Genomic DNA, 72089 nt, shown 5'->3' on the forward strand with positions numbered 1-72089 from the left:
CTGACAGTGGCTAAATGGAACTAGGGTACATGAAATGATCCATACAATCAAAGGGAACAACATCAGTTGTGAGTGAGATGAGGAAACTGTCAAGACTTTTCATAATAAAAATATGGGGATATTGAATTTTCTAAATAAAATGTCTTTTCCATAAGGCCTCTCTCCCTAGATACCTGAGTTTCAGGAAGCCAAGGCTTGTGAGCAGTCAGTTGCCTCCTCCCCCCACCAGCTTTCTTTCTGAAAGTGCTATGAACTATAGTCCAAATTTGGAAGTTACCCAAATCTCCCTTGTGTTTGTTGTACTGTTGCCACATCAACACAGCTTCCCCCTTTCCCCGTCCCCTCCTTTATAGAAAAGCTATATCAGCAGTTAAGTTAGGTATTAAATTAGGTAACTGAGACCGGATAGGTCAGAATTTCCCGAGATTTGTCTAGTTTTTTGTGCTTAGATTGTAAGTCCTCCTCCCAGCTAATGGAGAGGTGGGATAGTGGGGAGGTGGGCTCCTCTGCATTAGGGAATAAGATTGTGCTCTGATTTCTGTAAATTGCCTACTTCCATCAGATTAACCCATCCTGGTGGAGGGACACCCCTCTCACGCGAGAATTGTAATAAATCATTTTCTGTTCTTATGGAGAAGCCTCTACATTTATTTAAAATTTTGAGTAAGGTTCTTTTATCCCATACAGTTGGGACTCTAGCCATTGACGGGGAACGCAGGCAACCACAACACCTTTGAAGGTGCTAGAGGACACTGCAGGAGTAGTTAAATAACATGTCCCAAGCCCACAGGCAGTTACGACCAGGGTAGTCAATGTTATGTCATTATCTACAATTTATCTTGAATGTATCTTACTGGTACATAGTTGTTCTCATGTTAGAGAACATTAGAAGGAGTTTCTTAAGGAGAGACTTTTTTTATCCATGATGCTTAGCATAGTGACTGGCACATAGGAGGCCCTCAATAAATGCTTGCTGATTGACTGACTGAAAATGAATTTGAGATATATAAGAATAATGAGGTAATTTGCAAAATAGATTCAATTGAATAAAAGAAAATTAGATCTGGGAACAATCTGAAACATGGTTTACAAGCAAAGAAACACATGGCTGTCATGTTTAAAAGAAAGGGAAATACTGAATCAATATGTAAAGAGAAATGAAATTCTGGGATTTGCACACAGTGGTTGGGAGCAAATCATGATTAGCGTCTGAAAAGGTAATTTTAAAAATTAGTAGTTTACAATGACAAACTGTAGACATGAAGCTCAGTCAATAGATTACAAGAAATGTACAAAAGTGCTCTTAAAAGTAAAAAGTATATACTAAAAAGTTAACTGCAGAAAGTAAAATTAATTCATTTGGAACTCAGAGAAGCGGCTTCCATTTCCAGTTCCCTAACAGGAATCTCTCAAGACAAAACCATGTGAGAGTCTCACTTTTACCACAGATCAAAGTCTCCAGCCAAGACCAACTTTACTAAAGGGAAGAGAAAAACAAAATCCGAGGATTTCAGAAGGAAAAATGCAAGACGAAGCTGAGTGTAGACCTTATTGTAATGACAGGAGAACAGTGAGACTGACATGCCTAGAAATCTGGGAAAGACACAGGGAAAATCTTCTATTTCCTCTTCAGAGTTTTTATCAGTAGTTTCCAAGATGAATTTCAGAGTCTCCCAACTTCTCCTCATTTGCATCTTTGTGGATGCAAAAAAAAAAAAAAAAAAAAAGTGACATAACTTAAGAGACTTAGACTGTCCTGACTCCCATATCTTCTTAGATCCCACTGCACACATTATTGGCTGTTTCTTGCAACAGATGCCCCATCTCCTGCCTCTTTTCCTGGCCACTGGTTGCCTGTGGCTGGGCCCAGAACTCTCCCCTTGTCTCCATCTCCCAGTTTCCCTGGCTTCCTTGAAGACAATTCAAATTTTACCTTCTGCAGCAGGCCTTTCCTGATTCCTCCTTCTCCCTCCCTTCACCTGCTAATGCCTTCCCTTTTGATATTAACTTCTACCTTCCCTTTAGGTTAGGCTGTTGTCCTTCATTCTCAAAGAGGAACAAAATGATATCCCCATGATAAAGTCAAGTTTATCATGTGTCTGACCATGGCTGATCAGACCAATACAAGCTTGGGATGCCATACCACAGATTGGGCACAAATAGTCCGTGTGAACATTTGGGGTAGATACTCCAAATCTATACATCCTATATTTCCTTTGTGCTGTTTCAATTCTACTTTGCTCATAGAGCACAGCACCCTTTCTGATGTGGGTATCAATGCTGTGAAGTCATGTGATGGTGTCTCCCATGTCCCACAATCAAATCCAAAGTTCTTGAGAGAGACCTCGAGAGTGTCCTTGTATCACTTCTTCTGACAACCATGTGAGTTCTCCATAAAATAGTCTTTCTGGCAAGCATACATTTTACATTCAAACAGCATGGCCAGCCTATCAGAGTTGTGCTCTCTGAAGCACAGTTTGAATGCTTGGCAGTTTAATTCAAGCAAGGATGTCAATGTCTTGTATCTTATCCTGCCAGGTGATCTTCAGAATCTTCCCAAGACAATTTAAATGGAAGCAATTCAGTTTCCTGGCATGGCTCTTGTACACTGTCTATGTTTCACAGGCACACAACAATGATGTCTGCACAATGCCTCTGTAAACCTTCAATTTGGTAGTCAGTCTAATACCTCTTCTCTACCATACTTTCCTTCAGAGCCTCCCAAACACTGAGCTAGTTCTGACAATGTGTGTGTCAGCTTCATTGTCAATGTGTACATCCCTGGAAAGTACACCACCAAGGTAAATGAACTTATCTGCAGCATTCAAAACTTCTCCAATTGTTGACTGATGGTTCCACATATGGATGGTGTGGTGGTGGTTGATGGAGCACCTGTGTTTCCTTGGTGTTAATTTTTAGGTCAAAATTAGCACAGGAAGCAGAGAATTGATCCATAGTTTGCTGCATCTCAGCTTCAGAGGCTGCATTGAGTGTACAATCATCTGCAAACAGAAAATCATGCACCAATACTCCTTCCACTTTGGTCTTGGGTTCTAGACTTTTCAAATTGAAGAATTTATCATCAGTGCTTACCTTGATGCTGTATTCATCCTCATTGAAAACTTTTGACAACATGGCTGAAAATATCATGCTAAAAAGCAAGCACACTTTAACTCCATTGGTAACTGGGAATGCATAAGAGCATTGTGTACTATCTAGAGGCCAGGCAAAAAAAGCATCATGAAATAGATGCAAAATACTGATGAACTTCACTGGGCAACCAAATTTTGACATAATTTTCCATAAGCCCTCATTACTAACAGTATCATAACTAAAATATACTTGGTCAGATCTACAGATATTGTGTATAGGCTTCTGTTCTGCTCTAGCATTTCTCCTGGAGTTGTTGGGCAGCAAATACCATATCAACTTTTCCTTGGTCCTTTGTGAAGCCACACTGGCTCTCAGGCATATGACCATCTTCCAGTTGAAGGATCAGCTTATTTAGGAGGACTCTAGGAATAATCTTGCCAGCAATGAGTAACCCCCTGTGGTTGCTGCAGGACAATCTATTCCCTTTACCTTTATAGAGATGGACAGCGGTGGCATCCTTGAACTCCTTGGGGACAACTTCCTCTTGCCATATAACCTGCAAAATTTCGGTCAGCTTTTGTATGAACAATGGTCCACCTACCTGTAAACCTCAGCTGTTACAGAATCACCACCAGGTGCTTTGCCACATGAAAGAAGCCTAATGGCATCCAAAACCTCTTCTTCAGTTGGAAGTTCATCTAAGGAGGGATTGACTTCACCCTGAGATAAAGGTCAATGGACTCAGCATTATTTCCATCAAAAGTAAAGTACAAAGTAAAGCTTAGAGAGATGCCAGATTCCTGGCTCAGTAAAAAGGGAGATGGAATTCAGTTTTATGCTGATAGTGACAACACAAAGCACTTTTATGATTCCCTGAAAGTCATTTATGAACCAAAAATATATTCTGCATCAACTACTTAGTGTTGATGGAGCCACATTGATTAGTGATAAGGACCATCCCTAGACATCATTTGGACATGCCCAGATCTTTGATATTCTGTCTCTCCCATTACAATGGGAATTCTTTGAGGGCAGGAAACATTGGCCTTTTGTGTGTGTATATCCTCAGGTCTTAGCAGACTGCCTAGCACTGAATCAACAATATTTAAGTAGTTCTTGTTCATGGAATGGCTGGCTACAGTTTAATTTTTTAAGTGTATATGAGATTGAACATGATAGTAAAACACAAGATCTGCTCTCCTTCGGATTTCATTTCCTATGATGCTATGTCTCCTTGCACTCTGACAGCAGTCTGTACTAGTTGACTGAACAGTAACTGCTGCTAGAGGAGCAATTCTAGAAAAGAGAAAACTAAGAAAAGAAACTGAAAGTTGGCTTTCTGTATGAATAATAGAGGGCGGCAGGGAAACTCAGTGAGTATCTGTGTTTACCTAATTTGGTTTGTTTTTCCCTCTGTGATTGTGCTTGCATATTCATACCTCTGTGACCCATAAGCCAAACCCAATCTCCATGTCCTTCACTTACGGATGCTCCCACAAGCCTCCAGATCAACTTACATACCCAAAGGAGAGGGGACAGGAAAGGCAGAAGAGAGGACACTGTTAAAGGCCTCAAACCCAGTCATTCTAATCCTTTTTCTTTAATTTCCCCACAGGAGTCAGAGGAGCAAAGCCTAAAAAGAAATGGCTTTCTGTTCAACATATTACTTCTACTACTCTACTTCAGCTTGGTCTGAGTGGAGTGAGACCCTGGGGAAGATATTTCATTCCACGGGAAGCACATCTGGGGTCAGCAATCCTGGATCCTGAGTAGAGGCAGAAAACAAAGAGGACAGGGCAGAGAATAAGTTGGAGAGAGGGAGGAAGAGAAGAAAGAAAGAGAAAAGCAGAAAAGCAGAAAAAAAGGATGGAAGAGAAGAGATAGAAACAGAGAGAGAATAAAGGAGAAGAGAGAGGAAGGGCTTTGCCATTAGTGCAAAGGAACTGATGAAGGTTGGAAGTGGGAGGGTGGAATTCAGGGAACGCCGCAAAGCCTGGAGTACAGGTAAAGGTTGTGTGGAATGAATTCATGGACTACAGAATTCTTGAAGTCAAAGTTGTAAAGATTTATTGTTATGTGTTTCAACAGGCAACAGTTATTAGGGAACCTGAAATTTTAAAGGGGAATAGGTAAAGTTTGTATAGGATATTCTGTAGTAAAACATGTGCCAAATATATTAAAGAGATTACTCAGGGCAGGATTGAGGAGTGATTAGTTCTTAAAGGAACATGAACTTTTAGAATCTAATGCACAAGCATTTTACCCAGAATTCATTGGGAAATAGCCCAAGGCAGGGGCTACATGGAGGTGTGGTGTTAGGCCTGAAACTTCACTAAGTCAAATAAACAGGGCTGACTGAGAAATACCCAGGCTGCTTTCTACAATGTCTTGTTAGGCAAGATAAACATAAGGGAGTATATCTGTATCCATGTCTGGGATACATATGATAGGTCATTGAGTAGTAAATATCTTTATAACCCAATACACAACCAGTTTAGCCAGTACACAGCTGGTTCAAACTAATAAATTCTATAGATGCAGCTGGCCACTCTATCAAAAAGAGAGATAAATATTTTGCTAGGGCAGACTGTCTTTGGGCTGGAGAGAAGCTATCTGGGAAAGTGTTTTGAGGCTAAGGAGAAATGTGATTTTAGAATTGGGGTCCAAACACAGGCACCCAAGCACCTCATCAGGACTAGAACAACATTATGGCTCACAAGTCCCCACTCGTATGCTCCCTGTTAACAATCAGTCAGATACAAAAATATTTATAGCAGTTTTCTTTGTGGTGGCCACCACAAAAAACTGGAAATTGAGGGGATGCCAATCAATTAGGGAATGGCTGAACAAGTTATGGTACATGAAAGTAATGGAAAATAATTGTGCTATAAGCAATGATGAACAGGTGGACTTCAGAAAAACACGGAAAGATTTATATGAACTGATGCTGAATGAAGGGGACAGAACCAGGAGTACATTGTAAACAGTAACAGCCATAGTCTGCAATGACCTATTTTTGATACACTTAACCCATCTCAGCAATGCAAGAACCTAAAACAACTCCAGATGAGTCATGATGGAAAATGTCATCCACATCCAGAGAAACAACTGTGGAATCTGAATATACAGCAAACTAACTATTTGCTTTTTTGTTTGTATTGCTTTTTCTTTCTCATGGTTTCTCCCATTCATTGTAATTCTTCTATACAACATGATTGATGTGAAAATGTGTTTAATAAGAATGTATATGTAGAGCTTATATTTGATTGCAGGACATCTTGGGGAGGGAGGGAGAGAAAATTGAAAACTTATAGAAGTGAATGCTGTAAACTAAAAACAAATTAATTAATTTTTAAAAATGATACCTAAAAAAATAAAATTAAAAAGTCAGACATAATTAGCTTTTTAAAAGTTATTTGGTAAGCAAATATAATAGGAAAAGTTGGTGTAAAGATATAAAACAGCAAAAGAAGCTACATGCTACAAGTGGATGGAGTAATATACCTGAAGTCAGGAGGATCTCTCTTCTAATACAGTCTAAGATATTTACTAGATGTGTGACCCTAGGCAAGTCACTTAAATTCTGCTTGCCTCAGATTTTTTTATCTGTAAAATGGGGATAAAAATTGTACCTACCTCCTGGAGTTAACCTAAACAGAGAATAATACTGGAACAAGAGTTAGGACAGCTACAAGGAGAATCTGGAGGAAAAGGTCCTGGACCAGCAAGGGGCTAAATTAGGTCGCTAAGAATGATGGGCCTCTGATGAAAATGTGCCCTGACTTCTGAGATAGCAAGACACTATTTCTCCCAGTCCATCTCAATGGTTTCTGATAAAGAGAAAGTCTGAGAAAGTCAGAGACTATCAGAGACAAAGATAATGTTCCTGTCTTCCTCAGTCTCTTTCTGTTCCTTCAACCTCATCCTGAATCCCCTCTATTCCTCTAATCCATGAACACTTCTATTGTTTTTCAATTCCCTAATAAGGACTTTACAAAAGTGTACAACAAAATGACTTGAGAGGTCACACTTCATGCATAAGGCTGTAATTCAGATGATACCCCACTGGGATACCCCAGGGATCTGACTTTAGACCTGTGCTCCTCAAAATTTTTGTCAGTGATTTGTTAGATACAACTTTGTCAGAAATGAAAGTGACCCAAAACTGAGAAGGATATAACACAGTGGATGACAGGGAAATCAAAAACAGAGGTCAACAGACTAAGGTGACAACCAGATAGCACTGCTTGACACTATCATGATGTTATTAAATAACAAAGCGCAACATGTGGGAGACACTTTTTTACCCTACAGATTCTGATGCATCCTGCCAAACAAATGTTGGACAGGTGCCATGTTTTCTAAGATTCTCAGAGAATGGATCACCTTCTTTCCTCCAGATCCAACTCCCTGTGTGTGGCCACACAGACATGATACCTAAGGGGGAGGAGGGGAGAGATGTTTAGCATGAGTTGACCCAGTGAGAATCAGCTCCAAGTCCCATGGCATCTGAAAATCCATTGGTTCCTTTCACTGAGACCTATTCAAATGACCCTGGTGTAACATAATGGAACCCATGAAGAAATAAATAGTTTTACTCTGATATACTTTACTGAGTATTGAATCAATGAAGACAACTTTGAGAAAACCTATAAGGAAACTTGTACTATGGATATCACCTCTCTAATACCCAGAGGACCACAGACAATACACAGGCTGTTTGAAATCGAGGATTTTCATGAAAAGAATGATTTCGTTTGCTTAGTCTCCTACAATTACTTCTCCAAACAAGCAAAGGAATACAGACAATACAGTACCATCTATAAATTATGTTAACTCGTGATTCCTATGGAATGGGTTTTTAGATGAAGATCCAGGAACTCTGGTCCAGGTCTCAATTTCTTCTCATGGCATGGGACAAGGTTACAGGATCTGGTGTTTTAGCTGTTGAGTATCTTCCTCATGATATAGCTCTTCAAGTGCTTCTTTTGACCCAGCTTATCCCTTTTGGAAGGGTAGGTGAATTCAAGAGCAGAACGCAGAAAGGTGAGCTGTGTCACAGAACACAATCCTACACCAGTATTGCCCTGTGCATGAGACATTCACAGTTTAGAAGGTATCCAGAAGAGGTTGAAAAAGGCCAGAAGACTGGAAATGCTAAAATAGGAGCAATGATTAAAAGAACTTGAGAAGAAAGGAGGGACTGAAGCCTAGAGAAGAAAAGGCTAATGGGATATGGATATGAGAGTGGTCTTTAAGAGTTTACAGGGCTAAGATGTGCAAGAAGGATTAGACAGAATTATGATCCAAGGATAGGAGTAGAAGAGAAATAGATTCAAGACAAGGAAAAGAAACAGAGGTAGTGTGAAGAACAGTTCTCTAATACCAAAGTCTTCTCAAAGTGGACCAGAATTATGTGCCTGGACATCAGCAGGTTATAGCTGGCCATTTAGGGCCTTCTGAGTGAGGGCAAATAGGAAACTCTACCTAAGTGCAAGGAAGTGGAATGGTGAACTTAAAGAATCATTTCACAGAAGGAGGAGTAGACATGAGTGAGGTAATTCTTTCCCTTTCTCCTTGCAACTTAGGCAGTAGGTCAATGGAAGTAAGTGATTCCCTGGAAAATCATCTAGCCTTCACTCCTAAATTTCTAGGCAGGGATGCTCACTACCCTTTGAGGAAGCGTACTCACCTTTCCATCAGTCTGAATGGTCAGCAAGTCTCTATTTACAACTAATCTAGGCTCTTAGCAACTTCCATGAACTGCTTAGCCCCTAGTTCTTGCCCCTTGGACAAAACAGAATATATCTTATCCTTCTCCCATGGTACAGAAATTCTAACATGTGAGAAAATATCCTACCTCTACCCCAAGACTATAAATATCCTAATTTCCTTCAACCAGTCTTTTTAGGTCATGATCTCAAGATATATCTACATCTTGATCTCCTTTTACTGTGTGCACTCCAATCTGTCAATGTCCATTTCCCAACTGGCTGCACTCCTTTGGACCTCATCATGTTCCCCACAAACCAAATCATATCAGTCCTGGAACTCATACCTCCTTACTCCTCCCTTATCCCAGGGCCCCTCCCTCCCTCTGACTGGAGAGGCTGAGAATGCAGAACGGAAAGCTCCTCTCAGAACTTCCATTTATGGAGGGTGCCCAGGACAGTCATCAATTCATTTCTCACATTTCCTGCCTGCCTGCTCTCTTCTGGACTTCATCATTCCTCCAGCACGAGGCACCCCACCCCCACATTTTCAGTTTCTTGTTATTTCTGTCTTCCTCTATTTGTTCCTTAATTCCTTGGCAAAAATGGTGTTAACTTCTCCCAATTTAAACCACTACTGGTAAGGTTTTCTACTTTACCAGTAAGGTAGTAAAGTAAGGAGTCACTTTTATAGGAGGGTAGCCATCTATATAGGAGGGAAACATGCAGGGGTACTGTCCACATGATTATTATAGATCATTACTACATATGTTTATTAGAGAGAAACTCAGGAACAGATGAAGAAATTACATGACAACCTCTGTAACCTCCTGTGAGAAGTAAGATTATGGATACATTTCTAATCATCTGTAAAGTAAATAAACTGGTACCAGTTGATTCCAAAATGCAGTCTCTCTAGGGCTGCTCCAGTTTATCAAGCTTCTCTTTGGTGCTTCCAAGACATAGTAAGATAAAGCTACAACTGCAAATCTCCATGTTAAAGGTGAGGCAAACCCAGACCTGGGTTGTGGGATGGTGCCATTCTCTGTGACAGGGACAATTTCCCACGGATCAGGGTCCCCTTGGTGTTTGTGATGACATACTCAATGTCCATGAAGTCCAATAGCTTTAAGGTGCCACAAAGCCTGCCCTACCTGACCATATAGGTTACTAACAGCATTAAGCCTTTTCCAATCCCCCTGGGAGGAGTGGACTGGGGAGGAAATACAAGCAGGATAATGGAAAGCAAGCAAAGCAAAAACATCAAGAAGAGCTATGAATGACAGGTTTCACGTGGGAGCAATGGATCCCATAATCCTTTTTAAATAATCTTGATTGTAGTTTCCATGGTTAGTCATACGTGCAATGCGCCTTCCCAAATGGGCTAAGTTCTCTTGGTCCACTGGAAGGTCTTCATATAGGCTTTGTCTCCAGGATGAAAGTCGTGTACTGAAAAGTCCAAAGGCCCAGTCTGTACTGCAGCTAATACATTATGAAGGTCTCTCAGGAAATTTTCTAGTTCCTGAATAGAAGCAGCAAAAGAAATATCTCCTCCCAGGAAATATATACATATATATGCATAAATACACACACACATATACATATGTAAATATATATATAAACATACATATACATATATATGTATATATATATATACATATGTATGTATATATATATATGTATATATATATATATATACATATGTATGTATATCAGGAAGTAAGGAGTCCCTTTTATAGGAGGGTAGGCAGAAAGCATTTCCAAAGGAGAGAGGTGTAATCCCCTCATGGTCTGTAACAAAGACAGAACAAAGCAAGGAAACTCCATCAGGTCACTTAAGGTGTATTTCACACACAATTTATCACTCAGGGCCCTAAGGTCCTTTTGTTCATAAGTTCAACCACACCTGAACTCTGAGAGTGATAACCAGTATGAAACCTAGGAGTCACACTGAAACAAGAATAAATTTGGAATATCACTGTGGTCAAGGAAATGAGACCCTGTGTCTGAGTCAATGCAAGCAGGAAGGTCAAACGAGCACCAGTTTCTTTAAGAATATTTTTAGCAACAAAACCCATAATGCCTTGGAGCCAGAAAAGACCTCAACCCAAGGAGGGAGGTGATCAGAGATAGTGAAGCAGAACCTAGGGTGGCCCTGCTCCCTCAATAAGCCAATAAGTAGGTCAAACACCTTCAATAGCTTCCCTTGACAAAGGACACTGAGCAATGGATGGCAGGGTGGTGCCAGGAAGAGCAGAATGTGACAGTCGAACATCTGAAGATGAAGCAGCAGCTGGACACGTTGGGATCGAACGCTGCCCCCCCTTAAACCTGGGCTTACTCTCACATAAAAGCATGAAGACTCCGTGGAAAGAAGGGCCACTCAGAGGAAGAACACCCGCGGGACTCAAAGGTGGGGAACACACGTGGTTAGGACACACCGAGTGCATGCGTGGGGGGCCCACTCGTGCCTCTGATGCTGCAGAACCAGCAAGTTCTCCTGCGATTCCTGCTGCTCCTACAGGACTTTTCTGGGGTGCAGTCCGTCAGGTGTTCCCCGCCCCCATCTTCTGGGTCCATCTCTTCCTTTCCCAGGACAGCTCCTTTCCTGGAGAAATTACTACTTTACATTCACACACGCTCCTCCGGGCGGAGCACGGGGTGGCGGCGACAAGGGGGAGGGAATCTTCTCTGACATGCGCACTAGCGTTCTCCGATCTGCTCACCAAGCGTCCTCAGGGCACACTCCACTGTCTGCCATTTCTCAGACGAGAGCCCCGATCCGCTTGAAACTGCGCCTGCGCCCTGACATAGCCTGAACTACATTTCCCAGAAAGCACCAGGATCCCAGGGCTCCAGATCAGAATTCGAATAAAGGCCACCAGGGGGCAGCTAGGGACGGCTGTGAGTACAGCGCCGGCCATGGAGTCAGGAAGACTCATCTCCCAGAGTTCAAATATGGCGTCAAAAGCTTCCTGGCTACACCATCATAATAAGCGAGTCACTTTACCCTGTTTGCCTCAGTTTCCTCATCTGTAAAATATGCTCTGCTGGAGAAAGAAATGGCGAACCATTTGTCTTAAATGAAGAGTTGGAGACAACTGAAGAAACCAAACCGCACCAACAACGATGTTATGTCATAGATAAAAGATTGTATTTGTGGGAGAACTGGGGGCAAGGCTGGCTGGTCACCGGAACCTGGTCTGGCCCGATGAATTCTGGGAAGTGACTGGAGCATCTCTCAGAAGTGGTTGAGTTTGGCGGGGAGAGGGCGCCACCCAGCGGAGCAGGAAGCAAATAAAGGGATAGTTTTCATGGGCTTTGAATGGGAACTGGAAGAGCCTTGAGTTCAGTTTCCCCCTGAGGAAATGAAGGCCTGGAGAGTCAAGGTGCCTTGGCCAAGGAGCCAAGGAAGACAACCTGCTCTCTCTCCCTCTCTCCTGTCTCCTTCTCTTCCCCTCCCCCCCCTCTCTCTGGATGTATGTGTGTATATATACATACACATACATACACACATGTCTGTATACATGTGCACATATGTGTATATATGCCCGTATACATGTACATAGAAGTGTTTTTATATAGGCATGTGTATATCTGCATGTACTATATGTAGATATGTGTATAAAGACATGTAGATATTTGTATGTGTAAAGACAGATATATGTATACGTGTGTGAACGTGTGTGCACACACACCAAAAAGCTACAGAATAGTTTGAGGGATATGTATTTAGCATTCACGAGAACAAACAATAGTATTACATATATAGGAAACCAAAAGGGGGAATTCCTCATGAACTTCAAGATGTCTTAACAAGGTGGAATCCCCATCACAGCACTTGCTGACTTTCTTTGGAGAAAACTAACTGCTGTCCTCCTTACAGCCATCTGGAAGAAGATAGCTCTTAACCTGGCCTGGGAATTTTGGACTAACTACCTAGCCTTCTTTGGGAATGGAGCCAACTTGAAGAAGCATAGTCTGGTATGGTTAAAGAGGATTACAGGCAGTATATTCAATCTCAAAAAAAATTTTTTTAAGAATTACATTGAGATATCATATTGGGTAATATAACTTAAAAAAAGTGAAATGATAAATGCTGGAGAGGATGTGGAAATATTGGGACACTAATGTATTGTTGGTGGAGTTATGGAAATGATTCAATCATTCTGGAGAGTAGTTTGGAACTATGCCCAAAAGGCAATCAAACTGTGCATATCATTTGATCTAGCAATACCACTAGGAGGCCTGTATCCCGAAGACATCATTAAAAAGGGGGTAGGGAGGAGTACCTACATGAACCAAAGTATTTACAGCAACTCTTTTTGTGGTGGCAAAACACCAGAAATTGAGGGGATACTTATCAGTTGGAGAATTGCTGAACAAGTTGTGGTTATATGAATGAAATGGAATGCTATTATGTGATAATAAATGATAGGCAGATTTCAGAAAATGTTGGAAAGCATGAACTAATACAAAGGGAAATGAACAGAAGGAGGAAAGCATCATACCCAGTAACAGCAATACTGTGTGATGATCAGCTATGAATGACTTAACTCCTCTCAGCCATACGATGATACAGAACAATTACAAAGTAATTGTATCCACATCCAGAGAAAGAACCTATGGACTCTGGTTGCAGATCAAAGCATACTACTTTCACTTTCTTCATTTTTTGTGGGTGTTTTTTTCCCTTTAGCCTCTTCCCTCTTTCACAACTATGACTAATATGGAAATATGATTTGCATGATCAAATTGCTTGTAATTTTAGAAAGAGGAGAGGGAAGAGAAAGGGAGAAAAATTTGGACATCAAAATTTTGTGAAAATGAATGTTAAAATTGTCATTGCATATAATTGGAAAAAATATTATTACATTTTTAAAAATTATACCAAAAACATGTCAAAGAATACTGTTGAAATTAGAGTAAATGAGAAAATGGAGAAATTTTTCCATAAAAGTTTAAATTTTTTCAAGTAAGTCATTCTCCCTCCTATTCAAGAGAAGACCACAGTGCCTAAGGATCAAAACAAATCTGTGTCTGTATGGTTGAAAAAGTTATGTAATCATCTAGGGTATTCATTTAACCGTACTAAAAAACAATTCTGTATTTATATGGCTAGACATACTGTGTAGTTACTTGGGAAGTCATTTGACCCTTCCAAAAGGAAAGTTGAGAACCACTAGACTCCAGGAAATAATGGACATCGAATTTCTCTAAGAAGCCAGGAGTGGAAACCTGGATACCACAATCTAGAAGGAAGATTTTAGAACATTCCCTTTGACCAAAAAACATCAGGTAGCTTTTACAAAGTGATATACACTTGGCAGATATTGTAAGAACAGAAGTACAAACATTTCTCCCCAACAACTGGAGACATGCTCTATAGTATACCACATTGTTACATTTGGAAAGTGGGATCAGTCATTATCTCTTTTTCTGAAAATAAGTAGAATGCTTTATCATGAATCCCGTGGAATTCTGATTATTCACTGTGTTGATCAGAGTTCCTAAGTATTTCAAAGTTGTCTTTAAAATATTGTTTTTATTATATAAATTGCTCTCTTGAATCTGCTCCCTTAACTTTGTGTCACTTTGTATATGTCTTCCCAGCTTTCTCTGAAACCACCCCCCTCATCATTTCTTACAACACAATAGTAATTCGTCACGTTCATAAACTATAACTTGTTCAGGAATTCCCCAACTGATGGGTACCTCCTCAGTTTCTAATCTTTACCACCACAAAAAAGAACTGCTATTGATATTTTCTGCATATGTATCCTTTTCTTCTTTCTTTAATTTCTTTGAGAAACAGACGTAGTAGCAGCATTGCTGAGACAAAGACTATGAAAATTTTAATAGCTTTTGGGGTTCAGTTCCAAATTGCTTTCCAGTATGGCTGGACCAGCTCACCTTGTCACCAGCATTGCATTAATGGTGCTATTTTCCAACAGCCCTTCCAATATTAATCATTTTCCTTTTTTGAAATTTTCCAATCTGATAAGTGTGAGGTCATACCTCACAGTTGTTTTAATGTACTTTTATCTAATTATCTAAGACTTAAAGAATTTTTCATATGACAATTGATAGGTTGGATTTCTTCCTCTGAAATGTATCAATTCTTAAGCTTTGATCATTCATCAATTAGAAAATGACTCCTATTCTTATAAATTTAAATAAATTCCCTACATATTCTACAAAGGAGACTTTATAAGAAAAACTTGATTCATAGGTTCTTTTCTTTCTAATTTGCTACTTCTCCTTTAATTCTGACTGAATTTGTTTTGCTTGTGCACAAATGTTTTTAATTCCATATAATCAAAATCTTCCATTTCACCTTTAATGATCCTCCCTATCTTTTATCTTTTTGTGAATTTTCCACCTAGCCAAAGATCTAAAAATTATTTTTCTAGTATCTTCTATTTTGTTTATGATGTTACCCTTTATACCTAAGTCATGTTTTCATTTGGAGCTTGTCTTAATATAAAGTGTGAAATTTTGATCTGTACTTCATTTTGGCAAATTGCATTCCAGTTTACCCAACGGTTTGTTAAATAGTAAGTATTTTCCGCATTAGTGGGGTCTTTGGGTTTATCAAAAACTGGTTGCATTCCACTCAGTTGATCTCTATATTTCATACATACTCTGTTCCTTTGATCCACTACTCTATTTCTTATCCTGTATCAAACAGTATGGGTGATTATGGCTTTGTAGTATAGTTTGACATCTGGTACTCTAGGTTCCATTTGTTTTTTTTTTTCTAAAAGTTAATTTCTCTCGTATTCTTGACCTTTAATTCATCCAAAAGAATCATTTTTTTCTAGCTCTATGAAGATTTCTTTATTAAACAGATTTTATTACCTTTTTTTTCCCTCTAAATGTTCATCTGGCCTAACTTTCCTAAATGCAATTGGGGGAGGAGCCAAGATGGCGAAGTAGAAAGACACACATATGCTAGCTCCGAACCCACAGCCCATAAAATATCTGTAAAGAAGAACTCCCAACAAATTCTGGAGCAGCAGAAGCCACAGAACAATGGAGTGGAAGAGATTTCTGTTCCAGAGAGCCCTGAAAACCTGACGGGAAAGGTCTGTCACACACTGGACCTGGAGCAGAGCCCAGCCCTGCCTTGGTCACAGGGCACCAAGGGGAGCAGATCCAAGCAGGCTTCAGGGATAGAATCTCCAGGGGCCACCCAGGTCCCTCCACCCACAGGCGCTGGGACTGAGTGAGTCTTTTTGGCTTGCCAAGAGGGGAGTGGGGTGTCTCCATAACTCAGGCCCCCTCCTGAATTCAGATCAAAGAAACTTTTTCTTTATTTTTCTTAGGGTTTTTGGTCTGCTTTTTTCTTTGACCGAATACCTTACAAGTAGGAAATGTGTTTTGAATAAATGTACATGTATAACCTATGTCAAATTGCTTGCCTTTTCAGAGGGGGGGAGGGGATAAAGGGATAGAATATGAACCTCAAAATTTAAAAGAAATAAAAGAATGTTAAAATTCTCTTTACATGTAATTGGGGAAAAATAAAATATTAAATAACGTTTTTAAAAAAACAAGTTTACTTCCAAAAGTGGCATGATGGGTAGAGGGATGAGTGTGTATTTACTTTTTCAGTGCTAGATCAAACAAGTTCTATGGGAAATTCATTCTTCACTGTGTAGTTTCTAACAAAACTGGCATATACTGGAACTTCAGAATTGGTGTATCACAGTCCCTATATACCTGATGTACTTTACACTAGGCCTTTAACATCCTCAGTCACAGCCATTTCTAATCTCCATCTCAACTTTGCAAGGACAAATTCAAAAAGGCAAAGAACCAAGGTCCATATTCACCGGCCAAATGTTGATCTCACATCAAGAGGACCTGAGCCCTTGACACTTGTAACATTATCCCTCTCAGTGAGATATAAGCAGGTAGGAAAGAGATATACCAAGAGCAAGCCCCACTCTGACTAGTGTCTTTGGGGAAAATACCTGATCTACTTATACAGCCAGCCAATGGTCTGTATTCTCAACACAAGATTAGCAAACTGGAACCAACACCTAAATATCTACACATGTTCCAAATCTAGGGGCAAGGCACTTCCATTATATATTGGCATATATTTCCAGAAGCAAGCAGTACTTGTATGAATTTCTGTTTCTTGATTGGTGCTTTTGGTTTTAATTGATGACATTCTCTTAGTCCTTTGGATTTCTTTTCATAGCACTATGAAGCTTTCTTTTAAAAGTTCAAATATTAAATTGTCTAGTAAGTAAAAATAGAGAATAATTGTATTCATTTTTTTCTTTATCATTATAACATGTCCTGATTTTTCACAAATTTATTTCTAAATAGAATCCTACTTTATCAGATACCATTATAGTTCCTCCTGTTTTTTTACACTTACATATGAATGATACATTTGATAGTAACACTTAAATGTTAATCTACCTAGATCTTCTTGTTTCAAATATGTTTCCTGCAAGCAACCTATTAATGGGCTATGATGCTTGATCCCTTCTTTTACAACTCTTTTTCTTTTAATGGGAGAATCTACTGCTCTGTCTAATAAATGAGTTTTTTGCCACTTCCTTATTATTATTCTTGTTGATGTGTGAAGACAGTGAAGTTTATTTAAACTTTCAGTAAATATTTCCACTTTAGAAAAAATAGACATAAGATTTCATCAGTATGTGAAATTCCCTGCTGAAAAAAATCTGACAAAAGATATTGGGCACCTACTTTGCAATTTATTTTTAGGGAGCTGCCTGTGGACACTTGGAAATTAAATGTTCTGCACAAGGCCACGTAGTTAGTAGGCAGAAGAGGCAGGATTTCATCTAAGATCTTGCTGGGTTAGGTCAGATCTGCCTCTCATCAAATGCATTTTACTATTAAAATGTAAAGAAGACTACACACTGTTTCCATTTTTAACATTTTCACATCTTTAACTTTTACCTCCCCTCCCATTATAACTAGAATTTTGACTTTTATATTTCCTGTTTTTTCACTTTTTCTCCTGCTTTTTTCTAATCTATCTGAGGTAACTTTTTGTTAGGAAAAATGGCTGTACTTTAATGCTTTTCATACCTGTTTCTATTACAAACCTGTTCCAAACACTACGTTGATTGTCACTGGCTTTAAAAGGCTGCATACCTTACTGATGCACCTTCAATCATGACAGCAGGCTTGAAGCCTATTGTTTTCAGTGCATTACTCACAATTCAGTCATCTTGGGTTTCTCTCTGCCTTGACTGAAGTTTTCTTTTCTATTGTAATGGTTTAAAAATTATTCTGTGCATGCATAGCCTCTCTTCCCCTAGTAAAAGAGTGAAAGGCAGCAGTTTTCTGGGCCAAGTCTGCTCCAAAATGTGGGACTGAAGTACAGTATCTTCCTGACTTTTTGTTCCAGGGTGCAGCTAGCTACCAAGCAAGCAGAAGTCCCCAACAGTAAGTTAATCACCTAGCATTTATTAAATCCCTACTCTGTGCCAAGCATCGTGCTAAAGATCTAAAACCACAGCAGCAGGAGCACCAGCAGCAGAACTGCAGAGACCTGGGATGGGCTCTTTTTGACATCCATACATCCAACAACTGGTCTGGGAACCCTGGATCTGGCAATCTACCAAACTCCTGGAAAGATGATGAGGAGACTATACCAACTAAACAGTGACTGCAGCTGAGCAGATGAAACAGGAATACTCTAGCATGCAGTGTTGTCTTTTTTTCTCTCAATTGTATTTCTTGGTATTGTTGCAGTCACTGGTCCTTCATTCAGAGCAGAGAGGGACTACAGCCACCATCCATTAAATCTGCACCTGAAAACTAATCAGCTCTACATTTTCCTCCGTTGCTTGCATTTATCCCTAATTTTCAAAGAGGACCAATGACAGCACCAGTTCGCCTGCAGATCCAAGCAGCCTTCAGGGACAGAATCTCCAGCAGCACCACAGATCCCTCAACGCACAGGCACCAAAGGTCAGTGAGAGAGTCTTTTGACTGGCTGAGAAGGGAGCAAGGTGTCCTCATAACTCAGGCCTCCTCAGGTGGCAGCAGTAGAGAAGCAGTGTATGGGGCTCCCAAAGCAGGCAGTAGCCTGCATCCATTGTTGAAGGTCTCATCTTAAACCCCCTGAGGAACTGAGCCCTGTGTGTCAACCCCACCCCCACCTGAGCAGCTGATCTTAATATCACACTGAATAGCTGCCCTGCCCCTGCCTAAAACCCGTGAGGGTTGGGAGCAGCTCATCTGAATCTCAGCCCCCAAATGCTGACTTGGCAGAACTGGAGGAGAGGTGGTTATGCCTAGTAAACTCAGAAGTCAAGTAACTGGCTAGGACAATGCACAAAAAAGGGGAAAAAATGAGACCACAGAAGGTTACTTTCTTGGGGAACAGGTGTCTCTCCCCATCTTTTCAGATGAGGAAGAACAAGGCATACTGTCAGAGGAAGTCAAGGCCTCCAGGGCCCCCAAAGGGAACTTAAACTGGGCTCAGGTAATAGAAAACCTTAAAAAACAAGTTAGCAGCTTACTAAAGGAGAACCAAAAAAATGCTGAGAAAATTAACAGCTTTAAAAAGAGGCTAACTCAATTGGGAAAAGAGGTCCAAAAAGCCAATGAGGAGAACAAGGTTTTAAAAAGCAGAATTAGCCAAATGGAGGAGAAGGTTCAAAAGCTCACTAAACAGAATAATTCGTTGAAAGGGATAATTGAGTTCAGGGAAATGAATGACTATGAGTTAAACCAAGCAGTTAGTAAACAAAACCAAAAATTTGAAAAGATAGAAAATAATGTGAAACATCTCACTGGAAGATCAACTGACCTGGAAAATAGATCCAGGAGAAAAAAGTGTAAAAATTATGGGACTACCTGAAAGGCATGATCAAAAAAAGAACCTAGACATTATCTTCATGAAATTATCAAGGAAATCTGCCCTGATGTTCTAGAATCAGAAGGCAAAATAAATATTGAAAGAATCCACCGATCACCTTCTGAAAGAGATCCAAACAGAGAAACTCCTAGGAATACTGTGGCCAAATTTCAGAGTTCCCAGATCAAGGAGAAAATACTTCAAGCAGCTGGAAAGAAACAATTTGAATGTTGTGGAAATACAATCAGAATAACACAGGATCTGGCAGCTTCAACATTAAGAGATCGAAGGGCTTGGAATGGGATATTTTAGAGGTCAAAGGAACTGGAATTGAAACCAAGAATCATCTACCCAGCAAATCTGAGTATAATATTTCAAGGGAATAAATGGTCATTCAATGACATAGAGGACTTTCAATCATTCATATTGAGGAAATGATCAGATCCGTATAGAAAATTTGACTGCCCAAGAGAAGAATCAAGAGAAGCATGAAAAGGTAAACAGGAAATAAAAATCATAAAAGACTCTCTAAAGCTTAACTGTTTACATTACTACATTGAAAGAAAACATTTTTAACTCTTGAACCTTTTTTTGGTATTTGTGTATATGGAGAGATTGTACATACATACACAGACACATGCGCACACACACACACACATATATAAATAGATAGATAGACAGATAGATAGATAGATAGATAGATAGATAGATAGATAGATAGATAGATAGATAGAGAGTACTGGGTGTGTTATATCAGAAGAGATGATATCCAAACAAAAAAAAATTAAAATAAAAATTAAGGGGTGAAGGAGGAAAATACCGGGAAGAGAAAGGGAGAAATGGAATGGGGCAGGCTATAACTCACAAAAGAGATAAGAAAAATCATATTCAATGGAGGAGAAAAGGGAGAAGAGGAGAAGGGAAAGATGAAGCTACTCTCTCCACATGTGGCTGAAGGAGGGAATAACATGCTCACTAAATTTGATATGAAAATTTATATCACACCACAGGAAAGTAGGGGAGAGAGTGACAAGTGGGGTGAGGGGAATGTTAGAGGGGAGGGCAAATGGGAGAATGGAGTCACTAGAAACAAACACTTTTGGGAAGTAACAAGATCAATTGTGGGGAAAAAAATAAGGGGGGATAGAGTAGGACAGAGGGCAATATAATTACTATTACACAACATGATTATTATGGAAGTTTTTTGCAAAAGAACACATATTTAGTCTGCATTGAATTGCTTCCCTTCTCAGTGGGGCTGGGGAGGGAGGGGGGAGGAAGAGAAGTTGGAATTCAAGGTATTAAAATGAATGTTGAGAATTTTTATTGCATATAATCAGGAAATAAGAACTACAGGGAATGGGGTATAGAAATTTATCTTGCCCTACAAGAAAAGAGAGAAGAGGGGGATAAGGGAAGGGTGGGGTGTGATAGAAGGGAGGGTACATTGAGGGAAGGAGTATCAGAATGCAAGGTACTAGGAAGCAGGGGGGAGGGGAGTGATGGGGAGAAAAATTGGACATGTTACAAAGTGAGGTAAAAACAATTAGTATTAAAACAATTGACTGAATTAATTACTGAGAATAAATCAATGATATCTTTAGTTGGGGGGAAAGAATTTCAGTCTAAATTTCCTAGAGGAAGGTAACCTCAGGTAAAATTTGGTTTTGATGGAAATGTCAAGGTTTTAATGGTAAATTTGATTTTATGATTGCCATTTAACCAGGAACTAGAACATGTATAGAAAGGCATGTAAGCCACTTCAGACTTGCCTCAAAAGATGTTCCTTAGCCAAAGTGAAATTATAATCATATCTGAAACCTGGTTATTAGAACTTGCCATTTTTAGATGCCATGGGAGTATTAAGTGACTGTTCTTCTGAGTCTAACTCCAGGTATGGGTAGCGAGAAAGACAATCTGAGCCTTCAATCCTTGATGCCAGTAAGCTGGTAAGATGCTGGTATAAACTGCAAAAGTTGATCTCATGGGAAGGGTGGGAGAGCGGCTGTTCATCCTGGGCTAAGGTAGGATACTCCTGACTCAATTTCCCCATTGACACCTGGCAGACTTTAAGCCTGACTCAATGCAAGTGGACAATCAAATCCTGCCTGGAATTGACATGAAGTCAGGGAGATATTGTATCCTTGCAGTGTCCCTACTCTTGGTGGCAATTTCCTATAGTCAAAAGGTTTGTAAGCTTAATACCAGATCTATTCAGTTATAGATTATTGGTAGGGGAACATCTGAGATTAAATCTAAAATAAAGGTACTAGGCATAGGACTTTAAACCAACAATAAGTTAGGGTCCTTTAATTCTTAGTAATACTGTGGAGACAACTGGGTCAAGAGTTTGTGAAGTTAGCAACATAAATATTATTTGTGTCTCAGTTAGTTAATGTTTAAAAAAAAAATTATTTTGTGGTCCATATTGTAAATGCTTTAAAAAGAAGTATCACCTGACCAAAAGTATGAATTGTTTTATCTATTATAAATTGTGTTAAAAATGAAAAATAAAATTTAAAAAAGGATTAGAACAGTAAATAGGAAGTGAGCAAAGACTGAAAAGGGAAAACCCTTAGCAAATCAGAGAGTTAATTTAGATCCCATGGAAAAAATAGCTTGGTTACTTAGCACAAGATGGTGGAGGTAAGCCAGTCCCCAAACCTCTATTTTTCAGCAGGCATGGCAGGGAGCACTTCTCTCATTACTTGAAAGCCCCAGGTCTTGTTCCCCTGCCTAGGCTCCTAAGGGAGGCTTTGTTGGAATGAATAGGGTTTTCTCAGGGGTCTACAATGAGATCTGGGACAATAAGACTGACCTGTCAACCAAAGGCTCAGACCTCTTTTTTCCCCTGCCTCTTCTACATCTCATACACATTTTGAGGTTTTCACAGTTTGGCTTAAGTCAGCTTAGTGTTGACACATTCACAGAATGAGATGGCTATACATTCTGGGATTTCAGGCCAAGATCCTTAAGTCCAACAGTCTGGAGCCAACCTTCTCATCACCGAGACTGCACTCCTAAGTTGATCTTCAGGTTCTCATATACCACATAACTGATGCTCACAGCAGGCATCACGTTCGTGAAGTTGGGGGCCAAGCCTCTATATAGGCTAAATGCTCCTGTCTGAAGGATTTGTTTGAAGAGGCTGCTCATGGTCACTTCTGGTGCTCCCTCAATTGAAGCAGTGTCATCCTTGTCTTTAGGACTTCCATAGATAGATGCTACTCTGGGCAATAGCGCCTGCCAGACAGCCTGCCACCAGCCTCTCATGAATCCTCAGTGTTTCCTGGTCACTACCAACAAGATGCTTGATCTGCTCATAGGCCATAAATTTAATAGCTGATTCTGGGACAATTTTTATGACATTAATGCCATTGCCACACCAGAGAGATTTGGCCCCTGTTTCTCAGATCATCTGTGTGAACCCTCCAACAACACACATGTTGTTTCTACAGGAAGTATAGACCTTCATGAGCACCTTCAGCCAGTCCAGAGGGGCTGTACATGTCCTGGATACAGGCTCTGCTCCTCCTCTAGCTAGGAGATGTCTCTACCACATCCCTGTCTGCCTTTCTTCCACAGTGAATTCATCAGGGACTGTTAGATTCTCTTCCCCATCAAAGATTGTGGAATGCTTCCAGTACAGAATGATCTCAGGAACATTTTCAACGGGGACAAAAGATGATAATCTCTCTTTTCATTCCAGTCAATTGTCATAGTTCCATTTTTATCCATGCTTTTAAGGATTTTTTCAGCCTGTTGTTCAGAGATCTTGACCCCCAGATCCCACAGGGACTGCATGATCTCCCAAGCATCAACAGGCCCATCCTTCTTTTTGTCCAAGCTCTTAAAGACAAGTCTCAGTTTCTTCTCATGGTCTTGAAGGTAATGAACAAATTCCTCAAAATCCAGCTGCCCATCCAGGTCTTCATCTCCAGCTTTTACCGTTTTCCAGAGCTCGACTTCAGTGCGATGCAGGCCACAGATCCACGACCAGGTCGTTGACGCAGAGGCTGCAGTCAGGGTTGAGGCTATAGTCAGGATACCCGCACACCACGCCGCCACAAGGGTACCTTGCTGGTGACTGGGCAGGAGCGATGCTGGGGGCTGGTAGGGAGGCCACACAGCAACAAAGCACGTTGCTCACCATCGGGTGCTCGGCGAGGTGGAAGGGGCTGCTGGAAGCGGGGTGGTGCGACCACAGAAATGGCAGGGATCAGTGTCCTCCAACTGTTTATTACACATCTTAAACTAGATGTCCCGTGTTAAACTCAACATGTCCAAAACTGAACTTATTTTCTTTTCCCACAAGCTCTCTCCTCTTCTCAACTTTCCCATTTCTGTTGAGAACACAACAGTTTTTTAACCACCAGGTTTGAAATCTGGGTGTCATCCTCAACTCTTCATTCTCTCTCTCTCTGTCTCTCTGTCTCTCTTTCTCTCTGCCTCTGTCTCTCTTTCTGTTTCTGTCTGTCTGTCTGTCTGTCTATCTGTCTCTCTCTCTGTCTCTGTCTCTCTGTCTCTCTCTCTCTCACTCTTTCCCCAACCCTCCATCCAGCCGTTTGCCAAGTCTTATTGACTTTACCTTCACAATAACTCTCATCTCTGTCCCTTCTCTCCTTTGACACTGTCACCACCCGAGTGTAGCCTTTCATCACATCATGCTTGGACTATATATTGTTTAGTTTCCCTTCCTTGAATCTCTCCCCAATCCAAGACATTCTCCACTCAGTTGTCAAATTAATTTTCATAATGTGCAGATCTTATTATGTCACCTCAACCTCTACTTTCATTCTATCTACTCCACTGGTTCCCTATTGCCTGTAGTATCAAATGTAAAATCCAGCATTATGGAAAATCCTTCACAACTTGGCCCTCTCCGACCTCTGCAGTTTTCTTTCGCATCATTCCTCACTAAGTACTCTGCCATCCAGAGACACTGAACTCCTTGTTTACCTCCTTGTTTTTCCTTAAACAAAAAGACTCCATCCTCACACTCCAGTCATTTTCACTGGCCATCTCCCATGCCTGGAACTCTCTCCCTCCTCATTTCAGTCTCCTGGCTACTGGCTTCTAAGCTGCAGCTAAAATCCTACCTTCAAGCAGAACCTTTTCCTGATCCCCTTAATACTAGGGAAGGGGAGGGGGAAAGGATGAAATGAAGGAGAGATAGATGGATAGATAGATAGATAGATAGATAGATAGATAGATAGATAGATAGATAGACAGATAGATAGATCCTCCTCCTCCTCCTCCTCCTCCTCCTCCTCCTCCTCCTTCTTCTTCTTCTTCTTCTTCTTCTTCTTCTTCTTCTTCTTCTTCTTCTTCTTCTTCTTCTTCTTCTCTCTCTCTCTCTCTCTCTCTCTCTCTCTCTCTCTCTCTCTCTTCCTCTTTGACTTCATCCTTTCCTCCTCCCCTTTCCTCCTGAAAGCTCTTTTCTGTTCCAGGCTGAGGAGAAAAACCACAATTCATTCCCAGCATGGGTAGCCCAGTGGGTACAATAAACTGAACCAGGGAAGGGAAATGACATCCTTACCCTTCCCTTTCTTTTACTTCCAGTATCTGGGGATGTTTGTTTCTGTTTGGTTTTAATTGTCAGCACTTGTAGGTGCCACTGGTAATCATCATCCATCTTGTAGTTAGTTTTGGGAACTGGAGTCATGGCAATAAGATTGCAGGTATGATAATGTAGCCAACCTCCTTGGCAAGAAATCAACACACCTAAGACTGGACACCAAAGAAGGGTTTTGGACTTGGAACATAGGGCTGAGCAAAGCCATGAACCTAATCCCCATCCCTACCCAGAGGTCAAGGTGGTGTACAAGAAAGATTATGCATTCCATGTGCTGGGAATCTGTTTGTATATTTGTTATTATACATTTTGAAGTAAATATTCCTTTGAAAAGATAAATGTCAGTAGCCAAGTAGAACTGGAGTGCATGAAATGATCCTTATAATGAAAGGGAAGAACATCACTTGGGACTATAGCCCTTCACAGAGAACCCAGGCAAGCCCCACACACTTAAGGGTACTAGAGAACCCTATGGGAGTAGTTAAATATTTCCCAGACCCTTAGGTAGTTAGGGCCAAGGTATGTTATATGATTGTCTACAATTTATCTTGCATGTATCTTATTGGTACACAGTTGTTTTCACCTTAGAGAATACAAGAAGGAGCTCCTTAAGAAGAGAGACTTTCTTTGTATCCAAGATGCTTAGCTCAGTGCCTGGCACATAGTGGGTCCTTTACAAATGCTTGTTGACTGACTGACAATGAATCTGAGATATGTAAAAATATCAAGGTAAGTGCAAAACAGATTGAATGAAATAAAAGGAAATTAGATCTGGGAAAAATCTGAAACATGGTTTGCAAGTAAAACAGCATAAGGCTAAGAAATTTATCACGTTTGAAAAAAGTGAAATATTGAATCGTTATGAAGAGAAATAAATTCTGTGGTTTGCAGCAAATGGTGGGGGGTAAAGCAGGATTAGTAACTGAAAAGACAATTTAAAAAACTGGTAATTTATACTGAAAAAATGTAGACATGAAGCTCGGTCAATAGATAACAAGAAATGTAAAAATGTTTTCTTAAAATTGAAAAAGTAAATTCTAAAAAGGTAAGTGCAGAAAATAGAATTAACTAATTTCAAACCCAGACACATGATTTCTATTTCCAATGACCCAATAGGAATCACTCAAAACAAAACCTGTGATGGACTTGTTTTTATCAGAGACCAAAATCTGCAACCCGAGGCCAATTTTATAAAACGACAGAGGAAAAGAAAAACTGAAGGTTTCAGAAAGGAGCAATGCAAGAGGAAGATGACTATAGACCTTGTTGTGATGACAGGAGAATAGTGAGCCTCATGGGCTTGGAAACCTGTGAAAGGCACTGGGAAAAATAACTATTTCCTCCTCAGAGAATCAGAGTTTTTATCAAGAGTTTCCAACCTGAATTTCAGATTCTCATAACCTTGTGGATGCAGAAAACTGACATAACCTAAGAGACTTAGACTATCCTGCCTCCCACATCCTCTCAGATCCCACTGCACAGACTATTTTGTCTGTTTCTTGCTTAGGATGCTCCGTCTTCTGTCTCTTTTCCTGGCCACTGGTTGCCTATACCCTGTACCTAGAACATTCTCTCTCCTTGTATACATCTTTCAATTTCCCTGGCTTCCTTGATAACAATTCAAATTGATGGGGTGCTTGGGTGTATGTGCTTAGAACATCTAAATCATATTTGGGCAGTAAAATCATATTTCTCTCTAAAAATCACATTTCTCCCTAACCTCAAAATACTATCCCAGGTAGTTTCTCCCCAGCTCAAGGACAACCTGCCCAAGTAAAAACAGTTATTTCCCTTTCTGCTGCAGTAGCCAGCTGCACCTAAAGAATTTATTAGTTTGAACCAGCTGTGTACTGGCTGAACTGGCTGTGTACTGGACCACAATGACATTTACTACTCACTGACAAGTCATATATATCCTAGACTTAGACAGACTTATACTCCCTTACATTTATCTTTTCTAACAACATATTGATTAGAGCAGCCTGGTAGTCCTTAGTTGGTACTGTTAGGTGACTTAGTGATGTTTCAGGCTTAAACCACACCCCCATGTAGCCCTGCACCCTTGGGCTATTTGCCAAAGAACTCTGGGTAAATACCTGGAGAGTAGATACCAAAACTGCATGTTCCTTTGAGAACTAACCACTGCCTACTTCTTCCCTGGGACACCTAATTAGCATATTTGGCAGGTTTTACAATAGAACACCCTATATAAACTTTACCTGTACCCCTCTAAGATTGCAGGTTCCCTAAGAACTCTTGCCTGCTGAAAAGTATAATAAATCTTTACCTTGACCTCAAGAATATTTGTGTCTACAAATTCATTCCAGGTGACTTGCCCTGTACCCTAGTCTTTGTAGGGGTCTCACCCCCCTCTTCCAGCCCTCATCAAAATCTCACCTTCTGCAGCAGGCTTTTCCTGATTCCCTCTTCTCCCTCCCTCCATCTGCTAATGTCTTGCCTTCTGAGATTACCTTCCACCTTTCCTAGATATAACTTGGAGACACACAGATCTTTGACATTCTGTCTCCACCATTAGAATGGGATTTCCTTGAACTCAAGAAACATTGTCCTTTTGCGTGTGTGTGTATCCTCAGCTCTTAGCAGACTGCCTAGCACTGAGTCAACAACACTTAAGCAAGGCTTGTTCATGGGCTTGCTGACTACAGTTTAATTTTTTAAGTGTATATGAGATTGAACATGATGATAAAACACAAAACCTGCTCTTCTCTGGATTTCATTTCTTATGATGCCATGTCACCCTGCACTTTGATAGCAGTCTGTGTTTGTTGACTGAACAGTAACTGCTGCTAGAGGTGCAATTCCAGGAAAGAGAACACTAAGAAAACAAACTGAAAGCTGCCTTTCTTCATGAATAATAGAGGGAGGCAGGGAAACTCAGTGAGTGGCTGTGTTTACCTAATTTGGTTTCTTTCTCCCTCTGTGACTGTGCCTGTATATTAAAACCTCTGTGAAGCATAAGCTATACCCTACCTCCATGTCCCTCACTTGCTGATGTGGCCATAAGCCTCCACATCAACTTACATACCCAAAGGAGAGTGGACAGGAAAGGCAGAAGAAAGGGCACTCTTAAAGTCCTCAACCCTTCAACTCAAACCCAGGCATCCTAATCTTATTCCTGCAATTTCCCCAAAGGAGTCAGAGGAGCACAACCTAAAATGAAATGCTATCTGTTTCACATCTTAAGCCCTCCTCTATCTCAGCTTGACCTGGGTGGAATGAGACCCCGGGGAAGGTATTTCATCCCATAGGAAGCACATCTGAGGCCAGCAATCCTGGAGCCTGAGTGAGCAGAGGCAAAAAACCCAAAGACAAAAAACCCAGGCCACAGAATAAGTTGGAGAGAAAGAGAGAGGGAGAAAGAGAGGGAGAGAGGGAGAAAGAAAGGAGAGAAAGAGAAAAGAAAGAAAGAAGAAAAAAGAGTGGAAGAGGAGAGATAGAAACAGAGAAAGAATCAAGGAGAAGAGAAAGGAGGGGCTTTATGATTAATGCAAATGGACTAGAACAACGTTATGGCTCACACATTCCCGCTTGTATGCTCTCTGTTAACAATCAGTCATGTGTGGGATGGTGAGACCCCCTACTCAAATTGACTGCTCAGAGGCATCTCAAAGTACAAACAAAAAGTTCTTGATTTGTTTTTTGCAGGAAGGAGGCATCACCCTCCCCCATAAGGTTTAGAGAAGAGGAGGTCCCATACAGAAGCAGATGAATGGTTATATAGCTAAAAACCACAAACCCCTCCCAACTTAACCTTTAACTCTATTGTTTAATATTTTGAGCAAGCAACTTATTCACAGAAATTTGTCCCAAATACAAAGAATCAAGAAAGAACCTGAACAAACATTCCCTTTGTTCTACAATGGGTCTTGCTCGCACAATATGATAAGGAAATGGATTAAGCAAACAAGGGGAGAGGGGTTGCAGGTGGTTTTACACCTTTAAGTTTCCCTACATCATATGATTTCTGAGAAACTGAACCTCAGGCCTAATGTCTGCTCCACTTTAGATGAGTCTCTCTCCTGAGAAGTCTTCACTTTATCCCACTCAGTCAGACATATTAGCTTTTCAAGTTATTTACAAAGCAATATAATAGACAAAGTGGGTATAAGCAGCAGTAAAACAGCAAGAAGAGCAAAGTGCTACAGTGGATGAGTGATATACCTGAAGTCAGGAGGATCTCACTTCAGATCCAGCCTCAGATACTTACTAGATGTGTGACCTTAGACAAGTCACTTAAATCCTGTTTGCCTCAGTTATTTTAACTGTACAGTGAGGATGATAATTGCACCTATGTCCCAGAGGTAACCTAAATGGAGAAAAATACTGGAAGAGGAGTTAGGATAACTACAAGGAGAATCATAGGTAATGAAGCTGACCCTAGAGGGGCCGTGATTCCTCAGAGAGCCGATAACAGGTGAAATACCTTCTAAGCTTCCCTTGACAAAGGACACTGAGCAATGGATGGCAGGGTGGTGCCAGGAAGAGCAGAACGTGACAGTCGAACATCTGAAGATGAAGTAGTGTAGTTGGACACGTTGGGATCGAACGCTGCCCCCCCTTAAACCTGGGCTTACTCTCACATAAAAGGACAAAGACTCCGTGGAAAGAAGGGCCACTCAGAGCAAGACTACCCACGGGACTCAAAGGTGGGGAACACACGTGGTTGGGACACACTGAGTGCATGCGTGGGGGGCCCACTCGTGCCTCTGATGCCGCAGAACCAGCAAGTTCTCCTGCGATTCCTGGGGCTGCTACAGGAGTTTTCTGGGGTGCAGTCTGTCAGGTGTTCCCCGCCCCCATCTTCTGGGTCCATCTCTTCGTTTCCCAGGACAGCTCCTTTCCTGGAGAAATTATTACTTTACGCCTACACATAGTCGTCTCCCCCCGAGTATCGATGGAGGCCACAAGCGAGAGGGAATCTTTTCTGACGTCAACGCAAGCTTTCTCTGATCTGTTTAGGGACCATCCTCAGAGTCGCTCTCAGCTGCTTGGTCAGTGCTCAGACGACGTCACGTACCTGCTTGAAAGTGCGCCTGCGCACCGACCCAATCTGAACTACATTTCCCAGAACTCCTCAGGACCCCAATGCACTTGATCTGAATTCGATCAAGCGCCACCAGGGGACAGCTGGGAACCACAGTAAAGAGAGGGCTGTGCCCAAAGTCAGAAGCACTCGTTCTTCAAATAGGGTCTCACAAGTTTACCAGCAGTGTGACCGTAAGCTAGTCACTTTAAACTGCGTGCCTCAGTTTCCTCATCTGTAAAGTGAGCTGGAGAAATTAATGGCGAACCACTCCTGTATCTTAAATGAAGACTTGGAGACAACTGGAAAAACCAATCCGCAGCAACAACGCTGTTAGAACACGGATGAAAGCTTGAATTTGTCGGGGTTTGGGGGAAGAACCTGTTCTAGCCCGAGGAATTCTGGGAAATGGACGGACCATCTCTGAGAAGTACTATGGAGTGTGGCGGCGAGAGGGGGACCCCCAGCGGTCAGCTGGAGCAACTGCAGGGCAGGTTTCCTAGGATGTGAATGGGAACTGGAAGCGCTTTGGTTCAGTTTCGGATGAGGAAATAGAGGACTGGAGCCCAGGTGCCCTGGCCAAGAGGGCTGGGAACACGTGTGCAGGGAAACGAAACCAATCTCTGTCTGTGTCTCTCTGTCTCTGTCTCTGTCTCTGTCTCTCTCACTGTCTCTCTCTGTCTCTTTCTCTCTCTCTGTCTCTCCGTCTCTGTCTCTCTGTCTCTCTCTCTCCCCCACTCTCCATCTCTAAGGATGGATGGATGTTTGTCTGTATACATATACGTACATACACATACATATATGTCTGTACATAAGTGTATGTAGAATGCATGTATACACACATATATATACATGTATAGATAGACATAAACACAGATATATATACATACATATGCACACACATGTATATAAATAGATATGCATACATGATATATACCAAAAGGCAATACAAAAGTCTGAGGGACATGTATTCAGCATTCAAGAGAGTAAACATTTCTATTACACATATGGAAAATAAAAAGCAGGAATTCCTCATGAAGTTTAAGATGGCTTCCTGAGGTAGAATCTCCATCACAGCATTTGCTGACTTCTTTTGGAGAAAACTAACTCCTGTCCTCCCTACAGCCATCTGAAAGAGGACAGTTCTTGACCTGGCCTGCAAATTAAGGACTTATTGCCCAGCCTGCTTTGGCAATGGAGACAACTTGGAGATGAACAATCTGGTATGGTTAAAGAGAATTACAGGCTGCATATTCCATCCAAAAAAAATTTTTTTTAAAGAATTACACTGAGATAGCAAATTGACTAATGTAACAAAAAGGGGGGGGGGAATGATAAATGCTGGAGAGGATGTGGGAAAATTGGTACTCGAATGCATTATTGGTGAAGTTGTGGACCAATCCAACCATTCTGGAGAACAATTTGGAACTGTGCATAAAGGGCAACCAAATTGTGCATACCCTTTGATCAAGCAATACCACTGCTAGACCTGTATTCCAAAGAGATAAAATGGCTGGATGAGGGTAGTTCAAAGAATCCACACGAACAAAAATATTTTTAACAGCTCTTTTTCTGGTTGCAAAAAATTAGAAATTGAGGGGATGCTCATCAGTTGGGGAATGGCTGAACAATCTATGGCACATGAATGGAGTGGAATTCTACTGTGCAATAAGTAATGATAGGCAGATTTTATTAAATGCTGTAAAGACTTGTATGAACTAAGAAAAAGGGAAATGGGCAGAACGAGGACAACATTGTACACAGTAACAGTGACATTGTGTGATGATCATCTATGAATGAATTAGCTCTGCTCAGCAATACAGTGATCTAAAACAATTACAAAGGACTCATGATGGAAAATGCTATACACGTACAGAGAAAGAACCAATGGATTCTCGATACAGATCAAAGATTCTTTTCCCTTTCTTTTTTCGTGGAATTTTCCCCCTTTTTGCCTTTCAATATGCTGTAAATATGATTGGCATGAGCACAAACTGTAAACTATCAAATTGCTTGTCATTTTAGAAAGAGAGGAGGGATAAGACAGGGAGAAAAGTGTGCAACACAAAATTTTGTAAGAAATGAATGCAAAAAATTGTCTTTATATATAATTGGAAACATTCCAATAAACACATATCAAAGAATATTGTTGAAATAGAGTAAATGAGAAAATGAAGAAATTTTTAAACAAAAGTTTACATTTTTTCAAGAACATCATTCTCCCTACTATTCATGCAAGGACCACAATGGCTAAGGATCAAAACAAATCTGAGTCTGTATGATTGAAAAAACTGTGTGACTGAAAAAACCTTACCAAAAAACAACTCTGCATTAAAATGCCTGGTCATATTGTGTAGTCACCTGGAAAATCATTTGACCCTTCCAAAAAGCAAGTTGAGAACACATAAACACCAGGAAACAACAGCCATCAAATTCCTCTCAGAAACCATGAATGAAAACCTGGATACCTAAATCTAGAGGGAAGATTGTAGAGCATTGCCTTTAACCAACTAGCATCAGGTAGCTTTTACAACTTGATCTGCACTTGGCAGATACTTTAAGAACACAAGTACAAGCATTTCTCCCCAACAACTGGAGAATATACTATACCACATTGTTACATGAGGAAAGTGGGATCAGTCTATTATCTCTTTCTCTGAAAATAGGTAGAATGCTTCATCATGAATCCTCTGGAATTGTGATTATTTACTATGTTGATCAGAGTTCCTAAGTACTTCAAAGTTGTTTGTCTTTAATATATTGTTTTTATTATATAAATTTTTCTCTTGAGACTGCTCTCTTAACTTTGTATCATTTTATATATGCCTTCTCAGCTTTCTCTTAAACCAGTCCCCTCATCATTTCTCACAATACAATAGTAATCTATCATATTCATAAGCCATAAGATGATCAGGACTTCCCAGACTGATGGGTACCTCTTCAGATTCAAATCTTTACCACCACAAATAAGAGCTGCTACTGGTATTTTCTTCATATGTGTCCTTTTCCTTTTTCTTCTATTTATTTGAGAAACAGATTTAGGAGCAGTATTGCTGAGTCAAAGACTATTTACATTTTAATAGCTTCTTGGATTCATTTCCAATCGTTTCCAGTATAGTTGAACTAGTTCACACTGTCTCTAGCATTAAATTAATGGTGCTATTTTTTCCAACACACTTTCCAGCATTTCTCACTTTGCTTTTTGGAAATTTTCCAATTTGATAAGTGTTACAGCAAACACCCCAGCATACACAGGAGGGCCTGCTGCATAGGTTCTTAGATCTGTTTTCCTAAGGAAAGCAACCTTAAAAGGGGTAAACAATCTTACTTTAATCAAGCACATTTATCATTCCCTTAGTTCAGGGGAAAAAATCAGCCCCCTGAACTTCAGAGAAAATACCAACAGAAAGGACAAGCAGAAATTACAACCAAAAGACCAGAAGATAGGGCTTCCAATTGTCTGATCATAGACAATACATACATTGTTACCAGAAAGAGAAGCTCCAACATCTGGGTTTTCAAAGGGGGAAATGGGGAGAGCTCCACAGTGGCTACCCAGAGTCTCCTCTGGCCTACTCACACAAACACTCTTCCAGTGATTTGAACCCCAAAGTAAAACCTCACCCCAGAGTGTAAATATAAATTTCAAAAGTGGAGTATATGACCCTCTTGACCCAGTACCTCTTTAACAACTAACAAAAGGTGTGGGCCTTCATACAAACAAGAGTCCTCTAATCAAGCTTCCCTTAATAGCCCCACCTGAGGTCTATTAATGGGTAGGGAAGATCTTTAACTCCCTGTACAATAAGTTTGAGATCATACCTCGGAGTTGTTTTAATGTACTTGTATCTAATTAACTAAGATTTAAAGCATTTTTCATATGGCAATTGATAGAGTAGATTTCTTTCTCTAAAAAGTGTCAATTCTTAACCTTTGACCATTTATCAATAAGGAAATGACTCATATTCTTATAAATTTAAATATATTCCCCATAGATTACACAAATGAGAACTTTATAAGAAAAACATGCTGTAAACATTTTTCCTAGTTTCATGTTTCTCTTTTAATTCTAACTGATTTTATTCGTCTGCGCACAAATTTTTTTTGAATTTCATGTAATCAAAATCATCTATTTTACCTCTAATGAACCTCCTTATCTCTTGTCTGGTTATGAATTTTCCACGTAGCCAAAGATCTAGAAAGTATTTTCTCTAGTGTCTTCTAATTTGTTTATGATTATGTTTACATCTGAATATGATTATGTTTTCTACCTAAATCATGTCCCCATTTGGAGGTCGTCTTAGTATACAGTGTGATATTTTGATCTATACTTCATTTTTGCCAGACTGTTTTCCAGTTTTCCAAATAGTTTTTATTCAATAGTGAGTACTTTTCCAAATAGCTAAGTATATTATTAATATATTTTTGCTTAATTTGAAGATCTTTCCCATCCATGAAAAGACCCATGTGACCTGCTTAAATCTCATGGAAGCCTAAGTCACATGTGGTGGGAGGAACTTGCTGAATGGATGGAACAGCAAGGATGGAGCAGAACTGAGAGGAAGTTGGTGAGAGTGATTACAGCAGAGGATAGAGGACGCAGGCAGGCACAGAGTATTTGCTTGTGGCAAAGCCCTGGTAGAGGTGGGGAAAGCTTGGAAATGGCTTTTGCCCCAGCAGTGCTAATGTGTATTGACTTCTTTCTTACTATGATGGGTTTAGCTTTCTGATGTTGGGATTTGGCTTTCTGGTGTCTGAATAAATGTTTTTTTCCTGCCTTTTATATGGAGAGTCTGTTATACACTTTGCCATTCAGATTATGCTGGCATATTCATAATCACCATCAGTGCTGTGAATATTGCCTTGGTGATACACTGAGATCTTTGGGTTTATCAAAAATTAGGTTGCATTCTATTCATTTGCTTCTGTGCATTGAGTATCTAATGTGTTCCACTGATACACCACTCTATTTCTGATCCTGTACCAAATAATTTTGATGATTATGGCTTTCTAGTATAATTTGAGATCTGGTATTTTAGGTCCCATTTGTTCCTGCTTTTAAAAGTAAGTTTCCCTGACACACCTGACCTTTAATTCCTCCAGATGAATCATTTTCTTCCTAGCTATAAGAGGTAATCCCTTGGTGGCTTGATTGGTATGACAGGTTCTAGTATTATTAATTAATTCAACAGTATTACTTACATTTTTTTGCTTTCAATGTTGTTCATCTGTTCTAAATTTCTAAAATGCAATCAGTAATATTTTCCCTTTAGGGCCCTGGAGGGAAGTCAGTTACATCTCCTATTCAGGGTTTTGGGGTATTTTCCTATAGTTCTTTTTCAAGCCCTACTTATGGCATTCTTCCTGCCACTCCCACTGTTAACCTTGAGTGAGAACTATGCCAGTTGTTTTTAACCAACTTACATTTATTACCTCTCTTGATAACTGGTCCAAAGAGATGAAGAAATGGTTTTGAGACAAAGTCATTAAAGCTATCTGTACTCATGTAAAAAAATTTACTAAATCACTATTAATGAGAGTAATGCAAATTAAAACAACTTGGAGATACTACCTAACACCTGTCAGGTTGGCTAATACGACAGAAAAGGAAAATGACAAATGTTGGAGGGGATGTGGGAAAATTAAAACACTGATGTTCTATTGGTGAACCAGTATACTGATTCAGCCATTCTGGAGAGCAATCTGAAATTGTGCCAAAAGGGAGATAAAGCCATCCACATCCTATGATACAGCAATACTATTACTAGGTCTGTATCCCAAAGAGATAAAATAAAAGGGCGTGATACCTCAGAGGTGTTTTGATTTATATCTCCCTAAATCAATAGTTATTTAGAGAATTTTATCATATGACTATAGATAGCTTTAATTTCTTCCTATGAAAACTGCCCATTCATATCCTTTGACCATTTATCAATTAGGAAATGACTTGTATTCTTATAACCTTAACTCAGTTCTCTATATGTTTTAGAAATGAGGCCTTTATCACAGACACTAGTTGCAAAAATTCTTTCCCAGTTTTCTGCTTCCCTCCTAATCTTGGTTGCATTGGGTTTGTTTGTGAAAAACTTTTCAATTTAGTGTAATAAAAATTATCCATTTTGCACTTCATAATGTTCTCTATCTTTTGTTTGGCCATAAATTTCTCCACTCTCCATAAATCTGAAAAATACACTATTCCTTGCTCCCCTAATTTGTTTATAGTATCAGTCTTTTTACCTAGATCATATATCCATTTGGACCTTATTCTTGTATACAGATTGGCTAATATAACAAAATAGGGTGATGACAAATGTTGGAGAAGATGTGGGAGAGAGAACTGGAACACTAACTCATTGTTGGTGGAGCTGAGCTAATCCAACCATTCTGGAGAGCAATTTGGAACTATGCCCAAAAGGCTACAAAATATCTGCATAGCCTTTGACCTACCAATATCACTTTTAGGACTGTATCCCAAAGAGATCATAAAATTGAGAAAGGGTCCCATACATACAAAAATATTTACAGCAGCTCTTTTTGTGGTGGCCAAGAACTGGAAATCGAGGGGATGTCTGTCAATTGGGGAATGCCTGAACAAGTTGTGGTATATGAATGTAATGGAATGCTGTTGTGCCATAAGAAATGATAAACAGGAAGACTTCAGAGAGGCTTGAAGGGACCTATATGAACTGATGCTGAGTAAAAGGAGCAGAACCAGAAGAACATTGTACACAGTAACAACCACAGGGTGCGAAGAATTTTTCTGGTAGACTTAGCCCTCCATAGCAATGCAAGGATGTAAAACATTCCCAACGGACTCTTGAGACAAAATGCCATCCACATCCAGAGAAAGAACTGTGGAACTGGAACGCAGAATGAAGAACAATATTTTATCTTGCGTTATTTTGTTTGGGTTTGATTTTTCTCATGGTTTCTCCCATTCATTTTAATTCTTCTATGCAACATGACTAATGTGAAAATGTGTTTAATAATAACGTATTTGTAGAACTCCGCCCCCCTCCCATAAAAAGAAAAAGGTCCTATGCGTACAAAAATATTTACAACAGCTCTTTTAGTGGTGGCAAAGAATTGGCAATTGAGAGAATATCTATCAATTTGGGAATGAAGGACTGAACAAGTTCCTATATATGATTGTAAGAGATAATATTGTGCTCTAAGAAATGATAAGCATGATGCTCTCAGAAAAACATGGAAAGACTCACAAGAACTGATGCAAAGTGAAATGAGCAGAACCAGGAGAACATTGTGCACAATAACAACAATAGTGTATGATGATCTACTGTGAATAATTTAGCTATTCTCAGCAATACAATGATCCAAGACAATTCTGTAGAACTTATGATTAAAGGTGCTATCCATCCCCAAAGAAAAAACTGGAAGAACCTAAATGCAGATCAAAGGATTTTTATTTATTTTTATTGGAGTTTTTGTCTATTGTTTCTTTCACAGAATGCCTCACATGGAAATGTGTTTTGCATAACTGTGTATTTATAACCACATTACTTGCCTTCTCAATCAGCAGGGGAGGGGAAAGACAGAAAGATTTTGGACCTCAAAATTTTGGGGGGGAAGTATGTTAAAATTGTTTTTTACACATAATTGAAGAAAAAATATTAGATAAAATTTGAAAAAGCACAAGTTTACTTCCCGACATGGTATGATGGATGGATGGATAGTTGTGTATCTCTGCTACTGCACTGTTAGATAAAACAAATTCTTTGGGAAACTCATACCTTACTCTGCAGCTTCTGACAAATCTTGACATGTATTTGAACATCTAGTCTGGTGCATCACAGCCTTTGTATACTTGACATAGTTTATACTGACCCTTTACTTTCTCAGAGTCATAGCCATCTCCAGTCTCCCTCTGAACTTGGCAGTAACAAATCAAAAGAGGCAAAGAACCAAGATGCATATTCACTGGCCAAATACTGATCTCACATCAAGAGGACCTGAGACCTCTACACTTATGGCATTGTCCCTCTCAGTGAGATACAGGCAGGTAAGAAAGAGCATGAGCCATTGTGACTAGTGTCTTTGGAGCATACCCCAGATCAAGTTATATACCTAATCAATGGTCTATATTCTCATCACAAGGTTAGCACCCTGGAATCAACAGCTAAATATCTACATGTTTTAGACCTGAAAGCAAAGTACTTCCATTATATGTTATCATACATTTCCAGAAGCAAGTGGTAGTTGTATGGCTTTTTATTTCTTTATTATTACACTTTTGTTTTAATTTGTTATGCTCATAGTCCTTTTTTCATTTTCATGTTTGGATTTCTGTTCATACCACTGTCAAGTGTTCTTTTGAAAATTTAATTATTAAACTATTTAGTAAGTAAAAATAAAAAGTAGTTGTTGTATTTATTCATTTTGCTTTATCATTATGTAATGTCTTCATTTCCCTTCAATTTTTTTTTCAAAATTGAATTCTATTTTGTCAGGTAACATTAGAGCCCTCTTACTTTTGTACACTTAGTTTTCAATGATACATTTTTAAAAATTTATTTATTTTTAGTTATCAACATTCACTTCCATAAGGTTTTGAGTCCCAAATTTTCTCCCTGTCTCTCACCTCCTCCACTGTAAGAGAGCATGAAATTTTATATAGGCTCTACCAATGTATTTCTATTAAACTTATTTTCACATTAGTCTTGTTGTAAAGAAGAATTAGAATCAATGGGAGAAACCATGAGAAAGAAGAAACAAAAAGAGAGAGAGAATAAATACTATGCTTCAATCTGCATTGAGACTCCACAGTTCTTTTTCTGGGAGTGGACAGCATTTTGCATCATGAGTCCTTTGGAGTTCTCTTAGATCCATGCGTTGCTAAGGAGAGATAAGTCTATCAAAGTTAGTCATCTCAAAGAAGGGCTGTTACAGTGGACAGTGTTCCCCTGGTTGTGATCACTTCACTCAGCATCAGTTCATGTAAGTCTTCTCAGATTTTTCTGCACTCTGCCTGTTCATCATTTCTTGTAGTATAATAGTATTCCATTACCTTCATATACCACAACTTGTTTAGCCATTCCTAAATGGATGGCTTCAATTCTCAGTTCTTGGCCACCACAAAAAGAGCTGCTATAAATATTTTTGTGCATATGAGTGCTTTTCCTTTTGTGTGATCTCTGGGATAAGGGACTAGAACTGGTGTTGCTGGGTCAAAGGATATGCACATTTTTATAGCCTTTTGGGCATAGTTCCAAATTGCTCCCCAGAATGGTTGGATCAGTTCACAACTCCACCAATAATGCATTAGTATCTCAATTTTCCTACATCTTCTCCAGCACTTATCATTTTCCTGTTCTGTCATTCAGCCAATCTGATAGGTGTGTTCTAGTACCTCAGAGTTCTTTTGATTTGCATTTCTCTAATCAATAGTGACTTGGAGCAGTTTATCATGTGGCTATAGATAGCATTAATTTCTTCATCTGAAACCTGCCTGTCACATTTATAAATTATAAACCATGTATAAATTTAGGAATGACATATTCTTATATGTATTTTACAAATGAAGCTATTATTGGAGACAAGGCCTATAAAAATTCTTTCCCAGTTTTCTGTTTCCCTCCTGATCTTGGTTGCATTGGTTTTGTTTGTACAAAAAACTTCATTTTAATGGAAAAAAATTATGCATTTTACATTTGGTAAGGTTCTCTAACTCTTGCTTGATCATAAATACATCCATTCTCCAAGAATCTGACAGGTAAACAGTTCCTTGATTTCCCAGTTTGCTTATAATATCAGCCTTTGCATCTAAATTTTGTACCCATTTGGACTCTATTTTAGTATACCATTTAAGATGTTGGTCTATACCCAGTTTCTCTCACACAATTTTCCATTCGTCTCAGCAGTTTTTATCAAATAGTGAGTTCTTATCCCAGAAGCAAGAGGTTTTGCATTTGTGAAACTATATATTACTATTGTACATTGACTATTGCGTCTTGTGTACCTTACATATTCCTATTGATCCACCACTTCGTTTCTTAGACATTACCAAGTAGTTTTGACAATTGGTGCTTTAAAATACAATTTAAGATCTGGTATGTCTAGACAGCCTTACTTTGCATTTCTTTTCATTAATTCCCTTGATAAAGTGGACATTTTGTTCTTCCAGACGAAATTTTATTTATTTTTTCTAGTTCCATGAAGTAGTTTTTTGGTAGTTTAATTGGCATGGAAAGGAATAAGAAAATTAATATGAGTGGAATTGTCATATATTATTATATGAGCAACTGATGCTTTTCCAATTATATAGATCTGACTTTATTTGTGTGAGAAATGTTTTGCAATAGTGATCATAGAGTTCCTGGGTTTGTTTTGGCAGGAACACTCCCAAGTGTTTTATAACAACTACAGTAACAAACAGAATCTCTCTTTCTATCTCTTGCTGTTGGGCTTTGTTAGTAATATATAGAAATGCTGATGATTTTTGTGGGCTTTTTTCCTATCCTGTCTATTTGATAATGTTGTTTATTATTTCAAGTTGTTCCTTAGCTGATTCTCTAGGACTCTCTAAGTATATCATCATATCATCTGCAAAAAATGATATCTTTATTTCTTCTTTTCCTATTCTTATTCCTTTCATTTCTTTTTCTTCTCTTATTGCCAAAGCTAAACTTTCTAGTACCATATTAAATAACAGTGGTGACAATGCACATCCTGGTTTCATCCCTGATCTTATTGGAAATGCTTCTACTTTATCCCCATTACATATAATGCTTGCAAATGGAGTTGGGTTGGTGCTACTTATCATTTTAAGGAAGACTCCATTTATTCCTATGCTCTCTAGTGTTTTTCATAGGAATGGATGCTGTATTTTGTCAAAAGCTTTTTCTGCATCTATTCAGATAAATCGTATGGTTTCTGTTAGATTTGTTGTTGATACGCTCAATTATGCTGATAATTTTCCTAATATTGAACTAACCCTGCATTGCTGGTATAAATGCTCATGATAAGCTGCTATGATCTTTTTGCTAGTGTTTTATTTAAAATGTTTGCATCGCCATTCATTAGGGAAATGAGGGAAATAAGTTTCTTTCTCTGTTTTTATTCTTCCCAGTTTAGGTATCAGTATCATATTTGTATCATAACAAGAGTTTGGGAGGACTCTCAATTATTCTGTATAGTACTGGAATTAATAGTTTTTTAAATGTTTGAAAGACTTCATTTGTAAATCCATCTGGCCCTGGATATTTTTTCCTAGAGAGTTCCTAGGGAGTTCAATTTCTTTTTCTGAGATGGGGTTATTTAAGTATTTTGTTTCCTCTTCTGTTAATCTGAGAAGTTTATAATTTTGTAAATATTCGTTCATTTCACTAAGATTGTCAAATTTATTGGCATACAATTGGGCAAAATAATTTCTAATTATTATTTTAATTTCCTCTTCATTGGTCTTAAATTCACCCTTTTCATTTTTGAGACTGATAATTTTGTTTTCTCCTTTTTTTAAAATCAAATTACCTAAAAATTTATCTCTTTTGTTGTTGTTTTTTTTTCACAAAACCAGCTCATAGTTAAATTTATTAGTTCAATCATTTTCTTAATTTAAGTTTTATTCATTCCTCCTTTGGTTTCCAGTATTTGTAATTTGATATTTAGTTGGGAATTTGTAATATACTCTTTTTCTAGTTTTTTTAGTTGCATGTCCAATTTACTGATCTCTTCTTTCTCTATTTTATTCATATAAGCGTTAAGAGATATAAAATTTCCCCTAAGAATGACTTTTGCTGCATCCCATAAGATTTGGTATGTTGTCTCATTTTTGTCATTCTCTTAGACAAAGTTATTGATTGTTTCTATAATTTCTCTTTTGGTACACTCATTTTTAGGATTAAATTATTTAATTTCCTTTTCATTTTTAAATTTATCTTTTCTGTCTTTATCACACATAATTTTATTGCATCATGTTCTAAAAAGGATGCATGTAATATTTATGACTTTCTGCACTGGATTGTGAGGTTTTATGCCCTATACATGGTCAGTTTTTGTGTAGGTGCCATGTACCACTGACTAAAAAGCATATTTTTTTCTATTCCCATTCAGTTTTTGCCAGAGGTCTAACACGTCTAACTTTTCTAAAACTCTGTTAACCTTCTTAACTTCTTTCTTATTTATTTTGTGGTTAGATTTATCTAGTTCAGAGAGGGGAATGTCAAGGTCTCCCACTAGTATAGTTTTGCTGTCTATTTCTTCCTGTAATTCCCTCAACATCTCCTCTAAGAATCTGAATGCTATACTACTTGGTGCATATATGTTTAGTAATGACATGGCTTCACTACCTGCAGTGCCTTTTAGCAGGATGGAGTTTATTTCCTTATCTCTTCCAATTAGATCTATTTTTGCTTTCTCTAACAGGAGAACTGCTGCCCCTGCTTTCTTTACTTCAACTGAAACATAATATATTGTACTGCAGTCTTTTTCCTTTACCCTCATATCTCCCTGTTTCAAATATGTTTCCTGTAAATAGCATAAGATTATGGTGTCCAATTCATTCTGCTATCCAGCTCTGTTTTATGAGAGAGTTCATCTGACTCACATTCACAGTCATGTTAACTATGTGTCTTCCATCCTACTTCCCACCCCAATCCCATTTATGATTTTCTTTCTCCTTTCTCCCTTTCCCTCCTCACTAGAGTTTTGTTTTTGGTCACCACCTCCCTCAATCTGACCTCCCTTCTATCAGTCCCCTCCCTTTTCTTTCCCTTTTCCCTTACTACTTCTTCCCTCTCTTCTATTCCATCTCCCCTTCCTTTTTCCTTTCCCCTTCTACTGCCTATAGGGAAAGTTATATTTCTGTGAGTATGTTATTCCCTGCATAATCCAATTCCAAAAAGATTAAGGTTCAAACAATACTAATCTCCCTCCCTTCTTTCCCTCTACTTAATATGTCTTTGTGCATCTTCATATGATGTAATTTACCCTTTTCTGCTTCCTCCTTTCCTCTTCTCCCACTATAATTCCATTTCACGACTTCGTTAGGTTTTTTATCATTACATTAATGTCAACTTATACTCACACTTTCTATCTATGTGTATCCCTATTAAATGTATATCCTATCTATGTATATCCCTTCTAATAAAGATACGGTTCTCAAGACTCAACAATTTTCATTTTCCCATGTAAGGATAGAGCCACATCTCTGCTTCTTTTTCACATTCTGATTTCTTTTTTTTTTTTTTTATTTTTTTCCCCACCCAGTCCCTCAAATGCGCCTGTGGGACACTGGCAAACTGCAATCTCTAGAGTTGGAGTGAGGTAGAAGTTTCAAATCACTAGAGCAATTCGCCTCTCATTTCTGGGCCAGAGATGTGCAAATCTCTCCTGAGGAAAGAGGGTGCTCTGGGTCCGTGAGTCTTGCCCCATCCACAGTTTTCAATGGGGTTTCAGAGTTTTCCAGCCTTGTATCTATACATTCCCTTTTTTTAGTCCGCAATTCCCCCTCCCAGTCCCCAGTTATTCCAACCCAGGCTGCCTTCCTTAGCAGACAACAAAGAGCTGAGGGAATTGTGTGGGGAGGCAACACTGCCCCTCCTTTATTTAAAGCAACCTTTCAAACCTCCACACCTGCTTGAACTGAATTATTAAGGTTTGATTTCCCCCCTTCAAATTCGACCCCTTTACATTCCTCCTTCCTTCCCACAGCTGACCCTAGCCAAGATCTCTTATTCTTGCTCCTCATCAGTAAAAATTATTGCTAATTATTATTAATCATTGTTTCTTAGTCCAGTGAGGGGAGTGGAGGCAGAGGTGGGAAGAGAGAAGTTATGGTTTTCTCCTCTCAGGTTCTCTCGGATTTTTCCCCATTTCTTTGAAAGTTGGATGATGGAAAGTGGGTGGTTCGTGTTTTAAAAAAATTGGGGGGAGGCAGGGAGAACTGAGATTTCCAAGATCCTGAGCCAAGAAAGAGACAGAGAGAAGGAGGAGAGATAAAGAGAGGAAGAAAAAGAGAGGAGGTGCAGGAAAAGGAGAGACAGAGAAGAAAGGAAGACAGAGGAAAGACAGGGAGAGGAGAGAGACAGAGACAAAGAGAGAAGAGCCTCATATTCTAATTTCTTTTCATCCAGTTTATCTTGGCTTGTCCTTGAACTAAAAAAATCACTGGACTTTCTAATGATTTCTGAAACAAGTGCTTCTTTAAGAGTTCCCATTTTCTTCTCAAAATTTGCCTTCTACTGGATCAGGATTTCATTTTCTTGATCTTCATTAAAATAACTTTGAAGTTCTTGCCAGATAGCTTCATAATTTTTGGCAATGTTAGTCTCAATAGAACTTCTTGGTAGATCCTGAATTTCCCCATTCTGAATCTGATTGGTTAGGTATTTCTGCAAACCCAACACATGACATCATAGATTTCAGGTCCATCCTGAAAGCTGAAGATAAAGTTTTCATTCACCAAAGTTTTCTACAAATCGTGGGCCTGGACTTTCATCTCAGACATCTTCAGGATGCTGCCTTTGGATTTTTCTTTGGCAACCAAGAGAATTTCTCCTTTTAAATCCTGAATGTTGTGGCTATAACTGGGGTTGGGAAGGGCCATTAGATTAAGTAATCCACATGGGTGTTGAACCTCAAATCTAATGACATCACTGAAGCAAGTAATACCAGAATACTGTTCCTGTTCAGCAGCTATGCTGCCATTTCCTCCACTCTCTGCTTCTTCCTTCCAAGTTTTGATCTTTGGCAGTGATTTCTCCCACATTCTGATGTAGAAAGGCACAGCTTAGGGGAAATGTTCACTTGTTTCATTCTCAGAAAGGCCTCTAAAGAAATTTGCAAGTAATCTTGTATTTCTGAAAGATTCTCCCCAAATATTTTAATCAAGGTCAGGTTTCCAAGTCCAGTAATAAAAGTGGCCAACTCATTGTGCCAATTCTGTGATTTACCATTGAGTTCCAGAGTTGATTATTAAAATTAAGGACTGTGTCTCCTGATGACTTCTCCACTTCTCTCCAGCTTCTCTTGATTTGGCTGAGAGATCAGAGGGGAAATTTTATTACAGAAGTACAGTGACTGAGCACCACAACAGGGAGAGCAAATTGACAAATGGAAAGTTTGTCTGAAATGCATTGTCTCATGAAACCATCAACCCAATGAAAAATCATCATCTGGATGTCCATTGGGTGGATGTGGGGCAGGACTTTTGATAAGAGGAGAGAGTGTGTGATCCTATCATCAGACAAATCACCATAAGGATCTGAAGTGTCAGCCTCAAGATTTGTCAGTCAGTGCCCCACTGCCCATTGGGTGTCTATCACCTTTAGGGACCAAGTGTCTCAGTCAGTAATTCAGCATCAACAGCTTTTGTAGGAAATAAAGTGGTAATTGCTTGTCTATGTCTGGCTGACTGTCATGCACAGAGGCCTTATAAATCAGATGGAAATGTTCTTGGCCCATCTTGCTTGCATAGTCATGCTCCAGACCAAGTCACTTGACTGGTTCTAGAAACTGGACATTTTTAATCACTTCATGGTGTGTGATGGTACTTGATTCTGATCCACAGGTTTTTTCTTTTTCTCTTTCTCTGAGAAACACTTTCCAGTTATTTTTTCACCTGGTTCATCTCCATACAGTTCACAGTAGCTTCATATTTTCCACTGATGAGAAAATTCAGGTCTTTCTCCAGAGTTTTCCAATCATCATAGGCCCTGGGTTTCAAGAGAACATAAAGCACTACTTTGGACCATGAGAGTCCCATGTGAGATTGGGCAAATGTCAAAGGTTGCATCTTTTCTTCTGCAGACAAAGCTGTAGGTCCAGGAGTTACTGTGAGCCCTGTGAACAATAGGAATGCTTGAGCCCTATAGTCACATTCCTTATTAAGGTACTGGTATTTTTCATGGGCTTCTTTCATGTTACATAACAGGAAGTTTAATTCTTCACATCCTAGGATATGGTGGAAGGTTTCGTTTTCCTCCTTGTACCCTGCACCAGCTGCAATGGAAAGTAGCAGCAGGTATGTGCCTGACTCCCCTGCCTCTTTCAGGGTCTTCAGAAATGAGCTGAAAGATGAACTGATCTCATAAGTAGCCTTTCTTTGAGTTTCTTCCATTTTTCCTGAGGATTTTGAGTTGTGATTTATTTCAAGAAGATCATTCTTTGCCTTTTCTAAGATCTGAATGAAGTCAGCAAACTCTGTAACGTGGATATCTTGCTGCTCCATTGCTGAGTGGAAAATCCATTGAATGATTGGTTTACTCTGTGGGAAGTCTTCCACTTGATAGACATGAGGATACAGAAGGTTACACAACTGGGATTTAATGAATTTGCTTTCATGAACTGGGAAGTCCTTGCAAAAATTGACAATGCCCACCAAGTACTGCTGCAGAGCTAAGTCTTTGAGACAGGTATTAATCCAGGTGTTAGAGTCTGTGGTTTTCTCCCTCAGTGTTTGTTTGAAGTCCAGCAGTTTCATCAATTTCTCCTCAGGCTCAGTGATTTCCCAGGATTTCACTTCTTCTACAAAAGACCTTGCATCCTCCACTGCACCCAGTAACTCCTTTCCATTCTGGATCCTTGCACTTTGACCAGTCAGAACTGTGTAAATATCTGTGATGCAGCAACTCACTTGAAAAGGGTCCTGAAAGTCTTCTCTGTGGTTAGAAAGAATTATGTCCCAGACAGGCACTACCTGAAAGCCTCGGTCAATGACACACCAGGTATGATTACTGGCCACAAGACCAGCTTTCCACTGTGCAAGAGGATCCACCTCTGGGGGGCCTCCTGTTTGGTATACAGACATTTGGAATCTTCCTTGCAAGTTAGATAAGCTTATATTGTGAGAAGTCATTTGGAACTGAGAGTTCAATGCATTTACTGTGGCTGCAGCTGTCACCTCAAATCCACCGTAGCTGCGTCCAAAGTACATATCAAGTGCCTCTGAGGCTTGTTGTTTCACATCTTGCAGATCCTCTGCTTTGAAGCCCTCAGCTACAGCTTTCCACCAGAACACTCCTCCCAAGTGCAATGGGCCCTGGTTCACATGAGAGCCAAACCTTTGGAAAAATGCCTCACATCTATGCTTCAGCAGTTGATGGGTTTCTGCACCATTGGAGTGATTCAGAAGATGCTCCAGCAGTTTTAACTCTTGAAGAGCTGACCTGGACAGATGGAGCTGGTCCCGTGAAAAGTGGCAGGAGGCCAATGGGATATAGCAGAACCTGGTGGAACAGCTATAATTATGCTCAGAGCGTGACTTATGGACCTCTCTAGAGTCAGAAGATCTGGTGTCATTGGTGTTGGCCTCCAGGTTAAATCCCCAACCTTCACCTTTATCTAAGAAGCTCAAACTGAAGCCTAGTTTCTCCATGCTTTCAGTAAACATGGCTTCTTCCTGAGTAGACAGAAATTCCTTTGTTTCCATCCTTGTGGCCTTGGTTGGCCTAAGCACTAAGAATATCTCTGGGAGGCTGAGCAGTTCTTCTCTCTTTCCCAAAAGATCCTCAGCATGGTTGGTTTGGTAAATGCCCTGCAGGGCAAGGCCATCTGACACCCTTTTGAGGAGCTCCCTGTGAGGAAGATTCTCCTTTTGAGAAAGTGTGCCTTTCATGAGACTGAGGTATCTCTTCATGTATTCTATGAGCTCCATTAGGGGTTTCTCAGGGAGTGGCCAGTGCTTGGGTGGAATCTCCATGACCTGCCTCAGTTCCTCTTCTTTCACCCTCACAATCTCCTCCTGGCAGCTTTTACCACTTGCCTGCATCTCCCTCAGCTCCTTCAAGACTGACTGTGCCCACTCTTGTCTCTCCTTCACTGTCACCAAGTGTTTTTCTCCCATCTTCTCTGAGCCCAGGCCACCAGATAGCTAAAGCAGTTTCTCCAATGCCCTTTTCTCCCAAGGACGATTTGCCTGGAATTTTAGTGTCAGGATTTCCCTCTGTTGTAGGTGTTGTAAAGCTTGGGCAGAGGTCACACCTAGGTATTCCTAGGGCTTAGGTCCCCAATACTGGACATCTAGGCCCAATTCTCTCAGCTTCTCCTTCAGTTCACTTCTTCCTGGGTCTCTGTGGGTTGGTTCTTCACCATTATCCCCTGGAGTTGACATGGTTGCAGGAGAAGACAAGCACACTGTTAATCATTTTTCCATAGACTAAGGCTGGGCTGTATCTGAGCTACTATAATAAAATGTGTGTTAGATTTAAGCTATTCAACTTAAAATTCAATTCTTTCTATACCTTAAACAACTCAGTAAATGGGTATTAGATCTTGTTATCTGCATATTACTACCTATGTATGTACCTGTATGAAATAAAATCCTTATATGTTTCAAAATGATTTAGCAAAAATTGGGTATTGGTACAATTGACTAAGGGAACCTCACTTTTATTCTAGTAATTACTGAAAATAAATCAGAAATATCTTTAGTTTGCTTTGGAAAAAGAATTTCAATGCAATCAATTTTCTTAAAGGAAGTAACTTATGAAATAAAAGTATAAACATTTTACTACAAACAACTTATTGATGTGCACTGTTTTAGAATTATTACTTAAAGTGTCCTCCCAAGTCTTTTGTTACAATTGGAGTAAAGTTAACATCAGAAGCAAATTCATTTGGATAACTCTTGAACCCTGGGGTGGAAAGCTTCTACCTGCAAAAGTGTTGTTACTTATATTTTCATGTATGAGGTTGGATCCTCAATAGCATCAGATTCTCCTAAAGGAATTTAAATCAGTATGGAAACATTTTGGGAAAGTAACAAGATCAGATAATCCTGTGTTTCAAAGTAAATATGGCATCATGGGGCTCTTGGTTTCTTTCTCCTTAATTCTGGGGCCCTGCATGTAAACTTGCCTATCAGATTTCTGACTTCCAGACGACAAGTGATTCACCTACAGGTGGAAGCCCATACTCACCCATTGTAACCTGAACATGGCTTATGCTACATTTCAATCAACCTCCTCCTCAGAACCCGTCAAAACAGGGACAGGTCTATGCCCCTTTCAGCCTGAAAAAGCTACAGAAGCCTAGACCTTCCTCTGGTTTCACAAATGAATTTTGGTGCCATATCTTTAAGCAGGGAGTGATAGAAACCTAATAAAACTTCTCCCAGCTCCAATATTCCAACTTCCTTATGGGCCCCCACTGAACAGCAGGGATGTCCTGATTTAACCGCACCATCTGGCTTTCATCACACTACAGGCCCCCAGACTCAATATAGCCACTGTCCCTACTGCTAGCTTTCAGATCAGGTATATTCTTGTACTCAACCACAATCACATCATCCATTTAGCACAAGACAGGACTTAACTGTATAGCACAATACCTAATTATCCATCTTGACCAAGCAAGACCACAATAATTAGCCAATCAGAAAGCAGCACAACCAGGATGTTTGACCACCAAACCATAGAAGAGACCCACCCTCTCCTCCATTGTGTAATTCCTTAACAAATCCCTTCTGTCTTTTTTATATTCATTATATATTGATTTCTTTTGTGCAATCATCATCATTACATTCCAAAAATGCCTATCTTTTCTTACTAAGTTACTGGTTCTCTTGGAACTCAGGCTGCTTCTTGAGAGGGGTCAATTTCAATAAATGCCTATACTTGGGTTAGAGGTGGTCTGACTGAATTCTTTTGATGGTCCTGCCACAATAGACAGAAAACCATAACACACCTGCTCATCATTTATTATGGAATAATAGTATTCCATTACATTCATATACCATAACTTGTTCAACCATTCCCCAATTGATGGATGTCCCCTCAATTTCCAATTTTTTGCCTCCACAAATATATTTTTGTATAAGTAGGTCCTCTTCCTTTTTTTATGATCTCTTCGGGATATAGACCAATTAGTGGTTATTGCTGGATCAAAAGTGTAAACAGTTTTATAGCCTTTCAGTATAGTTCTAAATTGCTGTCCAGAATGGTTGGATCAGTTCACTATTCCACCAACAAAGCATTGGTGTTGCAATTTTCCCACATCCTCTCCAACATTTCTCATTTTCCTATTTTATCACATTAGCCATTCTGATAGATGTGATAGGGTACCTCCACTGACCATTATCCAATTCCAGGTCACAGGTACAAGATGGAGAGGATTGCTTGTAACCACAAAGTAAAAGGACTAGGACACAAAGAGAGGGTACTAATTCCTAGTAGGAGTCCTAGGGCTAAGAAAGGAGTGGTGAGAAGTCAAGGACTTTACCTATGGAAGGACCAGAACACAGACCAGGAGAGCAGTGACTATACTTTTCACTAGATCACTTATCTTGAAAGCACCAAAAACTTAAAGTCCTCCCAGAACTGTCTGGGAAAACAGCAGGGCAAAAAAGCCTGAAGCTTGGGATAGTGACCACAATCTCCAATCAGAGGTGAGCAGAACCCAACTCCAACACAAATTTAAAGTCAAGAAATAGGGTGGAAAATGAGCAAGAATAACAACAACAAAAAGAAACCTCTGGTAATAAAGTGCTATTATTTTGACAGGAACCCATAAGACATAAACTCAGAAGAAAGCAAAAGAAGAAAACATCTATAAACAAAATCAGAAAGGAAAAATACAGATTATACACAACTCCAACAAGAATTCATAGAAGAGACAAAGAAAGAGATTTTTCATTTTCTTCAGCATTTGGGGGAGGGGTCTCCTTTAGCAAGCTGCTGACTCACTTTTTGTGATTTTCTTGCATCACTCTCATTTCTCTTCCCAATTTTTCCTCCACCTCTCTTATTTCATTTTCAAAATCTTTTTGAGTTCTTCCATGGTCTGAAACCATTGCATAATTTTTTGGAGGTTTTGGATGTCGAAGCTTTGACTTTTATGTCTTCCTCTGATGACATGCTTTGTTCTTCCTCATCCAAAAGGATGGAAGAAAATACCTCTTCACCAAGAAAGTAAACATCTATAGTCTTATTTTTTCCCCTTTTGGGGCAGTTTTCCGGCCAGTTTTTTGAATTTTGAATCCTTTGTCAAATGGAGGCTATACTCCAAGGACCTGTAAGTTCTCAGTTCCTCCAAGGTGGCACAATCAAGGGAGAGAAGTTTACTCCTTTCCTGGCCTGCTCTCTGGTCTGGGAGGAACAAGCACTCTTTTCTGCCTTGGAACTGTGAGTAGGATTCCCTCCCCAGAGCCTCCACTAGATCCACCATGTCAGTGCTCCTTTTCATCCCAGGACTGTCACTCACAACTGAGACTCAGATCAGTCACTTGATTCGCCCAGGTTCTCTAGGCTCAGGGCTCCAAAATTGAAAGCTGTTGTGGCAGTGGCTTCTGCTGCCTTGGAGCTGGGGCTGGGGCAGAGCTTTCTCACTGACCTTTGAAACTGTCTTTGGCAGTTATGGGTTGAGAAATCTGGGAATCACAGCTGGTACCCATGATTTCATTCTCCAGTTCTGTCTATGCTGGGCTGTGCCTGCAAGGCTGGGCTGCACTCCGCTCTGAGCCCAGTGTCATAGATCTTTCCTTTTGGCTTTCCAGGCTGTCTTGGGCTGGGAATCTCTTTCACTCTGTCGTTTTGTGGCTTCTGCTGCTCTAGAATTTGTTTAGAGTCATTTTTACAGGTATTTTAGGGGCACAGCTACAGAATTCCATCTTTCTACTCCACCACCTTGGCTCTGCCCCAGAAAGACATTTTTCAAAAAGCAAAAAAAAAAAAAAGTTACAAATAAAATCAGTGTAATAGAAGAAAAATTGAGTAGAAAAATGAGAGCAACACAAGAAAATTATGAAAAGAGGATTAAGAGATAGTAAAAGAGGCAAAAAAAACTGAAGAAAAAGAATTCTTGAAAAGCAGAGTTAATTATATATAAAAAGAAGAATAAAAGCATATTATAAAAAACGAGTTCCTCAAAAACTAGAATTGGGCAAGTGGAAACTAAGGATTTAATGAGACTTCAAAATACAATAAAGCAAAGTCCAAAGAATGAAAACATAGAAGAAAGAGTGAACCATTTCATCAGATAAACAAACAACCTAGAAAAGATATTGGAGGGAGATGATCTAAGCATCACTGGGCTAACCAAAATATATTATCAAAAAAAAGCATATACAGAACACATTTCAAGCAACTATAAAGGAAAACTGCCACAATACTCTGGGAACCAGAGGGTAAAATGGAAATTGAAAGAATTCACTGATGACCACCTAAAAGAGATTGCAAAATGAAAACTCTCAGTAATATCATAACCAAATTTCAGATCCCTCAGAACAAGGGGAAAATACTTCAGGCATTCAGAAAATAAAAAAAAAAAACATTCAAATAATGTGGAGCTATAATCAGGTTCACAAAAATTTCAGCAGTTACCACAATAATGGAGCAGAAGGCAAAGGAGGTCAGATTATTAGCAAGAACATCATGCCCAACAAAACTGAGATAAACCTTCAAGGGAATAAAAAGTTGATATTCAATGAAATAGAGGAATTTTAAGCTTTCTAGATGAAAAAACTGGAGTTGAATAGAAATTTAATCTTTCAAACACAAGACTCAAGGGGAGCATGAAAAGGCAATTGAGTGAGAAATCACAAGGAACTTAATAAAGTTAAATTGTTTACATTCCTAAATGAGATGAGACTTCAGAACATTATAATTATTAAGAAAGAAGAACTTTACATAGACAGAGAGCATGAATGTGAACTGATTGTATCAGAATAATCTCAAAAAAAAAAAGAATGGAAAGATGAGAAATGAAAATGCTCTTCAACAAAAGGGAAAGAAGAAGAGAAAGAGGTAATTTTTTTCCCACATAAAAGAGGAATTCAAGGAAGAATATTTACACTTGAGAGGAAAATAGGGTGAAATGGGCAATGTCTGAAATTTACTCTTATGTGAACTGGTTCAAAGAGAGAACGATATGTTTAAATATGGATATACACACAATTAGTTACATATGTATATATATAGATAGACATATACACTCAGTTGGATATAGAAATCTATCTGAATGAAATGGGAAGTAAAAGGTAATGGGTCTAAGATAGAGTGAGGAGGGTAATAAGAACAGATTAAGGGAAGCAATGGTCAGAAGCAAAATAGAGTTTTGAGGAGGGACAGAATAAATGAGAGACAGAGAGAGAGAGGGAGAGAGAGAAAAAATATTCAAATTCTTAGAGGAAAAGTTAGATTGGTTATTAGAGGAAATAGAAGGCAAAACGATAGCTCTGGGGAGGGTGATCAATTTACACATTTCAAAACTAGAGAAATTTAACCATAAAATAAAGAAGAAAGAATTTAAGGAGATGAAAGAATTTTAGAAAACTTAGAGATGATAGGCTTCTGAACAAAATAAAATGGGAACAGAAATGAGTATGCCTTTTTCTCAGTTACATATGACATCTTCACAAAAAATTTACTATGCATTGGGCATAAAATCCTCAGAAACAAATATTAAATGCATTCTTTTTGGACCACAATACAATAAAACTTACATTCAATAAAGCTCCTTGGAAGCGCAAATTAAAAATCTATTCAGTCGTTCATTCAATCATTCATTTAATCTAATCCTAAATCTGTGGAAACAATCACTAATTTCATTCCATATGAAACAATGACACAACATACTAAAATTAAGGGAGAAATATGTGTGTATGTACGTATGTATGTATATACGTATCTGTGAGGGGGGTGTTAGTGGGGTAAGTGTGTATGCTTACATCAATAAAAAAGTGAAAGAACAGATTAGTTAATTAGCCATACAATTTTTAAAAATTAGAAAAAGAAGGAAATAAAAATCCACATTAAACACCAAAAAAAATTAGAAATCAAAAGAAAAATTAATACTTTTTGAAATAAATAGACCATTGAAGTAATAAAAAAAAAAAACAGCAGACATTTTTATTGAGGAAATAGAGGGACACTTCAGTTCATTTTAATTTTTGCAAAAGAAAAGAAAATATTATAAATATCAAAAAGTGACAAGGTTAATGCACCAAAAAGGGAAATGAAATTAAAGTAATATTTGGTAGCTATTTTGTCCAGTTATATGTAAAAAAAAATAACAAGCTAACGGAAATGGGTATTTATAAAAATATAAATTTCAACAATGAACAGAAGAAAAAATCAAATACTGAAATAACCCATATTAGAAAAAAGAATGGAACAAGCTATAAATGAGTTTCCAAAGAAAAAGAAAGTTCCTTAGAGGTGGATGTATTTACAAGTTATTTCTACCAAACAATTAAAGAACAATTAATACCAGTACTATATAAACTATTTGGGAGAGAAATAGGTAAACTAGGAGTCCTACCAATTCTTACAATAACACAAACTTAGTTGTCATAGCTATAGCAGGCAGAGCAACAGGAAAAAAAGAAGACTGTAGATCAATTTCTCTAATAAATATTGATGCAAAAAAAATTTTAAATAGCAAGGAAATTTTAACAATAAGCCACAAGGATCTTGAAATATGACGAAGTGGAATTGATATTAGGAATGGAGGGCTGGTTCAATATTAGGAAAACTCTTAAACTTGACCATATCAAAAACAAAAACAAGAATTACAAGATTACTTCAATAAATGGAGGAAAAGGCTTTTGACAAAATACAAGACACTTTCTTCTAAAAACCATAAAAAGCATATGAGCAATTGGAGCTTTCCTTAATATGATAAATAGCATCTGTCTCAAGAAGAAAGCATCAGTGGTAATGCAGATGGATTATATACCTTCCCAATGAGATCAGGGGTGAAGAAAGAATATCCATTATGACTATTAGCATTCAACATTGTAGTAGGATTGACAGCAATAGCAAGAAGACAAGAAAAACAATGAAGGAATAAGAACTGCCAATGAGGAAACAAAACCATTTCTCTTTGCAGATGATATGATAATATACTTAGCAAACCCTGGGGAATCAACTTCAAAAACTATTTGAAGCATTAAAAACTTTAAGAAAGTTTCAGGGTATAAAATAAACTCACATAAATTATAACATTTCTATATATTAAAATAAAAAAACAGAAAGAGAAAGAAAAATAAGTTTCATTTAAATGAACACCAAAGAACATAAAACGCTTGGGAGTCTACCTGATAAGACACATTAATGAACTATATGAGTGCAATTACAAACACATTTATTTATTTTATTAATCAAATTCTTCTGATCTGTATATAAATAAATAAATAGAAACAGATTTAAAGAATTTAGAAATATTCATTGTTCATGGGTTGAGCCAATATAATAAAAATGACAATTCTTTCCAAAGTAATTTTCTCATTCATTGCCATACTATTCAAACAACCAGAGAATTACAGAGGTAGAAAACAATAATGCAAAATTCTTCTGGAAGAACAAATGTTCAAGGAAATCAATGAAAAAACATTGTGAAGGAAGTACCAGATTTCACACTGTATTTCCAAGTGGTACTCATCAAAATAATCTGTGTTGGCTAATAGATAGAAGAGCTACTTAGTGGAATAGATTAGGTACATAATACATGGAGTTAAATCATGACCACAATCTACTTTTTTGATATACTCAAAGATTCAAACTTTAGAGGCAAGAACACACTAGTTGCCAAAAACATCTGGGAAAAAAATACAATACATTCTGGCAGAAACTAGACATAGATCAATATTTCACACTTTGTACCAAGTTAAGGTACATATGCGTATATGATTTAGACATGAACAGTAGTCTTATAAGCAATTTACTGGGCCCCAGGGGGAAATTTTTCCACTCAGATCTATGCATAAGGGAAGATTTTAAATACAAATGAGAAATAGAGGGGATACTGGGAGACAAAGTGGATAATTTTGATTACATAAAATTAGAAAGCTTTTTCAGAAACAAACAAATGAAAAGAAAATTAGAAGAGAAGTAGGAAACTAGGGAGGAATTTTACAGAAGTTCAGTTTCTCTGATAAAAGTCAAATTTATAAGAATAAGAGCCATTCTTCAGCTGATAAATGATCAAAGGATATGGACAGCAGTTTTCAGAAGAATAAGTCAAAGCTGTTGATAGTCACATTAAAATTCTCTAAAAAAGACTAATAGAACTCTGAGGTACTACCTGATGCCTATCAAATTAGCTAACGTGAAAGAAAAGGAAAGTGACAGAAGCTGGAAGTGACGTGGGGGATGCAGAAATGGCACACTATTGCACTGTTAGTGGAATTGTGAACTGATTCAACCATAATGGAGAACAATTTTGAACTATAACAAAAAGATTATAAAATTGTTCTTTCACCTAGCAATGTTACTGCTATGTCTGTATTCCAAAGAGATCAAAGAAGAGGGAAAAGAACCTATATGTACAAAAATATTTATAGCAGCTCTTTTTGTGGTGTCAAAGGAGAGGAAAATGAGAGGATACTCCTCAGTTTGGGTACAGATGAATGAGTTGTGGTATATGATTGTGATGGATTACTACTGTGCTATAAAAATGACAAACACAATAGTTTCAGAAAATTCTGGAAAGACCTATATGAATTGATGCACAGCAAAGTGAACAAATCCAGTAGAACAATGTACACAGTGATAACAATATTGTGATGATGGTTTGTGAAAGACTTAGCTACTTTGATCCATGACAACTCTAAAACACCCTGCAATAAAAAGTGATTTTCACCACCAAAGAGAGAACCAATGGACTCTAAATACAGATTGAAACATATGCGTTTTTTCTTTGTCTTGTTTTTTCTTTTTGTGCAATATGGCTAATATGGTTATATGTTTTGCACGACTCCCATGTTTAATGATTATCTCATTGCTTACCTTGTCAGTGAGTAAAGGAGGGGACAAAGGAAAGGAGAGTGTTCGAAATACGAAATAAAACAATGATTTCTTTTAAAAAATTAAAGAAAATTTACTATATGGTATAGGAGAGCAAAGCATGTTTGTAATCAAAGAAGAAAAAGTCAAAAGAGAGGAAAAGAAGGAAGATGCATGGCAGAAAGGGGATTCCTGGAACAAGATTCTAGAAGAGAAAAGTGGAAATAGGGTCAAAGGAACAGATGAAGAGCTTAGCCTTGAAACGACTGAATGCTGACAAAAGTAGTAAAGGACTACTTATTCAGACACTTATGAATTTACTTAACTGTTTTATAATACATGAAACATTTTTCCATCTTGACGAAAAGCATATTACGAAACCCTTTATAAAATGCTTTGATGAAATATAGATATTATCTCAGACCCTAAGAAGATGAAATTTAATAAGGATAAGTGTAAATTAACAATACTTGACTTCAAAAAAATCTCACCTGATAAAACTAAAGAAGGGGTTATTCCACATGATCTGTGAAAAAGACCTGAATGCGTTAGTGTATGCTGAGTACCAGTAAATAGTGAGATGTGGCAATAAGAAAAGATTCTGTGCACTTTACAATGTGATAACAGGAGTAAGGCAAAGAAGAGTTTTTTTGGGTCTCTATTGAATGCCCTTAGGAACAGAGTACTGAGGGTTCAATGTTCAATTTGGGACACCACATTAATATTATAATGAGATATTGACAAACTATAGACTGGTCAGGGGAGAGTGAGTACAGTGACCAACGTTAGAGGAAATAAGATGTTTATCTTCAAATATTTGAGGGACTGTTCTCTGGAAGAGGGCTTAAACTTTTTCTTCTGGGCCCCAAGAAACAATATTTGGAAAAAAATTATAGGGAGAAAGATTCTGAGTTATCACAGGAAAAATAGTTCTAACATACCTACCCAAATCTAGAATGAAATGTTTCTGAGGTTGCAGTTTCCTGGAGGAGAAATTCAAGTACAAATTGGATGACTGCTTGGTGAAGATATTACAGTTTTGATTCATAAACTGTGTAGGAATTGGAATAGTTGAAAGGATCCCTTACAATCCTGGCATTCTACACCTTTGATATCATGTTATTTATTATATAATCTAGGGCTCCATTTTGACCCCAGCTAAGCCTTCCTTTGGGAACATTTGTGTTTGGATAATACCTATATCCCTATCAGTAAAGGGGAAAGGAAAGACCTTCAGGTTTCATATGAGTATTAATGAAAGCAATACATCAAATATGAGACAGACTTTATTTTATCCAACCAAATAAATAAAAAACACTGGTGAATAATAAGTAGTCAAGACCACACACCTTTCTCTACAATGAACCTCAGCCTCCAAAAACACCTTTATAGTCTTTCATAATTAGAACATTACCCTGGATAGAGCCACTCCAAAAGGAGAAAGACATAGGAGATGATGGTTGACCAGTTTCATCCAATGAGCTGCCTTCCCAGAGACCTAATAGTCATTCAAATATTAGAACTATTCTGATTTCCATGAAAGCATGACAAAGATTGATCTCTTTGTGATATATACCTTGAATATACGTCACAGGACTAGTTGAAAACAAGGTGTTGGCTGTACAGCGTTATAAAATTTGACAAATAGAACAGAGTGATTGTCCAGTACATACATGAAAAGATCCTCCATTTTAATATACCCAAACTGATCATTCAGCTTCTACTTGAAGACTACCAAAAGTAGAACCCACAACTTTTCCAGGAAGCTCATGCTACATTTGGATATCTCTAATTGTTAGAAAGTTTTCTGTGACATCAATTTTAAATTGGAGGGTGGGGTGAAGCCAAGATGGCAGAGTACAAATAGCAACCACCTGAATTCATATAATATTCTTCTCCAAACAACGTTAAAATAACTCCTCAACTCAAATTTTGGAGTGACAGAGCTAACAAGAGATCAGAATGAGATATTCTACCAAACTAGGACAACTTGGAAGGTCTATGACACCTGGGTACAGTCCTGTCCAGTGCACATGTGGTGGCACCAGCAGGAGCTTCAGTAGCTCTCAGCCCAGAGGGAGTAATGGGGTCAGATGACTGGTCAGAGAAATTTTACAGGGAACTCTTTGCTGGCAGTGGATACAATTGCCACTGACTGACAACCATATTGCCCATTCACAGTTCTGGGTCACAATTCCACGATGGAGAGGAGCACTTGTTGTCAGTCACAGGGGAGCAGGGTACCTAGTTTCAGTTCTAAAGAAAAGAGGAGCATTAGCACTTGTGACTGCAGAATATAAATGAACTAGTCATAGTTCCAAACCAAGCACTCACTCACACATGTTGGTGCAAGGGAGCAAGGATCCTTCATGAGTAAAGACCAGAGCACAAACCCCACCTCTCCCCAGACCACACCATGTTGGAAACACCAAAAACTTGCAGATGCCCAAAACTAGTTCTGAAAATAGCAGCATGCAAAAACTTAAAGCTTGGGACAATGCCTCCCCAAGCCCAGGACACCAGAGTCCAACTTTAGCACAAAGTTCAAAGTCAAGAAATAGGTTGGAAAAATGATCACACAACACCAGCAAAAAGAATGCAACCATAAAATCTTAGTATGGCATCAGGAGAAATCAAGACACAAACTGAGATGAAGACAACAATGTGAAAACAGCTACAAGCAAACCCCCAAAGAAATATCCTATTTGGAAACAAGCCCAACAAGAATTCCTGAGAGAATTAAAGAAAGAAATGAGTGATAGAGGGGAAAAATGGGGAAAGAATTTTAACGATGTAAGAAAATTATGAAAAGAGAATTAATAGCTTAGTGAGAGGCACAAAAATGCTGAAGAAAATGACACACCTTAAAAAAGTGGAATTGGTCTAATGGTAAAAGAGACACAAAAATTCACCAAAGAAAAGAAATTCTTCAAAAGCACAGTTGACCAAATGCAAAAAAAAAAAAAAAAAAGAGGTACAAGAACTCACTGAAGAAAATAATTCCTTAAAAATTAGAATTGGCCAAGGGGAAGCTAATGACTCTATGAGACATCAAGAAATGATAAAAATAAAGTCCAAAAGAAAGGAAAAGTAGGCAAAAATGTGACATATCTCATTGGAAATGCAAGTGACTTGAAAAATTGATTAAGGAGAGATAATTTAACAATTATTGGACTACCTCAAAACCATGATCAAAAATGTAGCCTAGTCATCATATTTCAAGGAATTAAAGAGAAAAACTGTCATGATGTTGTAGATTCAGAAGGTAAAAGAGAAATTGGAAGAATAAACTGATCTGAAAGAGATCCCAAAATGAAATCTCCCAGGAATGTTATAACCAAATTCCAGAGCTTCCGGAAAAAGGGACAATATTGCAAGGAGCCAAAAAAAATTTCCAAATAGTGTGGAACCACAGTCAGGATCATGAAACATTTAGCGACTACCATCTTAAAGGACCAGCGGCCCTAGAATATTATATTTCAGAAGGCAAGGGAGCTAGAATTACAACTAAACAATAATACATCAAGCAAAACTGAGGATAATCTTTCAGAAGGAAAAAGCATGGACACATTGAAATAGAAGGCATGCAAGAATTCCTGATGAAATCACCAGAAATGAATAAAAAAATTCAAACACAATTTTCAAAGAAGCATGAAAAAGTAAACATGAAAGAGTATCATAACATAAAAGAGTAATCGTAAGAGATTCAATAAAGTGAAACTGTTTACATTTCCATACAGGAAAGAAAGATATTTGTAACTCCAAAAAACTTTATCATTATTCAGACATTTTGAAGGAGTATACATAAATAAAGGGCATGAAAGTGAGTCATTATACTAGGAAGATCTCACAAAAAGGAAAAAAAATAAAGGGGGAGAAAAGAGGGATGCACTGTGAGAAGAGGAAATGCAGAATAAGAAAAATTTTTTTCTTGCATTAAAGAGATGTGCAAGAAATATCTTTCACAGTGGATGGGGAAATGGGGGTAATGGCAGGAAATGCTTGAATCTCGTCCTTATTGTAATTGGTTCAAAAAGGGAAGAATACATATACACACTCAGCTGGATATAGAAATCTATCTTACCCAATAGGGAAATGGGAATGTAAGGGGATAGGGGACTTGGGAGGGGGGGAGCTGATAAAAAGTAGGCAACATATAATTTATAGAAGCAAATAAATATATATAAATATTGTAATGTCATATTTGACAAGCATAATGACAAGATTTGGGGATAAAAATTTGGTATTTTGTAAAAATTGTTGGAAACACTGGAAAGCACTATGGCAGAAATTAGGCAGAGACCAATATCTTACTCCATTTACCAAGGTAATGTAAAAATGAATAGATGAATAGATGTAAAGAGAGTAACTGTAAGAAATTTAAAGAATATGGAACATATTACTCATCAGACTTATAGATAAATGAACAATTTATGAATAAACAATAGAGAGCAAAATGAGGTATAAAATGGATAATTTCAGTTATATTAACTTGAAAAGGAATTGTATAAGTAAAGAAAATATATCCAAGATTAATAGGAAAGTAAACTCCGGGGGAAAAAAATTTATACCCCTTCATAAACTGAAGGGAGTAGAAGCAGTAAAACAACACAGAGTAACAGCAATATTGTAAGAACAACCAACTGTGAAAGACTTAGCTACTTTCATCAATACAATGGTCCACCACCATGCCGAAGGACTCATGATATAAAGTGCTGTCTTCTTATAGGTAGAGAACAGAGATCAGTTTTGCATAATTATATATTTATATTGAATATGTTTTAACTATTTCTTACCTTCTCAAAGTATGAGGGAGGGGGCAAAGAGAGAGAGAGAGAGAATGTGGAACTGAAAATAATATTTTTTTAAAAAAGAATGTAAAGATGTTGGAAATTGCCTGGCTTTCCCAAATTCTCCCACAAATAATTTTTAATATATCCTATAGATGAATGGCGGGGAGAAGTTTGGACCATCTTTTTACCTGTAAGCCTTAGAGATGGGTGTAGAAGGAAAGATAAAGGTACCAATAGAACTCCTATAGTCCTTGCCTCCTAGCATCCTAACGAGGGACTGAACCACAAATGTTCCCAAAATAAGGCATTTCTTGTCAAGAGGGAAGTATCCCAGAGCCTGTTGAAGGTTCCACCCAAATCACAGTAAGCTTTCCTAGGTACTTAAGGGGTGAACCTCAACTACAGGGCTTGAGGAGAGGGGAAGGTTGGGAAACTTAAGGGAAAAGGGAAGCTTGGAGGACAGGGGAAGCTTACCTTGACTTCAACAATGCCTGAGACCTCAGACTGTGCCCCACATTGGGCACCGGAAATATGATGAGAGCTAGGAAAGTACAGGAACCCCAAGAATGGCAGTCCCTGGGTGGGCTGTCTGGAAAAGAATTCAAGGACTCAAGCATTCTTGTGGTCAAGGTGGCACAGATCTATTACACTTTTCAGTGAGCAAGAGTTCTTAGGGAATCTACAACCTTAGAGGGGTACAGGTTAAAGTTTATATAAAGAACATGTGCCGAGTATGCTAACTAGGTGATTCAGGGTGAGATTAGGGAGTGGTTAAGGAGTGCTTGGTTCTTAAAGGAAGATGCACTTTTAGTATCTACTGCACAGGTATTTTACCCAGATTTCATCAGGAAATAGACCAAGGTAGGCTGCATGGAGCTGTGGTTTTAAGCCTGAGAGGACACTAACTAAGCTAATGATCAAGGCTGACTAAGGAATACCCAAGTTGCCCCCATGGATGTCTTGTTAGACAAGATAAGCATAAGGGAGTATGCACTCAATCTAGGATACATATGACTGCTCAGTGAGTAGTAAATGTCATTACAACCCAGTACACAGCCAGTTCAGCCAGTACATAACTGATTCAAATTAACAAATTCTATAGGTGCAGCTGGCTTTTGTATCAGAAAGAGAGATCTAGGGCAGGCTGTACTTGAGCTGGGGAGAAACTGCCTGGGACAGTGTTTTGAGTCTGGGGAGAAATGTGATTTTGAGACAGAAATGTGATTTTAGAACTGAGGTCCAAACATGAGCAACCAAGCACCCCATCAGAGCCAGGTGACACTGAGGGCCACAATGACAGGGCAGTTAAGAGGACTTACCTGGGATGGGCTGGTGCCTCAAGAGTGCACAAGGAACTGGGTGCTGTGCGAAAGTTCAGGGGGGTTACTTTTTGGCGTCTAAACCACAATGACAGCTTATTTTCCTTTTAGGGGTTCAGATCCCATCCCCATCAATCACAACATCCTTGGGCTGTTTCATGCTGGTTGGTTTCCCTCCCTTAAATCTCTTCACATTCCAAGCCATCCTCCACTCAGCTGCCAAATTCATTTTCTTAAAGTGCAACTCTTACCATGTCACGTCAACCTCTGCTCTCATTCAATCAACTCCAATGGCTCCCTGTTGCCCATAGGATCAAATGTAAAATCTATTTTACTCAAAATTCTTCACAACCTGGTCCACTCCTACCTCTGCAGTTTTCTTTCATCTTCCCACCAAACACTGCTATCCAGTAACTCTGACCTCATCGTTTTCCTTCTGATTATTCCTCGAGCAAAAGTTTCCATCCTCACAAGCCAGGCATATTCACTGGCTATCCCACATGCCTAGAACTCTCTCCCTCTTCAGTCTCCTGTCTACTCTGGTTTCTAACTAAAAGCTAAAATCCCACCTTCAAGGAGAAGCCCTTCCTGATCCCCTTTAAAGCTAGTAGTCTCTTTGTCTCTCTTCCCCCCTTCCTCTTCCCGATTTCTCTCTCTCTCTCTCTCTCTCTCTCTCTCTCTCTCTCTCTCTCTCTCTCTCTCTCTCTCTCTCTCTCTCCCTTTTTCTCTCTTTTTCTCTCTCCTCTCTCCTCCCACTTTCCCACCATCCTTTTCCCTTCTCCTTCCCTCCTGTGAATTCTTTCTTGCTGCATGCTGAGGAGAAAAATCACAATTCATTCCCAGCATAGGTACCCCATTGGGTACCATGGATTGAACCAGGGAGGGGAAGTGACATTCTTCTTTTTCTCTCCCTCTCTTTTACTTCTGGTCACTGAGGGATATTTGTTTCTCTTTGGTTTCAATTGACAGCAGTTTTGGGTGCCATGGGTGATCCCAAACCATCTTTCAGTTACTTTTGGGAGCTGAAGTCATGGCAATAAAATTGCAGGTAAGGTAGTGCAGCCAACCAGGTTGCCAGGAAAGCCCAGAGAAACAAGGACAAGTAGAATTGGAGCTTGTTTATGCACTAGCTGACTACACTTGTTTTTTTTTAAGGGTATATGGGATTCAACATGATAGTAAAACACAAAACCTGATCTCCTTCTCTGGATTTCATTTGCTATGATGCCATGTCTCCCTGCACACTGATAGCAGTCTGTATTTGTTGACTGAACAGTATCTGCTGCTAGACTGGCAATTCTAGGAAAGAGAAGACTAAGAAAAGAAAGAGAAAGTTGGCTTCCTTTGTGGATGCTAGAGGGAGGCAAGGCACATCAGTGAGTGGGTGTGTTTACCTAATGTAGTTTGTTTCTCCCTCTGTGAATGTGCCTCTATATTAAAACCTCTGTGACTCATAACAGACTATATCTCCATGTCCATCAGATAGGGCTGTTCCCACAAGCCTCCACATCAACTTATATACACAAAGGAGAGTGTACAGGAAAGGCAGAAGAGAGGGCATCTTGCAGTCCTCAACCCACCAGGTGAAACCCAGTCATCCTAATCTTTTTCCTTCAATTTACCCAAAGGAGTCAGAGGGGTAAAACCTAAAATGAAATGGCTTTTTGTTCCATACCTTAAACCATTCACTACCTCAGCTTGACCTGGGTGGGATGAGACCGTGGGGAAGGTATCTGATTCCATAGGAAACACATCTGGGGCCTGCAGTCCTGGAGCCTGAGTGAGCAGAGGCAGAAAGCCTAGAGACCAGGGCAGAAAATAAGAAGCAGAAAGAGATGGATGAATGGAGGAGAGAAACAGAAAAGAAAGAAAACAGAAAAAAGAGTGGAAGAGAAGAGATAGAAACAGAGAAAGAATAAAGGAGAGAAGAAGGGCTTTACCATTAATGCAAAAGGACTACAATAGCGTTAAGGCTCACAAGTTCCCATTCAGTCAGACACAATTAGCTTTTCCAAAGTTATTTAGTAAGCAAATATAAAAGGAAAAGTTGATATGAACAGTTATAAAACTGAAGGAGGAACTAGGTGCTACACTGGATGAAGTGATATACCTGCATTCAGGAGGATCTCACTTCTAATCCAGTCTCAGATACTTACTACAAGTGTAACTATAGGAAAAACACTTAAATTCTATTTGCCTCAGGTTTTTTTTTTATCAGTAAAATGGGGATAATAATTACACCTACCTAACAGAGGAAACCTAAACAGAGAAGAGTACTGGAATAAGAACTAGGATAACTACAAGGAGAATTTGGAGGAAAATGTCTTGAACCAGAAAGGAGTTAAACAAAGTCCATAAGAATGATGGGGCTCTGAGGAAAATGTGACTGAATTCTGAGATACCAAGGCAGTATTTCTCATTGTCTATCCCAATAGTTTCTCACAGAGAAAAAGAGAAAAATCTAAGAAACTATCAAAGATAATACTCTTATCTTCCTCAGTCTCCCTTTGTTCCTTCAGTCTCATCCTGAATCCCTGCTACTGCCCTCATCCATGAACACATATAAGTTTTTTAAATTATCTAACAAGGACTTTGCAAAAGTGTACAACAAAATGACTTGAGAAGTCAAACTTTAGGCAGAAGATTGTAATTCAGATGATACCCCACTGGAATGTCCCAGGGATCTGACTTCAGTCCTGTGCTCTTCAACATTTTGTCAGAGACTTGTTAGACACAACTTTGTCAGAAATGAAGATGATCCAAAAGTAGGAAGGATTTAACACAGTGGATGGCAGACAAATCAAAAACAAAGGTAGGAGGCACAATCAATATGGCAGAGTGAGAGCAACTACTCACCTGAGCTCCAAGACAAACTCCTTCAGATACCTCTAAAAAGAGAATTTGAACAAACTTTTCAGTGGCAAAATTCAAGAGAAGAGAGTGTGGCAGATTTTCATCCCAAGACAGACTGAACGGTCGATGGGAAGGATCTGTTGCACAGGACTGGAGGAGCACACAGTGCACAGGCTGTACCAGCACAGACCCTGCCATAGGAAAGTCTAGCAGGAAGCCCTGGGCAGTCTAAAGCAGTAGCACTGCAGACTCTCAAACATATCAGCCCAGGACTGGAGTCCAGTGGGACTGAGTGAGAGAGAATAGCAGAAACCCAGGTAATTGCAGCAGATGATTCTGAGCTATTGGCCCACAAATTAAATGTCTGTAAGTGATCTATTTGAATTTCTGGGAGCTAAGATGATGGAGTGATTGGTAAATGCTCTTCCTCTCCCTTTCCCAAATTCCAGAACTATCAAGTGAAAGAGAAAATACTACAGGTAGCCAGAAAGAAACAATTCAAATATTGAGGAGCTACAGTAAGTGTCACACAGGATCTTACAACTTCTACATTAAAAGACTGGCGAGATTGGAATGTGATATTCCAAAAGGCAAAGGAGCTGGGACTACAATCAGGGATCAATTACCCAGGAAAACTGAGCATAATATTTTAGGCAAGGAGATGGATATTCAATGAAATAAGGGATTTCTAGATCTTCCTGATGAAAAGGCTAAAGCTCAATAGAAAATTCAATCATCAAACACAAGTCTCAAGAAAGGCATAAAAAGGTAAACAGGGGAAGAAAAAAACTTGTTATTCAATAAGGGCAAACTGTTTATAGACCTATAAGAGAAGGCGATACTTCTTAACCTTGAAAATTACATATTTATTATGCTATATAAAATGGATATACATTGGTAGAGGGAGTGGCTGCAAAGGAAATGATGTGAAAATAAAACTGTGATTTAAAGGTGCAAAGGGATTGTAATAGGAGATGTCAAAAGGAGGAGGCAGAAAAAGGTAAATTACATCACAATAAGAGGAATAGAAACATATTACAGGAGAGGGAAAGAAGGGAGAGAGATGAGCACTGTTTAAGATTTACTCTCATCTTATTTGGTTCAAAGAGGGAACAGCAAACTCAGGTAAGTATAGAATTCTAACTAGTTTTACAGGCAATAGGAGGGGAAAGGGGAAAGCAAAGGGAGGGGAGGATAAAAGAAAGGGAAGAAGTAATAAGGGAAAAGCTTAGTAAAAAGGAAGGGGCCGAAAAGAAGAGAGAGAAGACTGAGGGAGACAGCGGTCAAAAATTAAAACTCTTTAGTGAAGGGGAAGGGAGACAGGAGAATTAAAACATAAATGGGGGAAAGAGGATGGAGGGAAAGACACAGATAGGAATCATAACTGTGAATAAGGATGGGATGAACTCTCTCATAAAACAGAGGCAGATAGCAGAATGGGATTAAAAACCATAATCCAACAACATGTTGTTTACAAGAAACACATTTGAAACAGGACACACACAGGATAAAGGTAGAAAGTTGGAGAAGAATATGTTGTGCTTCAATTGATGTAAAAAAAAGCAGGGGTAGCAATCCTAATCTCAGACAAATCAAATGCAGAAGTAGACTGAAACAAAGGAAATAAGTATGGAAATTATATCGTGCTACAAGGCACCATAGACAACGAAGTTACAGGAAGAAATAAACAGCAAAAGTATACTAGTGGGGGACCTCACCTCCCCCTCTCTGAACTTGATAAATCTAGCCTCAAAATAAACAAAAAAGAAGTTAAGGAGGTGAATAGAACTCGAGATAACATGGATATGATAGATCTGTGGAGAAAATTGCATGGGGATAGAAAGGAATATATCTTTTTCTCAGCAGTACATGGCACATATACAAAAACTGACCATGTACTAGAGCATAAAAACCTCACAATCCTATGAACAAAGGCAGAGATAGTCAATACATCCTTCTAACACCATAAGGCAATAAAAATTATTTGTAATAAAAGGCCGTGGACAGCAACTTATACTGTGAATAATACATTATGATCAGGTAGGATTTATAGCAGGAATGCAGGGCTGGTTCAATATTAGGAAAACTATGAGCATCATTGATCATATCAGTCATAAAACTAACAGAAGCTATATGATTATCTCAATAGATGCAGAAAAAGCCTTCAACAAAATACAACACCCATTCCTATTAAAAACACTGGAGAGCACAGAAATAAATGAAGCCTTCCATAAAATAATAAGCAGTATCTACCTGAAAGTATGATATATAATGGGGATAAAATGGATGCATTTCCAATAAGATCAAGGGTGAAACAAGGATGTCTGCTATCAGCACTGTTATTCAATATGGTTCTAGAAATTGTAATTTTAGCAATAAGAGAAGAAAAAGATATTGAAAGAATAAAAATTGGCACAGAAGAAACTAAGTTATCACTCTTTACACATGATATGGTGTTATACTTAGAGAATCCCAGAGAATCAAGTGAAAAACTACTTGAAATAATAACCAGCTTTGGCAAAGTTGCAGGTTACAAAATAAACCCCCACAAATCATGTGTCTTTCTACACATTACTTACAAAGCCCAAGAGCAAGAGCTAGAAAGAGAAATTCCAATTGAATCCTATTTATATATCATAATAAATATAAAATATCTGGAAGTCTACCTGCCAAAACAAACCCAGGGTCTGTATGAACATAATCACAAAACATTTTTTCACAAATAAAATCAGATCTAAGTAAGTGGGAAAACATCAGTTGGTCATGGGTAGGCTGAGTTAATATAACAAAAATGACAATTCTACCTGAATTAATTTACTTACTCTGTGCCATACCAATCAAACTACCAGATAATTACTTTCTAGCGGTACAAAAAATAATATCAAAATTCATCTGGAAGAAGAAAAAGTCCAGAATATCAAGCAAACTAATGAAAAGTAATGCTAGGGAAGGAAGCGTAGCCCTACTAGATACCAAATTGTATTATGAAGAAGATATCATCAAAACCACTTGGTACTGGCCAAAAAATAGAGGGGTAGACCTGTGCAATAGGTTAGGTACTCAAGACACAGTAGTCAACGAATATAGCAATATACTATTTGATAAACTCAAGGACTCCAACTTCTCTGAAAAGAACTCTCCGTTTGACAAAAATTGCTGGGAAAACTCTATAACTGGGCATAGAGCAATGCTTAACTCTGTATACAACAATAAAGTTCAAATGGATACATGATCTAGGTATAAAGAATGACACAATATAAAAATTAGGGGAGCAAGGAATAGTGTATTTGTCAGATTTATGGAGAATGGAGAAGCTTTTGACTAAACAAGAGATAGACAACATTATGAAGTGCAAAATGGATCATTTTCATTACATTAAATTGAAAAGTTTTTGCATAAGCAAATCCAATGCAAACAAGATTAGGAGGGAAGCAAAGAACTGGGAAATCATTTTTGCTTCTAGAGACTGTGATAAAGGCCTCATTTCTAAAATACATAGAGAGTCAAATTTACAAGAATACAAGTCATTCAGGAATTGATAAATGGTCAAAGGATATGAACAGGCAATTTTCAGAGGGAGAAAATAAAACTATTTATTGTCATATGAAAAAATGCTCTAAATCACTACTGATTAGAGAGATGCAAATCAAAACAACTCTCAGGTACTACATCACACCTATCATACTGGCTAACATGACAAAACAAGAAGGTGATAAATGTTGGAGAAGATGTGGAAAAGTTGGAACACTAATTCATTGTTGGTAGAGCAATGAGCTGATCCAACCACTCTGGAGAGCAGTTTGAAACTATGCCCAAAGGCCTACAAAAATCTGCATACCCTTTGACACGGTAATATCACTTCTAGGACTGTATCCCAAAGGCACCATAAAAAGGGGAAAGGGTCCCACAAGTACAAAAATATTTGTAGCAGTTCTCTTTTTAGTGGCCAAGAACTGGAAATGGAGGGAATGCACAACAACTGGGGAATGACTGAACAAGTTGTCACATATGAATGTAATGGAGAACTATTGTACTATAAAAAATGATAAACAGGAAGACCTCAGAGAGGCCTGGAAGGAATTATGTGAATTGATCCTGAGTGAAAGGAGCAGAACCAGGAGAACTGCTTCAACCACATTGTGGGAGAAATTTTTCTGGTCGATTAAACCCTTTGCAACAATGTAAGGAACTAAAAAATTCCCAATGGACTCTTAAGGCAAAATGCCTTTCACATCCAGAGAAAGAATTGTGCAATTGGATTGCACAATGAAACAGTGCATTTTCACTTATGTTCTGTTTTGTTTTGTTTTCATGGTTTCTCACAGTCATTTTAATTCTTCTATGCAACATGACTAAGGTGAAAATGTATTTAATAGGAATGTATGTGTAGAACCTATGAAAGATAGCATGCTGTCTCAGAGAGGAAAGGGGAAGGGAGAGGGAAAAATCTAAGATATATGGAAGTGATTGTAGAAAACTGAAAACGAAGTAATCGATTAATTTGAAAAAAAAAACCTGAGGTCACCACACTAAGGTAACCACCGGGTAGCACTGCTTGGAATTATCATGATGTTATTAAACAACAAAGACCAATATCTGGGGGACCCTTTTACACACTGGAGATTCTGGTGCATCCTGCCAAACAGAAATGTTGGACAGGTGCTATGTTTTCTAAGATTCTCAGATAATGGATCAGCTTCTATCCCTCAGATCCAATTCCCTGTGTGTGACCACACAGATGTGATACCTCAGGGGGCAGAGGGGAAATGATATTTACCATGGAATGACCCAATCAGAAACAGTTCCAAGTCCCATGGCACCTGAATACCCCTTGGTGCCTTTCACTGACACTTATTCACATGACCCTGGTCTAATGTAATGGAGCCCACGCAGAAATGAATAGTGATACTTTGATACACTTTACTCAGTATTGAATCAATAAAGGCAATTTGAGAAAACCTATAAAGAAGCTTGTACTATATATATCACCTCTCTAAGACCCAGAGGACCCCAGGTCATGCACATACTGTTAGAAACCCAGGAATTTCAGGAAAATAATAATTGGGTTTGCTAAACCTCCTACAGCTACTTCTCCAAATAGGCAAAGGAATGTAGACAATAGAGTATAACCTATAAATTACATTGAAGTCTTGATTCCTGTTTAATTGGTTATTAGATGAAGATTCAGCAACTTGAGTCCAGGTCTCAATTTCTTCTCATGGCATAGGGCAAGGATACAGTTTCTAGTGTTCTAAGTGTTCAGTATCTTTCTAATGACATAGACCTTCAAATGCCTATTTTCACCCAGCTAATCCCTTTTCGAAGAGTAGGTGAATTCAAGAGAAGAATCCAGAAAGGTGAGCTGTGTCACACACCACAATCTTACACCAGCATTGCTCTGTCCATACAACAGACATTAGAAGGTATCCAGATGAGGCTGAAAAACACCAGAAGAACATTGGAAATGCTAAAATAGGAGCACTGATTGAAAGAACTAGAGAAGAGAGTAGATATTAATGCCTAGAGAAGAAAAAGACAAGGGGATATGGATATGACTGTGGTCTTCAAGAGTTTAAAGGGTTAAGATGTGCAAAATGGATTATATTTCTGTCCTTGGCCTCTTGGACAGAACTATGAGCAAAGGATAAGAGTAGAAGAGAAATCGATTTAAGATTAGGAAAAGAAACAGAGGTAGTATAAAGAACAGTTTTCTAATAACAAAGTCTTCTCAAAAAGGACCAGAACTTTGTGCTGATGCATGTTATAGCTGGACATCAAGGACCTTCTGGGAGAGGACAAACAGGAAATTCTACCTAAGTGTAAGGAAATGTAATGGTGCATTTAAAGCACAATTTCATAGTAAATCTCTAGTCAGGAATGCTTACTACCCTTTGAAGAAGCCTATTCCCCTTTCCATCGGTCTGAATTGTCAGCAAGTCTCTATTTGCAAGAACCCCAATCTGGACTCTTAGCAACTTCCATGAACAGCCTACCTCCTAGGTCCTGCCCCTTGGACAAAGCAAAATATACCTTATCCTTCTCCCACAGCACAGACATGCTCACTCTTGAAAATATTTAGAAGTCCCTTCTTTTACCCCAAGCCTGTCTACCCTCATTTCCTTCAACCAGTCTTTCTATGTCATGATCTCAAGATATATCCGCATC

At 38.7% G+C, this 72089-nt stretch overlaps 1 long non-coding RNA gene and 2 pseudogenes across 1 annotated transcript in view; all 3 read right to left on the minus strand.

Annotated features, from left to right (window-relative positions):
* LOC140504783 (uncharacterized) overlaps nucleotides 1–13675 on the minus strand; it is a 22571-nt gene extending 8896 nt beyond the window's left edge. Inside the window, exon 1 of the long non-coding RNA XR_011967242.1 lies at nucleotides 3695–13675. This is a non-coding gene — a long non-coding RNA (uncharacterized lncRNA). The remainder of the gene's footprint in view (nucleotides 1–3694) is intronic.
* Nucleotides 13676–20963: 7288 nt separating this feature from the next.
* Nucleotides 20964–24890, minus strand: LOC140504782 (calcium-binding mitochondrial carrier protein SCaMC-2 pseudogene; annotated as a pseudogene).
* Nucleotides 24891–44955: 20065 nt separating this feature from the next.
* LOC140508638 (interferon-induced very large GTPase 1-like) lies at nucleotides 44956–48348 on the minus strand (annotated as a pseudogene).
* Nucleotides 48349–72089: the final 23741 nt, after the last annotated feature.

The sequence above is a fragment of the Notamacropus eugenii genome, chromosome 5 (genome assembly GCF_028372415.1).
Source record: "Notamacropus eugenii isolate mMacEug1 chromosome 5, mMacEug1.pri_v2, whole genome shotgun sequence".
In the NCBI taxonomy this organism is placed as follows: domain Eukaryota; kingdom Metazoa; phylum Chordata; class Mammalia; order Diprotodontia; family Macropodidae; genus Notamacropus; species Notamacropus eugenii.